At 39.8% G+C, this 72,089-nt stretch overlaps 3 protein-coding genes and 1 long non-coding RNA gene across 7 annotated transcripts in view; 1 reads left to right on the top strand and 3 right to left on the bottom strand.

The window, feature by feature from the left end:
• The window catches only part of snx10a (sorting nexin 10a), a 3,235-nt gene extending 1,160 nt beyond the window's left edge, over nt 1-2,075 (bottom strand). The window contains exons 1-4 of one of the 2 annotated variants that reach the window (XM_034160908.1): nt 1,702-2,075; nt 1,519-1,605; nt 1,327-1,427; nt 1,139-1,237 (exon numbers count right to left, since the gene is read on the bottom strand). In XM_034160908.1, coding sequence (XP_034016799.1) covers nt 1,139-1,237; nt 1,327-1,427; nt 1,519-1,605; nt 1,702-1,740 — 326 coding nt within the window. In that variant the 5' untranslated portion in view covers nt 1,741-2,075. The other variant, XM_034160907.1, reaches the window with a different exon arrangement.
• Nucleotides 2,076-19,191: 17,116 nt separating this feature from the next.
• cbx3a (chromobox homolog 3a (HP1 gamma homolog, Drosophila)) lies at nt 19,192-24,473 on the bottom strand. Of its 3 annotated transcripts, XM_034160716.1 has the most exons (6): nt 24,352-24,460; nt 24,208-24,241; nt 23,411-23,555; nt 22,943-23,099; nt 19,579-19,673; nt 19,192-19,374 (listed from the first exon to the last, which is right to left on the bottom strand). In XM_034160716.1, the coding sequence occupies exons 2-6, from the start codon at nt 24,239-24,241 to the stop codon at nt 19,248-19,250; spliced, it is 558 nt and encodes a 185-aa protein (XP_034016607.1). In that variant the 5' UTR covers nt 24,352-24,460; the 3' UTR covers nt 19,192-19,247. The 3 variants fall into 3 exon arrangements, with proteins under 3 accessions (XP_034016607.1, XP_034016608.1, XP_034016606.1); XM_034160717.1 differs by lacking the exon at nt 24,208-24,241 and having other exon boundaries at nt 24,352-24,473; XM_034160715.1 differs by lacking the exon at nt 24,352-24,460 and having other exon boundaries at nt 24,208-24,345.
• Nucleotides 24,474-34,060: 9,587 nt separating this feature from the next.
• nfe2l3 (nuclear factor, erythroid 2-like 3) lies at nt 34,061-41,478 on the bottom strand. Its single transcript, XM_034160714.1, is given in 6 exon segments — nt 34,061-35,628; nt 35,709-36,156; nt 36,232-36,345; nt 37,710-37,796; nt 40,685-40,805; nt 40,807-41,478. Coding segments are annotated over 6 exon segments (1,923 nt in total). The 5' UTR covers nt 41,196-41,478; the 3' UTR covers nt 34,061-34,864.
• Nucleotides 41,479-56,391: 14,913 nt separating this feature from the next.
• LOC117501252 lies at nt 56,392-67,990 on the top strand. Its single transcript, XR_004557981.1, has 3 exons — nt 56,392-56,465; nt 66,651-66,655; nt 67,981-67,990. It is a non-coding gene; the product is annotated as an uncharacterized LOC117501252 (long non-coding RNA).
• Nucleotides 67,991-72,089: the final 4,099 nt, after the last annotated feature.

The raw sequence follows: 72,089 nt of genomic DNA, 5'->3' as shown, positions 1-72,089 counted from the left end.
CTATGCCAACATTATTTGATCACAAATTCCAAAAAGGTATAGTTTGGACTCTGAATATTATGGGGTAAAACCAGCAAGCATGGTAACAAAGGTCAGTTTCAGTTTGTACAGGGGTCAAATGTTAAAGTCGTTCTAATTTTCGTAAAACGTAATGCAAATTATTCATTGAGTTAATAGGGTTTTAAAGAGGAATTGTTGGCACCATGCGTCATGTTTAGTTATGTTACGGGGTAACATAACTAAACATGACTAAGGATCACATTCAGAATTCAATGGATATCAACATTGTTTAACCTTTACTTTGGAGACTAAGCATTCAACAGTCAAAAATATTTATTAACTCTATTAGTTCAAACAATTTGCACCACTTTCTTCCAAAATTTGAGCAACTTTTGACCCGTCTTTGTACCCCTAAAATTGACCTTTGTTGCCATTCCTGCTGTTTTTACCTCATAACATTTAGTTATATAGTCCAAAATATACTTTTTGGAGTCTTTATGATCATAATGTGGTATAGTTTTCAGTATGAGTAGAGCATTTTAAGTTTTGACCCCTGTGTAATTCCTCATTGATCCCTCACTGGCTGCCTATTGACAATTCAAATGGCCTGTTGGTTTTCTCAAAAGAGTAATGTCCAAGGTGTTATTTTGTGCCAAATTTGGTGCTTACGTCACCATTTGAAGGATTGTTTCAGTCATCTGCTGCACTAGTATGAATAGCTAAGAGATGTCCAAAAATGGACTAACAGCAGCATGTCGTGGGCAAAACTGGCTTCCACATTTGAAAAATCAAATTATTAACTTAAAAAAACGCACACACATCTTTGCCTTCTGTTCAAACATTTGCTGTTGTACAACGGTAATGATACAGATGTGTGCAACTGCAAACGTATGGATGTTTGCCATATTTGTTGATACTTTCCCTACTCTTCACATATACAGTACATCTTTCAGATGCGTTGGCTTTGACGCACCTAGCAGACACATAGGCAGCCATTTTATCTATGCAAACATGCAGTTAAAGAGTATATTTCTGTCTAAAGACATTTTCAGCTTTAAGTAAGCTGTAAAAGCTGCTTGCTTTTGCTTGACACCAGAGATATTATTGGCGATAAGGCATTTTCTGTCAAGGACCTCACATTTCCAAGAAATGCTGCAGACCCTGCATCCGCCGATTGACCTGTTCTGCATTCTTCAGGCTGAAAAATGGGTTCCAGGGGGGCAACTTAGGCAAGTCTCTAGAAATAAGAGCACATTCACACGATTGTTAAAAAAAGTAAAATACTATGGAATATGCAAAGAGCATGTCAATTAAAGTACAACCTACATCATGAGAGCATTCTGTGCCAGACACTGACGCAGCCACACAAACTCGCTGTACTGCCGCCTCACAGATGAGCTCTTCTTTCGAAAACACATTGAATTGGTCTGCAATGAAAAATTCAAACAGATGCATCATGTAGAACTTCAATTGGGGGGGAGGGCAACAGATACCAAGATTGCCAAAACTGATACTCACTCGTAAACAGATCTCATAGTCCACACGCGTGTGCCAGAATCCACTTTTATGAAGCCTTGGATCCTGAACACAAATGCTAATAAACTCCTGAAAAGAATCAGAACAGCTCCATAACTTAAAGGGGACCATTTGTACCACAATGCCCACTTTAAGAACTATAGGAAGTGCGTGCTTTGCACTTACTGTGTTTGGGAAATCGAGAGAATGGTCCATCTTTGTCATAAAACATGCAGAACAAACAGGTCAGTTTCGCATTTCAAATGCATGAAATCAATGAAAATATAGTATGCACTTTGTCACCTCGTAGATTAAACAGTTTGTCCATATATACTGCACATCTAAACAGACCTGAGAGTTAAATTAGTCAGCAGGTTCAAGTACATCGTTTCACTGCACAGCGATATATATATTTTCTCCCCTCAAAAGTGTACAGGCAATACCCCATAATGACAATGTTAAAAAAATATTTTTACAAATTTATTAAAAATAAAAAATAAATCACATGTACGAAATTATTCATACCAGTGATCATCCTTGAGATGTTTCTACAGCTTAACTGGAGTCCACCTGTGGAAAATTCAGGTGATTGGACATGATTTGGAAAGACACCTGTCGACATAGGTCCCACAGTTGACAGTGCATGTCAGAGCACAAACGAAGCATGAAGTCAAAGGAATTGTCTGCAGACCTCTGAGATAGGAATGTCTCAAGGCACAAATCTGGGGAAGAGCACAGAAACATTTCTGCTCCTTTGCAGGTCCCAGTGAGCAGAGTGGCCTCCATCACCTGCAAATGGATCCACCGGGACTCTTCCTAGAGCTGGCCGCCATCTAAACTGAGCGATCAGGGGAGAAGGGCCTTAGTCAGGGATGTGACCAAGAACCTGATGGTCAACTGTCAGAGCTCCTGCATTCCTCTGTGAAGAGAGGAGATCTCTTGAGAGATCTGAAAGTGGCTGTGCACCAACACTCTCCGTCCAACCTGATGGAGCTTGAGAGGTGCTGCACAGAGGAATGGACAAAACTGGCCAAAGATAGGTGCACCAAGCTTGTGGCATCATATTCAAGAAGATGCAAAGCTGTAATTGCTGCTAAAAATGCATCAACAAAATATTGAGCAAAGACTGAATACTTGTGTGCGTGTGATTTAGTTTTTTACTTTTAATGAAGTTGCAAAAAAAATGGCAGCATGGGGTGTTGTGATTAGAATTTTGAGGGAAAAAAATTAATTTACTCCATTTTGGAATAACACTAACAAAATGTGGAGAAAGGGAAGCATTGTGAATACTTTCCAGAGACGCTGTAAATGCATCAAGCTGAAGCTTGAAAAGTGTTCTGTACAGTCTAATAAGGAATGGGTTGTACTATACAACTCAGTAAGCAGGTATAGGTCAGCAGACCTCCAAAATAAAATTAATCTGCAGCTAAAGATATCCCATAGACACCAAAGTTTCTAGGCTTCACAAAACCCTCTGCATGCACCCTGTACAATTTTGCAAGTGAACACCAGTCAATCCCCTCTAGAATGATCCTTACAGCTTTAAACAACTATTGATAGTCGAAAAACATGAATTTTCTGATTTACTCATTTTTTTTTACTTTTCTGGCAGTAAATTGAATCTGTGTTGTAGACAAGACATTTGAAGTCATCATCCTTGGGTTTTGAATATATTTTACACCATTTTATGGTCCTAAGATTCAATTAATCTATGGAAAATTAGTTACAGCTCAAGTAACAACTCAGATGTTACCATCTTGTACAGTGCCCACTGGAAGTAATGCCCCCCTTGGTATTTCACACATCTTAGTTTGTCATTTCAAATACAAAAAGTAAATCAGGCTTCTCAGTATAAATGTTTCTGTAATTATCTTCCTTAATGTCAAACTCAAAGCAAATCTCTACAACTTAACCAAATTAAAATATAAGAGCCAAGATGATGGGTTGCATAAGTAATGGACCCCTTTGGTATAATACCTGTAAATGATTTTACTGCAGTTTTCTTTAGACAAGTCAGGGGATGGATACATGAACATTTCCAAGTCACAGACTTTATTTACATCAACTATAAAGGAACACAAAGATTATAGCACTCTGTGGTAAATATGTGTGGAGTAGACAGTTCTCAAAAACTGAGTGACTGTACAAGAAGGAGAAGAGTGAGGAAAGCCACCAAGACAACCCAGAAGAAGTTATAGGATTCTCTGGCTGTGATTGGAGAAATTGTGCACAGTGCATATGTAGCAGGATGAAGGTGCTGGGTGCTTATTGAAAAGACCTTCCCGCTAGCTTGGCTAATGGGGAATTGCCCTTTGGCTGACCTGGCAGAGGAATGGTCTTTAGTGTGAGCCGTCCAGGGTTCGATCCCACCACCGTCTTGGCCACAAAGGTCCTACAGTCAGTGTGATAGTAGGACCTTTGTGGCCGGGAATTCCCCGTTAACCAAGCTAGTGGGAAGGTCTTTTCAATCAGCACCCAGGACCTTCATCCCGCTACATATCTCCACCATTTGACCGTCCTGAAGTCACAGGTGCATTTAAGCATATTCTGCGACTACCCACGTCGTGCCAACAACGGCAATCGTCGAGCGAAGGACCTCTGTGGCCAGGACGGCGGTGGGATCAAACCCTGGACGGCTTGCACTAAAGACCATTCCTCTACCAGGTCAGCCAAAGGGGAATTCCCCGTTAGCCAAGCTAGCGGGAACATCTTTTTAATTAGGACCCAGGACCTTCATCCCACTACACGTTTTGCATTTTGTATCACTAGTTATACAGCTTCATGATGAAGTGGAGCAGAGAAGAGTTTCCCTTCACCAAAACATCAGGCTTGCATCTCAGATGTACCTTCTGGCAAACTGTAGCTGAACTTTCAGGTCTTATTTTTAAGAAAATCCTCCTCTATACCACTTCATCATGAAACTGGATCAAACGACTTACAACCCTGCAGAAAGAATTGTATCAACTGAGCTCTGCAAAAAAAAGGAAGGTTCAGAGCGACAGATTGACACCATTATCACAAATGCCTAAGTCAGAAATACAGAGTAATTCTCAGTTATAAAGGTTAACTTTCTGAAACTCAACATGGTCACCCATCAGAGAGGATTGTGTAAATGTAGCAGAAGCAGACTCTTCTTCATTCCTTTGGTATGGCATTGGTTCTGATATTAAAATGTACCATTTTAGAGAGTATAAGTCGCATGACCTCAAGTTAAAAAAAAAAGCAAGTTGTACAACAGAAAATATAGAAGCTTGAAACCTTGCAATATTTACATTTCTAGACTTCATGTATTTCAGAGAAATTACATCTCAACCCCAAACCATGTAAGGGAAAGCATCCTCTCCATCTTAAAATCTGGTCTGCAAAACCCTCCCAGAAGCAGTAGCATGTTTCTGCAGTACAAAATCTGAATTATCCAGATCAGACATGGGGTCAAATACTTTATATTTTGAGTATTTCAGATACAAATACTTTCTATGAACTATAAACAACAAATCAACACAAAAACTGATAAACCGGTGACAATTTATTGTGGAAATACGAGGTCTGTTAGAAAAGTATCGGACCTTTTTATTTGTTGCAATAACCTTATGGATTTGAATCAGCCAAGCTTGAACCTTCGTGTGCATGTGTGAGTTTTTTCCACGCCTGTCGGTTGCGTCATTCACCTGTGAGCATGCTTTGAGTGAGCACTGGTCCTCCCCCTTTGTCGGATTTTCATTGTGAGGAAAATGTCTGAACGGCTGGCGCAGCAATGCATCAAATTTTTCCAGAAACTGTGCTAGACAGCCAGGTGGACACCATTCGGAAAATTCAGATGGCTTTCAGGGACGATTTTATGGGGATCACACAGATTAAGGAGTGTCACAGCCGGTTTAAAGACGGCCCACAGCAGTGGAGGGCACGCCGCGCTTCGAGCGGCCATTACCAGGCTGAAACAACCAGATCATTTCCAAACTGAACGCTGTGTTGATCCGGGACGTCATCTGACTACCAGAGAAATGGCAGAAAAGGTGGACATAGCACTTTTCGGGCACATTCCATTGTTAAAGGAGATTTTGTCATGAAAACAGGAGCGGAGGAATTCACCACGGAGCCGCTAATGGCGCAGAACGAAAGCACCTCCATGTTGGTCTCACAGGACATGTTGGGACATGCTCAGCTCTTCGACAATTTTCGGATACTCACTCAACTGAAAAGCCACCCAAAGCCGTCTGAATCTTCCGAATGGTGGAAGAGCTGGGCATGTCCCATGAGACTTCCAACACGGAGGTGCTTTTTGTTCTGCGCCATTAGCGGCTTCGTCCTGACATGCGAATTCCGCTGCATGTCTTTCATTACAAAATCTCCTGTAACAGTGTAATGTGCCGAAAAAGTGCTATGTCCACCTCTCGCCATTTCTCTGGTAGTCAGACGACGTCCCGGATCAACACAGCGTTCACTTTGGAAATGATCTGGTCATTTCAGCCTGTCGATCACCGCTTGAAGCGCGACGCGCCCTCAGCCGCTGTGGGCCATCTTTAATCTGGTTGTAATGGTCCTTAATCTGTGATGTCCATAAGATATCGGAATTTTCCGAATGGTTTCCACCTGGCTGTCTCTCGCAGTTTCTGAAAAAATTTTGATGCAGCAAAGCGGCAGTCGCTCAGCCGTTTTCCTGACAATGAAAATCCACCGAGGGGGCTGGACCACTCCTCCCACAAAGCATGCTCACAGACAAATGATGCAACCGACAGGCGTGAAAAACTCACGCATGCGCACGAAGGTTCAAGCTTGGCTGATGCAATCACACGTGATTCAAATCCATATGGTTTTTGCAAAAAATAAAAAGGTCCATTACTTTTCTAACAGGCCTCGTAGCATGACCAAATACTATTAAGTAAGGGATTGAATGTTTTATCGCAAATTCACTATTATAATATCACAAGCAATAATCAAACTATCACAATATATATTCTGTTTCCATCAATATTGCATCCTTTTGTATCCACCATATCACAAAACAATAATAAAATGTCATATCTTCTCGTCTCAGCGTGTTGTATTATTGTATCTCAATCACAACAACAGTTTATAGTTTTCTGGTGTGTCTCACAGTATCAGAGATTCCCAAGTTTGAAAAGTATTTGAAAAAGTATTTGGAAATACTTGGGATCGGCGATGTATTTGAAATGCAAATACTCTGAAAAATGTATTTAAGTATTTTCAAATACAAATACTTTTGTATTTGGCCCCATGTCTGATCCAGATTCTCACAATGGAACAGCAAATAATTCAGCTGAATACACCATCATTTGCTCGTCATTCACTTGTTATGAACAAACACATTTTTTAATACTTGTATTTTTATTTTTTTCATCTCTGGTCTGCTTATGCTTTTACATGTACACGTCTGAAATAAATCAGCTGAAAACACCAGCATCTGCCTCGGCAGGGAAATAAGAGATGAGCATGTGCTGCAGCACATAAAGATGCCACCGGAAGTGCTACGAGAAATACAAAAAACACCAGCATCTGTTGCGGCACACAGATGCCACAGGAAGTGCTGAGACAAGATGCTGCTGCTACAAAATGCACCTGCTGTCTCTCCAATGGAATGTCTCCATGCAGTCATAACTGTGGACCTGTGCAATCACTCATCACAACTAGTTTTACAAGCAGCATTTCAGTTTGTGTCTACTCACAGTGACGTGACCAAAGAGCCACAAAGCACCAGGCTTCAGCGAGTACCTGGACCATCTGCTCTTTAGTGTAATCAGAAAGTAAAACTCAGCTTCGAGCAATGCTGATAAGTTGGTTCCTTTTGTTTGTTTGAAAAGCATGATCTACTCAGACAGACACCACCCTCAAGTTACACACACGAGTCATGAGGAGATGACATATCCTCACAAATAATACAGCGTATCAGGGGATCACCCAAGTACACGAAATATGAATGGTCAACTGGTTCTTCAGAAATCATGCTAGTAAGTAAGTAAATCCCTTCAGCTGCTCCCTTTTTTGCCCTTGGGGTCGCCACAGCAAACCCAAGGTGGAGCTGCATGTTAAATTGGCACGAGTTTGACACCGGATGCCCTTCCTAATGCAACTCCACATTATATGGAGAAATGTGGCAAGGGTGGGATTTGAACTGGTGGTGTTGACCGAACAGTCCCCCCTAACAATCGGTCCGCCCTGCCTTCACTGCACATGCGTCATCAACCGCGGTTCACGGATTAACACCTCTTTTCTGCTTCAAACTGCACTCCAGTCATCATGTATCTCAGTGACATATCTGAAGCTTTTGTACAACAATCATCTCCACATAAATTCAGCATTATTTCATCATAAAAGACGGAGGAAGCGACCAGAGTGCTGCAGCTACACAAGCTGCTAACTGATGCCTTCACTGCACGCTGATCATTTCAAGACGTTAGAGTATTGCCTCATTTCTGCTTAAAACAGCCTCGTTTTCACTTAAAACTGACTTTAGAAAGATTTAAGAGGTTTTACCTTTATCATCTGATGATTAATAATCCCATTAATCCATTTGATTGCTTTGGGTGATATTCTATCTTAGACAAGCGGCTAAGCGCTGAAATGAAGTATGCACAGAGGAGACGGGGTGGACCAATTTTTAGGGGGGACCGTTCGGTCTGTGACACTGGGAATCTTCTGCACTGAAACCAAGTGCATTAACCACTTGGACACCACCCGCTCTCTTGAGCTATCATGCTAACAAGCAAAAACAGACAGATGGATGGACATGCTGATCGCTATAGCCCCCCATATTTCATACCGGGGGGACACAAAGGACATTTGGGCTGAACCGGGATCGATCACCGAAGCTTTTATTAACTCCTAAAGTTAAAAACTACTGCTGGAGAAAAACAAGCGCAAGTCAAAGAAGGTCAACATACACTACTTGAAGTTAAACCTAAACATAAACATAAAGTGTTTTATTGTATTGCAAACAACATCAAAGTAGTTATCTCAACTAAGTGACAAAGTTTTTTTAATTCGGCACACAAAATATTCAAATAGAAAAAAAATGAACAATTCCACAAAAAGACAAAACTAGTGAGTCCGAAAGGGTGTGGGCTGAAGCAAAGCTTATTAGCGCCCACCCCTGCTAGTACAAGTCCAACAATTCTAATCAGTCATATTTACATAAATATAAATTCACTACTACATGTCGACACAGACATACACATCAATATACTATTCACTTATAATTATATTTATATAGTACCAGATCATAAGAAAGTCAAATCAAGGCACTTTACGCCAGTAAGGATTAACCTTACCAACCCCCAGAGCAAGCACTAGGCAACTGTGGTGAGGAAAAACTCCCTATAAAGGAAGAAACCTCAAGCAGACCAGGCTCTTGGGGGTGACCCTCTGCTTGGGCTGTGCCACATATACCTATATACGTACGTATATACTTTACAAACATAAATATATACATACATATACACCTACCCATATCTATATATCTACATACGCATATACATACCCACACATTCAAATATACAAGTCCCACTTATAAATCAAATTATATTTGCTTCTTTATGATACTTAGACAATGTTCTTTTTGAGTAGTTTCTTAAATCTCACTAAGGTACTACTCATTCTAACCTCTGTTGAACATTTGTTCCATTTCCTCACCCCAACCACTAAGGTACTACTCATTCTAACCTCTGTTGAACATTTGTTCCATTTCCTCACCCCAACCACAGACACAAAAACCCTTTACATTTGTTCTTACTGGTGGTTTCATAAAAATTGCACAACCTCTTAAACTATATCTGGATTCCCTCAATCGGAACAGACTCTGGACATGTCTCGGTAAGGCTTGGTTTTTCGCTCGAAATAAAGTTTGAATTGTAATGTAATCGACCAAATCAATGAATTTTAATAAATTTAAAGACACAAATAGAGAATGAGTTGGTTCACGATAGTTTATTGCAGATGATTCGTATGGCTCGTTTTTGCAAAAGGAATATTGGATTGGTATTTGATTTGTAAGTGTTTCCCCATGACTCAACACAATATGTCATATATGGTACCATCAGAGAATGATATAAAGTAAGTAACCCTTCTTGCGGCAGTAGGTCTTTGGCTTTATACAAAATGGCTATAGTTTGACAATTTTGATTTCACATAATTTATATGTGGTTTCCAGCTAAGTTTATTATCAATTATAACACCTAAAAATTTATTCTCTGTTACTAACTCAATTTCCTTATTGTTTATAGTTAAATTTTTACATTTGGGTGCCTGTTTATTTCCAAATATAATACATTTAGTTTTCCCAAGGTTGAGTGACAACTTATTAGCGTCAAACCAAACCTTAAATTTTTCCAGTTCTTTCTCCACTATGTCCAGAAGCTGTTCAAGATTTTCACCGCTACAGAACAGTTGTATCATCCGCAAAAAGGACACATCTCAGTGAACTTGACACCCAACTTATATCATTTATATAGATTATAAACAACAAAGGACCCAGCACTGAGCCCTGCGGCACCCCACATGTGACATCCCTGAGTTCAGAATTTGTATTATTGAATTGAACATACTGAAATCTGCCTTGTAAATAACTAGCTATCCATTCATATGCCAAACCTCTGATTCCATATTTCTGCAGTTTACTTAATAGTATTCCATGGTTAATTGTGTCAAACGCTTTCTGTAAATAAAAAAAAAAAAAAAAAAAAAAAAAAAAAACACCTATTGTGTATTGTTTATTATCAATTGCAGTTGCAATACTTTCCACAAAGTCCATCGAAGCATGTGATGTAGTTCGAGACCTTCTGAATCCATATTGTTCTTCACAAATGATGTTATGCTTCAGTAAATAATCATTTAATCTTTTAGCAAATATTTTTACCAAAATTTTGGAAAATTGTGGCAGGAGTGATATAGGTCTATAATTAGAAAATGTGTGTTTGTCACCAGTTTTAAACAGAGGAATTACTTTGGCTATTTTCATTTGAGAAGGAAATTTACCAGTACTTAGTGACATATTGCAAATATAATTGAACGGTTTTACTATACAATCAATAACTTTTTTTAATAAAGCCATATCCAAATTATTAAAGTCAGTCGAACCATGAACCAGATCAAGTATTTCCCTTTCATGAGTATCACCAATGAACATTGAAACAGATTTGTTAAACGTTGATTTACCCAGAAGTTATTAGTTGATGAGTCAATCTTACTGGCAAGATTTTTACCCACATTAACGAAGTATTCATTAAAGTGTTCAGCAATAGACTCGTCGTTATCAATCGTGATGTAGTTGTTACTCTGAAAAAATGAAGGATAATCTCTAGTTACTCTGTTCTTTACTATTTCATTTAATATGTTCCATGTGTTTGATGTTATTTCTATTTTTGACAACTCATAATATGTTTTTTTACTGAGTCTCATGATATTGATTAACTTATTCTTATATGTTTTATACTTACTTTCAGCTTCCTTAGTTCGTAGTTTTATGAATTGTTTATATAGTACGTTTTTCTTTTTACATGCCCTCTGAAGTCCCTTAGTTATCCATGGTTTGTTGCTATATTGATTTCTATATATTTTGTCAACAAATGGACAGTGTTTATTATACAAACTGGAAAAAATGGAAATGAAAGCATCATATGACCTGTCAACATCAACAAAAACATCTGACCAATTCTGACTTGATAAATCCTCCCTTAAATTATCAATTGTTTCAGGTGTTACTTTTCTACTCATGAATTTGATATTGCTTCGATACATACAACAACCCTCCAATGCAAAGACTGAGAAAACTGGCAAGTGATCACTGATATCACTGACCAGTAGTCCACCACTAAGATTACCGGATATAACGTTAGTTAAAATAGTCAATGAGAGTTGTTGAGTCCATAGTTATTCTGCTAGGATGAATGATGGTTGGGAACAGCCCTAAACAGTACAAGGTGTTTATAAATGAGGTAATTTGTGGATGATTGTGAGGGTTTAAAAAAAATCTATATTGAAATCTCCACAGACATAAATAATAATGCTTATTTCTGTTGATTTTGTTGTACATTCCTAAGATAATGTCTTCAAAGGTGTCAATATTTGTCCCAGGAGCTCTGTAAATGCAACTAACAACTATGTTTTTGGAGTTTATAGATGTCATTTCTATGGTAACACATTCCATGATGTTGTCCACTGTAAATGACATGTTGTTAATGAGTTTACAGTTATAATCTGACCTTACAAACAATGCAACGCCTCTGCCCCTTATCGTCTGCCTATTAACCAGGAACAATTCATAACCATCAAGATATACCAGATCTTTATTATCCTCATTTAACCATGTTTCTGAAATTGCAATAACTGAAAAACGTTTTTTGGATGTTTTCAAACAATCATTAATAGTGGACACATTACGAGAACGACTTCTGCTGTTGAAATGTATAATTGAAAAATCTTCATTGATTTTATAATTTTTGAATTGTTCTTGTGTAAAATATTTGCACTGTCTCACAATATTCTCACTGAAAAAGGTATCAGGATCATTTTCAGATTCAAAGGGGTGGTTAGCAGAGTTATTATAATTAAATGTATCTAGACAGAGCTCCTGGGCAGAAATAAATGGATCATTATGTCTCTCTTGTCTCCGGGTGTAGATGATGTGGATGAGTGGGTTGCTCCAGTCTGCATCATGGTGCTGTGATGTGTTTGAGTCCTCATACCTATTGTTCATATTTGTCCAGCTCCTCGGTGTTCCTTATTGCCATGACTTTTGCTTGTTCTGGTGATCCGTTCAGTTTGATGAATATTTTACAGTTTGAAGTCCATGTGTGCTGGATTTTTCCCTGTTTCTTCAAGAAGCGTGCTTTCCTGGCGATGTCGGCATTCCGTTTGGTGAGATGTTCATTGATGAATACGTTTGTCCCTTTCAGTTTTCTTCCTTGTTTTAACAGTGCTGTTTTGTGTTTTCTGTTGATGAATCTCATGATGACGGTTCGTTTATCACCGTCATTTCTCCGGGGCAAAGGGTGGCACGCTTCAATGTTATTTAAATCCATTTCTATACCTTTAGATAGGAGGAAATCAGCAACCTGTTTTTCCACAGAGCTGACCTCCTGTTCACTGGGCTCCCCTCCGCTCTCATCTGTTACCGCCCGTGCGTAGGGCCGTGGTTTGATGTGAAGACCTGTGATGATGACGTCGTTGATTCTGGTGTACTGCTCCAATTCAGCCACTCTATTTTCCAGCTGCACCAGATGCCGGTCTTTCTCGGCGTTCTGGAGCCGTAATGCCTTCACCTCCTCCACCAGATCCATGATTGATTTCTGTTGCTGCTTCACAACAGAAATCTCCTCTGATAGAAAGTCCAGAGATTTTTTAATATCGTCACCTTCCTCCGCTGTCAGAACCTTCTTAGGCCCCATGGTCGGCTTATGGGCAGCTTGTCGATCGCCGATGTTAACAGCCTGCGTTGTTTGTCACCGGGATGGATCTGCACTGCGCTGGTGCCGCGCGGCCTCGGTGTTTCCGCGCTGATGGATCCGCGGTGGCTGCACGAGGCCTCGGGGAAGCGGCACTCGTGACGCGCGGCTTTAATGACGCAGCGCGCGGCCTCAGTGAATTCACCACGTTGGGCCTCGGACGTTGTTGCTGTCCAGTCGCGGGGCTAAGTTGCCGGTTGAGGTGGTATTCCCACTGTCCGGGTTGGCAAACACCGGCGTGGCAGATGGCAACTACAAACACCACCTCTGAAAACTCAGGTACAAACTTTTTGCAGCTCGCTCTGACTGACTGTGACTGACGCAGCTCCGATAGCTGATAGTTGAAACCTCACTGTAGACCTTATATAGAACACAAACATGAATACCAACGTCTTATCAACTAAGGGGAATGTTGAATGTTGTCAAACAAGGTGAATAAAATCTGTGCACCCATCACGAAATAAGTCATTTTTGTAAAATTATCATGAACTATAGATTAATTTAGTTTTCGTGATGCCATCACAAACTACCATAAGATTGGTTTGGAACAAAAACAGGGTAGTTAGATTATAGATCATTTATCTTCAATAATTGTACTACCTTACAATAAAAAGGCTGATTTAAGAATATATTAAAAAGTTTGACAAGTCAGAAGAATTTTATCTTCATCTTCCATAAGTAAATAATTCACCGACAAACAAAGAGAAACCCTCAGCTTCTTCTTACCTTTCTTTTTTGTTTTGCTTTCACTTTCAGGTATCTGGTGTTTGAGAAGCAGAGCAGCTCAGTTTGAAGGATCAGCCCAGCCCGGAATGAACTTCCAGGACTTGTTCCTCCTTTCCTACTTCGAGGATTTCTTTTTTTTTTTTTAAAGAAAATTGCACAATAACTTTTTATTATTATTCTTTACTTTAATAAGAGAGAAGGCTTAAAAATTACTTGGACACAAGACTACAACATGTCGCACGGCTCCTCTGTACGCGCGTCCGCTCCACGCACACCTGCGTCAAATTAACGAGCAGGATTAGTATAAACGGTTTCACCTGCACGAAGCCAAACGTCACAGAAAGTCCCCAACTTCTTATAGAATAAATAAATTAATTAATTAATTAAAATGAAATAAAATAAAATGAAATAATATAATATAAAATTCATTAATACACCGTTTTCTATATTTATGGGGAAAAAACAGAGAAAAACGATGGCTACTTCTGACGTCATCACAATGCACGCGAATTAAAAGCAGTCGTCGGGAACATTCCACGGTCGGGAACGCCTCTATTGCTTATATAAAATGAAATTTAAAAAAATAAAAATAAATCAATAATACACTGGAAAAAAAATGTTAGCATCGTCTAACATCATATGCCCCGTCATGGTTTATTAAAAAAAAAAATAAATAAATAAATTCGCGAGATGACATCATTTTTTAATTTTAGGGGGGGGGGAACTGTCAGTGTTATTCTATTGCCACATTCACACACAACAACCAGAATGCAAACCTCCACCCCCCACCAGCCCAATTTTACTTTAAAAACGAATTTGAATTATATAAATCTTTAAAACTTATGATAGCTAGGCCAAAAACTATACTCTTTTACGAATGACATTCCCAATGATTCATCAAGTTAAACACTATCCCCTTGCCATTTATAATTTATTGCCATTGTTCTATTCTACTTGTTCCTTCATGTAGTACTAATGTTAAGTACATTAGAATGTAGCCATATTTGTTAATTGATGCATATCTGTCTGGACATATATGTCAATAAAGTTGTCTAACAAAAAACTAAATATGATAAACGTATTGCTTACTCCAGTTATAAGGGTGAGGGGGGCTGGAGCCTATGGTGTGAAGCAGGGTACACTTTGGACTGGACACCAGTCAATTGCAGGGATAGTTTAGATAATACTGCATGATAACTGATGAGTCTGATTTTACCCTTACTATAAAACAGGCACCACCCCACTCTACCCAAATGCTATTTGTTTATACAGTTGTGTAAAGGTTTGGGCACCCCTGATGATTTCCATGATTTTCCTTTATATATATCATTGGTTGTTTGGATCAGCAATTTCAGTTAAATACATCATATAGCAGACAAACACTGATGTTTGACAAGTGAAATGAAGTTTGTAGGATTTACAGAAAGTGTGCAATAATTCCTTAAACAAAATTAGGCAGGTGTATAAATTTGGGCACCCCAACAGAAAAAAAATACATCAATATTTAGTAAATCCTCCTTTTGCAGAAATAACAGCGTCTAAACACTTCCTATAGCTTCCAATGATTCTGGTTGAAGGTATTTTGGACCATTCTTCTTTACAAAACAGTTCAGGTTTGTTGGTTTCTGAGCATGGACAGCCCGCTTAAAATCACACCACAGATTTTCAATAATATTCAGGTCTGGGGACTGAGATGGCCATTCCAGAACATTGTACTTGTTCCTCTGCATAAATGCCTAAGTAGATTTTGAGCAATGTTTAGGGTTGTTGTCTTGTTGAAAGATCCAGCCCTGGCACAACTTCAAGTTTGTCAATGATTGTTGAACTTTGTTTACAAGAATCTGCTGATATTGACTGTAATCCATGTGACCCTCAACTTTAACAAGATTCTCAGTACCTGCACTGGCCACACAGCATGATGGAACCCCCTCTTTAGTGACTGTTTGTGGCGTGTACGCAGAAAAGGCTTCCTCTGCATAGAGGATCATACACCATCTCTTTGAGCAAAGTGCGCTGTATAGCTGAACGATGCACAGAGACACTATCTGCAGCAAGATCATGTTGTAGGTCTTTGGAGCAGGTGTGTGAGTTGACTATGACTGTTCTCACCATCCTTTGCTTCAGCTTATCTGAGATTTTTCTTGGCCTGCCACTTCGGGCCTTAACTAGTACTGTGCCTGCGGTCTTCCATTTCCTCACTATGTTCCTCACAGTGGAAACTGACAACTGAAATCTCTGAGATAGCTTTTTGTGTCCTTCCCCTAAACCATGATGTTGAACAATCTTTGTTTTCAGGTCATTTGAGAGTTGGCTCCCATGTTGCCACTCATTAGCAGAGATGCAAAGAGGGGAAACATTTGCAAATGGCCACCTTAAATACCCTCATGATTGGATTCACCTGTGTAAGGAGGTCAAGGGTCAATGAGCTTACCAAACCAATTTTGTGTTCCAATAATTAGTGCTAAATGTATTCAAATCAATAAAATGACAAGGGCGCCCAAATGTTTGCAGCGGCCTAATTTTGTTTAAATAATTATTGCACACTTTCTGTAAATACTATAAACTTCATTTCACTTCTCAAATATCAGTATCACTGAATGTCCAACATCCTGAGTAGTTTTGAGCCAAATACAGACACTCCGACTCCTCACCCGGCTCAAATGCTGCACTCTGGGCATTTATTGATTCCTCACAGATCACAGCATTCCACAATGTCAAGATTAGTGAATTTTTCCTCACAACAAAGGCACCTAAGTTACTGGACTGACCGAACAGTCTGCCTAACAACTGAATAGAAGTCAGGGAAGAAGTCAGAGACTCTGCACAGCACTCACACTGGCTACATCGTCCAGCAACTTTAAAGGGATTGCACAAATTCTCCCACAGCACAGCAAATTCTACAGATTCAAAATGCTGAAATCGAAACGGGATGCAAAGAAGCACTGCTGATATTTTCATGCTTGCATTCAGCGCAACTGTTCTGGCCACTGAGCAGCCAGGACTGAATTCTGTTGAGAATGTTGCTTGCAAGTACCTTGTCCAGCACAGAGAGCAGTGTAATACCCCTGCGGTTGTTATAATCAAGGCGATCACGCTTTCTTTCCCAAAGGTTTGAGATGACACCCATCATCCAGATGAAAGAAAATATTACCTTCAGGGCCAAATCCCACAGATTCTTGGAGGTTTTCCTGTCCTCAGGTTGTTTCAGACACAGCATTTTTCTGACATTGTATTATGAATGGTCAACTGGTTCTTCAGAAATCATGCTAGTAAGTAAGTAATTGTATTGAGTTAAAACAGTTGAAAATGCAAACTCAACATTTAAACTGACCTCTTCATATTTTAACTGGCTGCCTATTTTCACATGAAATACTGAGAAAATACATGTGGTCAAGAACTGATGAGCAGCAGAGTGCAAAGCCCACCGCCATCAGGATACTACGTCAGCTGGAGCAATTACATAAATGTAGCAGCTGGAAAGCATATAAACTACTGTTTTAATAGGTGTTGTATTATAGTTGTGATACTGAGAACAGTTGAAATTTCTTCCACAGCAATAGATCAACTTGGATGAGCTCAATTTAATATCACTTGAAGTCAAAACAATGATCAAATACTTTGTCCATGTGGGACCTCCTATTCATGTCTGATGGGTCTATTACCTCCAATTCTAGCATTATAAGACTTTGAAATTGTTCTCATTTTTACAATAGGCTCAAATTTTGACCTTAATTTTTGATCCCCGTTATCTGGAACATCCTTGAGCAGATTTTTTTTTTCAGTCGTACACTGTTTATACTATTTGGGTTTAAGTATCATCAAACTATAACTTAAAAACCTGCAGCTTGACCTCATATGCATTTTTTTTTACATTTTAACTCCCATATTTAGTAATGTGTGCTGAATAAATTAACTCAAATAAAACAGTGTTGATGGATCTACTGTAGTTTGTTATAATTTCAAATTTCCGGATATTTAAACTTCTTAAATTCTGTATTTTGTGTGCTTTGAAATGTTCAGTTGCCCATTGAGTGTTCAACACTGATGAAACTCCAGAGCTACAAAGACTAGCAAATAATCCATACATTTCCATTATGTTGGATTCAAATAAAACTCACCCACTTTCAGTGATCATCTTCCCATCTTTGCTTGTGAACGGCTGAAACTTTTGGGGATGCTCCTTTAATACCCAATCATGACACACAGTGTCCTCAAATCCCAAACGCTTGAGTGTTGTTAGAAGGAAAGATGATGTAACAGTGGTAAATAACAGTTCCAGCTTTTTTGAAACATGTTGCAGGCGTTCAAAATGAGCAAACATTTGTACAAAAACAAAGTTTATCAGTTTGAACATTAAATATCTTGTCTTTGTGGTGTATTCAACTGAATATAGGTTTAAGAGGATTTGCAAATCATTGTATTGTTTTTATTTAGATTTCATACAACGTCCCAACTTCATTGGAATTGTAATCAAGATGACTTAAGCAATGTGATGACTTAAGCAAGGCTTGATACAAATTCACTCCAAAACAAATCATGGTATGTCTGAATATTTTCATTTTGCATTTCAACTTCTCCAATTTTAAGATCACTAACAATTTCCAAAACAGCAACTTGCTAGAATCATGCCAGATGGCCATACACTGCATTCATTTACCTATAGCCCTGCTACATTTGACACTGACTAAATCCAATAGTTTTTGGAGAATTCCAAACTAAATCAGTTTTAAATTAATTTGTAAATTTTCACAGTAGCAGAAATCGAACCGCAATCTACACAAGCCATTGCATCTTTGGAAAACTATGAGCACAGACACTGCCATAAGATAAACGCAGAGCATAAAACATTTATTGGAAATTCAAGTAGTATTTACATACAGCATAAAACAAAGAAACCATCGCACACAAGCATCTGATGTAATAATTTGTGTACACAACAGAAAACTTGTAGTTTTACAAAAGAAGCTTTGAAAGCTTGAACTTAAAGCATCTTTTGACAAGACCTCTGGAACTACCTCTGGTCAAGAATTTTAAGTATTAATTACTGTGTAAAGATACAAAAAAAAAAGTAATGCTCCCTTTGTATTACAATATTCTATCAATGCAAGTTGAATTTGACAGAGTGGGAACATTTGGCCTTTGCATGTACAAAAGTCATTTAAGATGCATTTTAAATTGATGTTATAAGCAAAACACAATCTGTTTAGATTTTGGATCATTTGCCTCTTAAGTGACTGGTTACACTGAAAGACTGGCTCAAGTAAGCCTGGCTTTCTTTGAAGCATACTCCAGATATGAAACATCAAACCAACAGCTTGTTTAGTTTACGAATCGGCACCAGCGCAAACAAAACCTTAATACAGACCACTATCATCTACACTCAGTCAAGTATTTATGTGTAGCCAGTGCTGTTCTTCACTACCATACACAGAAAACATTGTGAAAAATAACTACAACAGATAAAACTAGAAGGCAAGCCTGAGGAGAACATTCACCCTGAGAAAAAGGACAGCGGCAGTGCAAAGAACTGCAGCGGAACATCACCAAGTACTACTGAGCTTCATCCTCTGCACACGAATGCCACGTCAATCTCTCCTCGTAGAAGGAAATCACCACCTGAGGGCAGCGGGTGTTCGCCTCACGGGATGGAACTAAATCTGCTTCATCCGAGCCTTTCCTGCAGCACCCGGTGACAAAACATTACAGCTACTCTCTTCAAACAAGAGTCCAGACAATTTCACAGGAGTTTAAAAGTAGACAACTGGTGTAGTGATTATAACAGAGACAGCTACTCGTAAACAGATTATCCCATGTTACAATTAAAATGTGTAAAGCAGGATAAATTACAAGCAGTTTGCATCCAGACATTTTTGCAACTCACCATTTCATCAAGAACATCAACTCGCCGCTGCTGTCTGTTGCCCCGATGATTCTCTCAGGATCAAGGTTCCGAGCAAAGCCGCGGGGCTTCGCACTCTGAAATTACAGGCAGAACACATTAAAAAAAAAAAAACACACACACAAAATCACCATGTAACAGAATATCCACTTCTCCTCGGAGGGGCCAAATCTCACTCAAGAGAACTGATGCTGCAAACCTTTTGAAATGAAACCACTGTTGGACCCATTTTTTTTTTTTTGCACAATCAGAATTGGCTGGAAATTTGTTAAACTGAAGCAGAATAAAATAATTTTATTTATTCTAAGAGCTGCAACTTGAGCCAATTTTAATTTAAATATGATGCAAAACTCATATTTCATTAAAGTCCTAACATTCGTTATATTTAGTCAGAAATGTAAAATTTTAAAGACATTTATATCGGAGGGATACAGCATTTGCTGTGGTGTTCAAAAATCTACACACAGTAGCTTTAATCTGAACAGCAGAGATCAAAGTATCTGACTTAATACTGTGACAGAGTGGAAATGTAAATTCTGGTTTGCTGTTCTATGCTGTCCACTCTGTGGCCTTTATAGAGCCATGGTCAAACATATGCAGGGTGAATCCGCCTCCTGCTGCCGAGAGGAGGAACAGAGTGACTGACAGCATCAAGAATCAAATAAAAGATATTTTAAAAGTCAACTTTTAAGCGGCTTGCACATTCTTTAATGCACGTCACATTTTATATACTGCATCCAGCCGGTGGGAGAGTGAACCCTGCATGCACGCAGGTATTTATATAATGGCCGAGTGGATCCTTGTCATTTGATTGGTGCTTTGTATGTCACATGACAAATTATTCGTACCATCTGTGTTTAGCACGCAAATATGGTTCCATTTACCGTGCAAATTTGTTTCCATACCTTGCATTTGCATGTATGGAACCCCATTAGTGTGTGCGAGGGCGCGGTTCGCCTCATTGAATGCCAACATTCAATTTTTCACCTCATGAAATATTCATACCATTGAAATCAAAAACCTTCATTATTTGTATAATAAATGCTTGTGCGCACACACACTGCATCTGGAAAGTATCCACAGCCTTCTTCCAACATAGATGAAATTTTCTGCTGCTTTGAAGATTAAAATGTGCACAGTGGCCTCCATCATCTGTAAAAGGAAGCAGTTCTGATTCACCTGGGCTCTTCCTAGAGCTGGCCCCCGTCTAAACTGAGCCATCGGGGGAGAAGGGCCTTAGTCAGGGAGGTAACCAAGAACCCAACTCTGTTTTACCTTTATCAACTCTGTTGGAGCTCCAGCATTCCTCTGTGGAGAGAGGAGAACCTTGCAGCAGGACAACCACCTCTGCAGCAATGCACTAATCACATCTGTATGGTAGAGTGACCAGACAGAAGCCACTCCTTAGTAAAAGGCACATAGCAGCCCACCTGGAGTTTGACTAAAGGCACCTGAAGGACTCTCAGACCATGAGAAACAAAATTCTCTCGTCTGATGAGACAAAAAATTAACTCTTTGGTGTGAATGCCAGGTGTCATGTTTGGAGGAAACCAGGCACCATCCCTACAATGAAGCACGGTGGTGGTAGCATCATGCTGTGGGGATGTTTTTCCATCAGCAAGAACCGGGAGACTAGTCATGATTGAGGGAAAGATGAATGCAGCAATGTATAGAGACATCCTGGATGAAAACCTGGGCCCATATGCTTGGTGCATCTCAAAGAGCTCCTAACTTAGCCTAAAATATCCTGGCAAGGACTCCCAGCCTAAGAGAGACCCAAGAGGTGTCAGAGCATCTCCAGGCAAGGCACTGACAGAAACTCCCACCTTAGTGAGGAAGCGGGGTTGACCCCCATTGCTAGGTATGACGTGGTCCTGTAAGAGCTGTGATCGGTTGTCACAAAGGGAAGGGGAAATAAAATAAATAAATAAAAGCACTCTGAGCTCCTACATGCAGGGGTGGTGGCCAAGTGGTTAATGCGCTTGGTTTCAGTGCAGAAAAAGATATCTTCAGATATCTGTCACTGAGATAAATGACTGGAGTGCAGTTTGAAGCAGAAAAGGTGTTAATCCGTGAACTGCGGCTGATGACGCATGTGCAGTGAAGGCAGGGCGGACCGATTGTTAGGGGGGACCGTTCGGTCAACAACACCAGTTCAAATCCCACCCTTGCCACATTTCTCCATATAATGTGGAGTTGCGTCAGGAAGGGCATCCGGCGTAAAACCTGTGCCAACTCAACATGCAGATCCACCTTGGATTTGCTGTGGCGACCCCAAGTGCAAATAAGGGAGCAGCCGAAGGGACTTACTGACTCTGAGCTCCTACATATGAATGAACAGTAAAATCAACTGATCATATAACTGCATTAAGGAATGTGTAATCATGAAAATAAGTTAACGTCATGATGATTACACTCAACCAGTGGTGGGCAAAGCTAACCAAAAAGTTAGCTTCGATACCTGTTAATCTGCAAACTGAAAAGTTAGCATTTATAAAGCTAAACCGATAAACCCCTAAAAAAAAAATTTAGTGGAAGTTACAGCTAAAACCTAAACTACTAACTTTCAGTATTGACTTCAGTACACTAACAGTTACTGACACAACGAGTCAGTGCTTCTGTGTCAGATCAGCCTTCTCTCAGCAAGAGACCTGGGGGGGTTGGGCGCACGCGATAATTTCTCTTCACACCATACAGACTCGCCAGCATATCACACAGGTCATGCACAGGCAGACAGTTTTGGCAGACACACAATGCATTATGGGTAAATTAGTTTCCCGACGAATGGTTGGTTGGTCGGTATAACACACGTTACTGAAATGTGTGGTGGGTTTTACAAATAAATCTGTCAATTTTTTTTCATTTGTAAAAAAAAAAAGGCAATTTGAAACCTGAAAATTCAGTTTGGTAAGTGGATTCGGCACTTTTGGCGAATGTGTGGCGGTAAAGAGGCTCGCTACCCCGAGGTTTTAGTCCTGTGAGATCATACAGCGCCGGAAAAACTCAAGACTGCACTTCTAGTTCATCCTGCATGTTAAGCTTGTGCTGTATGAAGTTGAAACGCACCTTGAATTCAGCAAAGAACTATGGCTGGTGCAGTTTTACCACTTCTCAAAACACACTATGCACATGTAATTGCTTCTATCCAAGATGTGTTCCTACAAACACTCCACACAGTGTCAAGTTTTAGCTATGCAAAGATCATCAACTGAACCACAGGGAATGACGTCAGGTCTGGAGGGCTCAAAACAAAGAAAACAAAACTGTTTATTGCTGTGAAACCAGTGATCAGCCCATGCACATAAACCAACTATCAGAGAAACTGACAGTACACAATAATACTCACTTCCTCTTTCTTCTTGGCTTCGGGGCCTGCGTCGTCTGACGAGGCCTTCCTCTTGACGGGAGCAGGCTTCTCCGTTATGTTCTTCTGAGCTTCCAGAAACGCTGAAATCAGCTCTGGGCAATCCAAATTCTCCTCTGGCTCCCAGGTGTTATCAGCACTAAGAGAGGCATGGGTTAACATCTTCTAAACTTAAAAAAACAAAACAATACATTGATCAAGAGAAAGAGAGAGGTTTTTCTAGGAAAATTTAGCAAGGGGGTGACAGCAGATGCGAGGGAGCAGAGCAACCTTTTGAAAATTTCAGGTCAAAACGGGGCATTCCGAGTCTTTAGTCTATACGATCATAATGACCAGACAAAAACAAGGACACTGTGAATGATATGGAATTGCATTCAAACCAAAACAAAGCACGACCCCTTATCAAGGAAGCACTTTTGGCTCAGTGGGGGCACGTCTCGGGCAACTCACTCTGTAAATCCTTTCCATTTCAGGAAGAATTCTACTTTCCCTTTTACAATACGCTGATCGAGCACTTTCTCCACAACAAATTCTTCAGGTTCTTCCTGGTCATCCTTCTTTCCCTTTGAATTCGGCTTCTTGCCCATGTTGCGCTCTGGGGTGGAGGAGAGAGACACACAACAATAATTAAGTTGATCTGAAGTCACATTATCTGCTACTATTCTCAAGCCAAATTATATATTTATTGCTACAACTGAGTTAATCATCCTCATTTTCCCTTTTAAATTTGGTTTGTTACAATAGCATTTATTGTTTTGATTTATTGTCTAAAAAAGCTACATGGGATGAACTAAATCACTCCGCTACAGGAGGGAACTTCTTGGCGACTGACTTTCTTCTTAATTTCTTTGATACTAAAAGGTGAAACATCGCGAACTGCGTAAAAAAAAAACTTGACTAGGCACAGGATGTGACGGGTCACACAATTCGCCACAACAGCAGTGCCATTTGTGGCGCGAAGAAAAAAAATTTAAAAGTTCAAATTTTATTTTACAGTTCTTCATGTTAACCCGAGTAACATGAAGAAACTTTTTTTTAAAGTAGTTGGGGACACCAAATGAAATAATAGAATTTTTTTTTGTCAAGCGTGACGGGACACGACTAACTGCTGGAGTAGAGTTGAACACTTGCACCTTTTGTCTGGAAAACGGAGCGCACACATACACATACAATGTATCACACACTAGTTATCACAGTAATAATTACACCATAAGTATATTAACAAGTTTTAAAGCACAAATTGTTACCGTTATGACCAGTTCGGCTGAAAAGGCTCATCATCTTGTAAAGAGGGGGGAGGGGAACAAAAATGGCCGAGTCAAACGATTGAAATCTGCAAATAACGTAAACTGTTGTAACGGATTTAAATATGTTGTTCCCCTCATACGTACCTGTTCTTAAGCCCGATTTAAAACAAAAATGAAGTGCGGGCAGCTCCTAACAACTGAGCCGTCCGACAAAACACCACCAACAACCGCCGCTTGTCTACGGAAGCTGCAGAGGACAAACGCGCTTCGCTTTTCAAGTGCAGGATCCCTCTGCAGGCTGTCAGCTGTAAAGTGACACAAGGATTTTCAAATAAACAGTTTGTTATCCGATAAGCAGCATGGCTTCATTCCCAAACTCCAGTTGTTAACAGTGTTGGAGGAGTGGATGGATATCCCGGATAATGGTGGTGATATGTACTGTGACTTTTAAAAGGCATGTGATAAAGTTCCCCATGTTAGACTGTTCAACTGACGACTTTCTGATTAGTGCATTGGATCAAAGTTTTCCTATTAAACAGAAGACATCCTGTGGTTATACAGGAATTTTTTTCAAATTGGATTGATGCAGCGGATGCAAGGATTGGTGCTGGGACTCCTCCTTTTTGTGATATACATCAGGGCTGTGTATAGGAATGTGAAAGGGGGGGTCAAATCCTTGAGTTGGGGGTCCAGTGGGCCGCAGGGCCCCTGTTGGGGTTGAGGGGCAATGCCCTTGTGGGGGGCTCAGGGGGGCGAAGCACCCCGAAGCAGAAACTTTTTGAGGATTTTGAGGGGTAAAAAGCTACATAAATTTCATTTGAAACCCAAAATGTATCATTTTAGGAAATACATTTTTATATACAAATAGTCCTTGCTTGGGATTGGATCAGTTGCCATATGAACCACCCAGGAAGAACCAAGATAACATTAATGCAAACTTTATACTGTCGGTTGCGTCATTCGCAACCGACAGGCATGAAAAAACTCATGCATGCGCACGAAGGTTCAAGCTTGGCTGATTCAAGCGCACATGATTCAAATCCATATAGTTTTCACAAAAAATAAAAAGGTCAGATAGTTTTCTAACAGACCTCGTATTTAGTGGTATTAATATTCGCGTTTACATTATGAATATGTACGTATATGTACGTTTTGTATTAAAATAGCGGTATTTAATTTGGCAACCTTGTTTAACTCGCAAAATTCGCATAATAAATCCCACGCAAATATTTGCACCTTTATTGTGGGCAGTCTAAGGCACACCTGTGCACTAATCATGGTGTCTAATCAGCATCTTGATATGGCACACCTGTGAGGTGGGATGGATTATCTCAGCAAAGGAGAAGTGCTCACTATCACAGATTTAGACTGGTCTGTGAACAATATTTGAGGGAAATGGTGATATTGTGTATGTGGAAAAAGTTTTAGATCTTTGAGTTCATCTCATACAAAAAGGGAGCAAAACCAAAAGTGTTGCGTTTATATTTTTGTTGAGTGTACCTGAACACACTGTGAGTGCATCAACCCTCAACAGCTTCAGAAACTGCCTCGACAAACATTGGAGACATATACCACTGCACTGCCACTACAAGGAGCTGCTCAACCCCAGGGACACCAGGAAGAGATCTTGTCCAGATTCTGACTCAGACAGTTGAGTGGGAAGAAGCAGAGGAGCCGAGCTGACGGGCCTTGAAGGCGGGCTGACGAGTGCTCACGGCGGGGTTCCAGCAGCAGCAGCCGCGGAGCGGACGTGCCTCGAAGGCGGACTGAGCCCCCCGCGGTCAGTCGGTGTAGTTACTGCCCATAAGGTACAACCCCCCCCCCCCCCCCCCCCCCAACTGTACAGAATGCCAAAAAAAGCCTTAAGTAGTGAAGATCTGGATGAGCTCAAACTCTCCCTGAATTTCATGTTAGATGAACTCAGTGGACTGGTTAAAAAGCAAACCGAACTGCTTGGTTTATTGAAGGAGGTTCGTGATCTCAAAAAAATCTTGCAAGAGAAAGACAATAAAATCAGATCATTGGAAAATCGTGTCGATGACCTTGAGCAACAAATGAGGATGGAGGAAGTAATTATTTCAGGACTGAACATTAAGCATCGGACTCACTCCCTGGAGCAACAGGTTGTTCAGTTTTTTCTTCCAAGGATATCCACATTAATAGTGCTGATATTGCTGATTGCCATTCAGTTGCAAAAAGAGACAAAAAGGCGAAACCGGTGATCATCATCCGGTTTGTAAATAGAAAGTTTAAGAATGAATTGTTAAGGCAAACAAAAAAGTTGAAAGGAACCGAGGTGTATGTGAACGAACATTTGACAAAGAAAATTGCAGAGATTGCAAGACAAGCCAGAGTCCTTCGCAAGCAGAAAAAAATACAAGCGACATGGACCAGGAACTGTAAAGTGTGGATCAAACTAAATGGAACTCCGGAGGAAGCGAAGGTCATAATGATAAGAGAGCTTGTGGATTTGGATCAAATTAAATGATTGCTCCTTTCGGATGAAAATGTTCCTTATTGTTTCGATATTGTTTATTTGAAGGGATTTTGGTATGTTTTTGTTTCGTTTTCCTCTTTTGTTATGAGACAATTCTTGACTAAATCCATATCACATACTGGTTTACATGAAATAGTTATATCATATTTAGCTGCATTTTTGGTTTGTCGATTACAACCCTAAAAGTGTTTGATTACTCTGAACATAAATCTCATAGCATTGATTACAATATAGACTTCAGAATGCATGTAAAAAGAAAACTTTTTTGTATAAGCAGTTTTTAAAATCTAGAACAATTGAAGCTGAGATAAGATATAATTCATATAAAAACAAACTAACATACATTATGCAATCGTGTAAAAGACAGTATTATAGTGATTTATTGGAAAAAAAATAAAACAAATATAGAGAGTACTTGGAGGTTCTTAAATTAAATTATAAATAAGAAAAAAGATGTCAAAGAATATCCTGTCTATTTTTATACAAATACTGACACAGTTGTTAAAGAAAACAAAGCTATAGCATTTTGTTAACGTGGGTAAAAACTTAGCAAATTCAATTGTTCCTTCCAAAACATGCTCCTTGAATTACAGCAAAACAATAGAAACAGTTCGTGATTCAATGTTTATTAGAGGAATGGATGAAAAAGAAATTACTGATATAGTTCACAAACTTAAAGGGAAAAAAATCAACTGATAGTGACCGTTTTGATATGTTTTGGATTAGAAATATTATTGATTGCATTGTTAAGCCTTTAACATATATCTGTAATTTGTCATTAATGACTGGGAAATTTCCTTTCAAAATGAAAATAGCTAAAGTGATCCCATTGTTCAAATCTGGTGACAAGCATGTCTTTTGCAATTATAGGCCAATCTCCCTCTTATCACAATTTTCCAAAATTCTGGAAAAGGTATATGAAATTAGGTTAAATTATTTTTTAACTAAACATCATATCCTTAGCAAGCAGCAATACGGTTTTAGAAAGAATCGCACTACTTTGCTGGCTGTGATGGATTTCGCTGAACAAATTATCAATCAATCAATCAATTTTTTTATATAGCGCCAAATCACAACAAACAGTTGCCCCAAGGCGCTTTATATTGTAAGGCAAGGCCATACAATAATTATGTAAAACCCCAACGGTCAAAACGACCCCCTGTGAGCAAGCACTTGGCTACAGTGGGAAGGAAAAACTCCCTTTTAACAGGAAGAAACCTCCAACAGAACCAGGCTCAGGGAGGGGCAGTCTTCTGCTGGGACTGGTTGGGGCTGAGGGAGAGAACCAGAAAAAGACATGCTGTGGAGGGGAGCAGAGATCGATCACTAATGATTAAATGCAGAGTGGTGCATACAGAGCAAAAAGAGAAAGAAACAGTGCATCATGGGAACCCCCCAGCAGTCTACGTCTATAGCAGCATAACTAAGGGATGGTTCAGGGTCACCTGATCCAGCCCTAACTATAAGCTTTAGCAAAAAGGAAAGTTTTAAGCCTAATCTTAAAAGTAGAGAGGGTGTCTGTCTCCCTGATCTGAATTGGGAGCTGGTTCCACAGGAGAGGAGCCTGAAAGCTGAAGGCTCTGCCTCCCATTCTGCTCTTACAAACCCTAGGAACTACAAGTAAGCCTGCAGTCTGAGAGCGAAATTACCAACGTGATTGAAAATAAGCAATATACTGTAGGGTTTTTTTTTTTTTTTACAGAAAGCATTTGATACTATAGATCATACCTTGCTATTGGACAAATTACAGAAGTATGGTATCAGGGGATTGGCACATGACTGGATAGTGAGCTACTTAGACAGTAGGTATCAGTGTGTCCACTTTGGTGGGACAAATTCTGAGTTTTTGAAGATTACTTGTGGGTGCCCCAGGGTTCAGTTCTTGGGCCACTGTTGTTCCTTTTGTATATTAATGATATATGTTTGGTTTCTAAGTATGTAAGTTGTATTTTACTTGCGGATGATACAACTGTGTTTTGTAGTGGGGATCATTTGGGACAGCTCCTGGACAAGATGGAGAACGAATTACATAAATTTCAAAAATGGTTGGATTTAAATAAATTATCGCTCCATTTTGTTAAAACTAAGTGTATTATATTTGGGAATAAGTCCAGGAATTTAAGCAAAAAACTATTACTACATGATATTGAAATTGTAACAGATACAAAATTTCTTGGTGTTCATATTGATGATAGATTAAGCTGGAAAACACATTAACTATGTTAAACTAAAATGTCAAAAGCCATTGCAATTCTGCACAAAGCCCAGGACTTCCTCACCCAACATGCATTGACCACTTTATATCATGCATTACTTGTCCCATATATGACATATTGTGTCGAGGTTTGGGGAAATACATACAGAACTAATACTAAACCAGTTTTTCTGTTGCAAAAGAAAGCTATAAGAATTATCAGTAATAAACCATATCGAGAGCCAACAAATTCGTTAATTGCTTGTCTGCAAATTTTAAAATTCTGGGACTTGGTTGATTATAGTACAATACAGATTATGTATAAAGTTAAAAATAAGCTTTGCCTCTACATGTCCAGAATCTGTTTAAAATGAGAGACTCCAGCTACAGTTTGAGAGGAACATTATTATTTGAGAAATTGAAGATCCGTGCTACTGTTAAAAGTCATTGTGGTTACGTCAGGGGTGTTAAGATTTGGAATAACTGTCCTGATAATATTAAAATACTTGGTACACTGGTTGGTTTTAAAAGGCTTTACAAAAATAATATATTTACCCGTTATAGGTTGAAGGATTAGGTTTACCATTTTGTCACTGTTCACTCTTACTTGTTTGGTTGTGTTTTGAAATTTTGTGATTAAGTTAAATTGTTTATGCACTTTTTTCCCCTTTTCTTGTAGTTATGACCATATGTGTAGGTGTGTATGTGTATATATATATATATATATATATATATATATATGTATGTGTGTGTATGTGTATATGTATATATACATTCGTTATTTTTAATGGTATAAGGGGAGGGTGCTTATAAACTTTGCTTCTGCCTTCACCCTTTCGGCCACACGGGTTTTTCGTACATTGTTTCTTTTATGTTTTGTTATTGCCTTTGTTGTTGCTCAGCTGTGTGCCGGATAAATAAATAAATTCCAATAATGTGTGTGTATATATATATATATATATATATATATATATATATATATATATATATATATAAAATAGCAAAAGCTGTACTAAGTGGAAATAGTTATGATCATAAAAATAATACATTTTTGGTGTGAATCCATCTTTTTTAGCCCACTGATAAAATGGTTTTTCCATCTACATAAGACGCTCAAAGCGCTTTACTCATCAATGCTTCGCATTCACCCCAATGTGAGGCTGCTACCATGCAAGGCACCCACTACACTAGGGGATTAAGGACCTTGCCCAAGGGCCCTTAGTGATTTCCCAGTCAGGCTGGGATTTGAACCAAGGATCCTCTGGTCTCAAGCCCAACACTTTAACCACTAGACCATCACATCCCCTATACAGCTTGTTTCCATAGCAGAAGGTTCCCATTCAAGACCATCCACTCCCTGCCCATTCAATCAATCAATCAATCAACTTTTTTTTATATAGCACCAAATCACAACAAACAGTTGCCCCAAGGCGCTTTATATTGTAAGGCAAGGCCATACAATAATTATGAAAAACCCCAACGGTCAAAACGACCCCCTGTGAGCAAGCACTTGGCTACAGTGGGAAGGAAAAACTCCCTTTTAACAGGAAGAAACCTCCAGCAGAACCAAGCTCAGGGAGGGGTAGTCTTCTGCTGAGACTGGTTGGGGCTGAGGGAAAGAACCAGGAAAAAGACATGCTGTGGAAGGGGGCAGAGATCGATCACTAATGATTAAATGTGGAGTGATGCATACAGAGCAAAAAGAGAAAGAAACAGTGCATCATGGGAAACCCCCCACAGTCTACGTCTAAAGCAGCATAACCAAGGGATAGTCCAGGGTCACCTGATCCAGCCCTAACTATAAGCCTTAGCGAAAAGGAAAGTTTTAAGCCTAATCTTAAAAGTAGAGAGGGTATCTGTCTCCCTGATCTGAATTGGGAGCTGGTTCCACAGGAGAGGAGCCTGAAAGCTGAAGGCTCTGCCTCCCATTCTACTCTTACAAACCCTAGGAACTACAAGTAAGCCTGCAGTCTGAGAGCGAAGCGCTCTAATGGGGTAATATGGTACTACGAGGTCCCTAAGATAAGATGGGACCTGATTATTCAAAACCTTATAAGTAAGAAGAAGAATTTTAAATTCTATTCTAGAATTAACAGGAAGCCAATGAGAGAGGCCAACACGGGTGAGATATGCTCTCTCCTGCTAGTCCCCGTCAGTACTCTAGCTGCAGCATTTTGAATTAACTGAAGGCTTTTTAGGGAACTTTTAGGACAACCTGATAATAATGAATTACAATAGTCCAGCCTAGAGGAAATAAATGCATTAATTAGTTTTTCAGCATCACTCTGAGACAAGACCTTTCTGATATTAGAGATATTGCGTAAATGCAAAAAGGCAGTCCTACATATTTGTTTAATATGCGCTTTGAATGACATATCCTGATCAAAAATGACTCCAAGATTTCTCACAGTATTACTAGAGGTCAGGGAAATGCCATCCAGAGTAAAGATCTGGTTAGAGACCATGCTTCTAAGATTTGTGGGGCCAAGTACAATAACTTCAGTTTTATCTGAGTTTAAAAGCAGGAAATTAGAGGTCATCCATGTCTTTATGTCTGTAAGACAATCCTGCAGTTTAGCTAATTGGTGTGTGTCCTCTGGTTTCATGGATAGATAAAGCTGGGTATCATCTGCGTAACAATGAAAATTTAAGCAATACCGTCTAATAATACTGCCTAAGGGAAGCATGTATAAAGTGAATAAAATTGGTCCTAGCACAGAACCTTGTGGAACTCCATAATTAACTTTAGTCTGTGAAGAAGATTCCCCATTTACATGAACAAACTGTAATCTATTAGACAAATATGATTCAAACCACCGCAGCGCAGTGCCCTTAATACCTATGACATTCTGTGGTGTTGTGTCAGGAAGGGCATTGGATGTAAAACTTGTGCCAAATCACCATCCAGAACCATCTTGGATCTGCTGTGGTGACCCAGAGTGAAACAAGTGTCATCAGATGATATATCCCCCTGGTCCCCACAAATCAGTAACACAGAGTTATGCTAAATAAGAATGAAACTGGTCAAATAGTTCTTGAGATATGTCAACAAGCAAAAATGTACAGACATGCTGATCGCTATATCCCCCTGCATTTCTTCCAGGGGTGATAAAAAAAAAGGGAGAAGCCGAAGGAACCTACAGTAGTGTTCAGAATATTAGTAGTGCTATGTCACTAAAAAGATTAATCCAGGTTTTGAGTATATTTCTTATTGTTACATGGGAAACAAGGTACCAGTAGATTCAGTAGATTCTCACAAATCCAACAAGACCAAGCATTCATGATATGCACACTCTTAAGGCTATGAAATTGGGCTATTAGTAAAAAAAAAGTAGAAAAGGGGGTGTTCACAATAACAGTAGCATCTGCTGTTGATGCTACAAACTCAAAACTATTATGTTCCAACTGCTTTTTTTAGCAACCCTGTGAATCACTAAAATAGTATTTAGTTGTATAACCAGTTTTTCATGATTTCTTCACATCTGCGAGGCATTAATTTTGTTGGTTTGGATCCAAGATTTTGCCCGTTTACTAGTGTGCTTGGGGTCATTGTCTTGTTGAAACACCCATTTCAAGGGCATGACCTCTTCAAGTATTTTGACATATCCAAACTGATCCATGATACCTGGTATGCGATATATAGGCCCAACACCATAGTAGGAGAAACATGCCCATATCATGATGCTTGCACCACCATGCTTCACTGTCTTCACTGTGAACTGTGGCTTAAATTCAGAGTTTGTGGGTCATCTCACAAACTGTCCGTGGCCCTTGGACCCAAAAAGAACAATTTTACTCTCATCAGTCCACAAAATATTCCTCCATTTCTCTTTAGGCCAGTTGATGTGTTCTTTGGCAAATTGTAACCTCTTCTGCACGTCTTTTATTTAACAGAGGGACTTTGCAGGGGATTCTTGCAAATAAATTAGCTTCACACACGCGTTTTCTGTCACAGCACTTACAGGTAACTCCAGACTGGCTTTGGTCATCCTGGAGCTGATCAATGGGTGAGCCTTTGCCATTCTGGTTATTCTTCTATCCATTTTGATGGTTGTTTTCTGTTTTCTTCCACGTGTCTCTGGTTTGTTTGTCCATTTTAAAGCATTGGAGATCATTGTAGATGAACAGCCTATAATTTTTTGCACCTGTGTATAAGTTTTCCCCTCTCCAATCAACTTTTTAATCACACTACACTGTTCTTCTGAACAATGTCTTGAACGTCCCATTTTCCTCAGGCTTTCAAAGAGAAAAGCATGTTCAACAGGTGCTGGCTTCATCCTTAAATAGGGGACACCTGATTCACACCTGTTTGTTCCACAAAATTGATGAACTCACTGACTGAACACCCCCTTTTCTACTTTTTTTTTTTTTTTTTTACTAATAGCCCAATTTCATAGCCTTAAGAGTGTGCATATCATGAATGCTTGGTCTTGTTGGATTTGTGAGAATCTACTGGTGCCTTATTTCCCATGTAACAATAAGAAATATACTCAAAACCTGGATTAATCTTTTTAGTCACATAGCACTACTATTATTCTGAATACTACTGTATGTATCAGATATAAAAAAAAATGGGTGTGTCCGCACTTAAATAGTCCATCTCATGCTTCGCTATCATTACAGATTTAAAAAAATGTGGATTTGTTGCAGGTACAGCAATAATTTTTTTTTTTCTTGACAGCAAGTGCCATCTGCGTGTGTAACTGGGGCTTTCACAGGACTTGGTGGTGGAATGTTACATCATCCTCTCCAAGAAAACTACAGAACAGGTTTGCCTAGATTCAGTGCAGCCCTGCCACAGAACATCCAGTTTACTGTCTGCTGCTTACAGCCAACATGTGAATGCAGCTTTAGGACAGGACCCATGTTAACAATAGCAGTCCACAACTCCAATGAGCATGTCTTTCTTTTAGACATCTCGCTATAACCAAAATCAGAGATGAGGTAGAACATATTACCAAAAACTCAAGCAGTTGAAATTAAGGGTCAACAAAATTGTGCTTCAAATGACTTATTCCATATTCACTTAAAAACATAAATTGCAAACATCAAAGTATATCTGTGAATTACACACACACACACACACGTTACACGACTACTCAAATGCAAAATAAGGCATTTTCAAACCACTCATTGGTATAGCGTATGTCATCAAACATAAAAAAAATGAACATGTTAGGTTTTATTTCAAACAAACAGCAAACTATGTAAACATATTCTGGGGGAAAATGTTCTTTATAGTTCCATGAAGCATACAAGCATTTCAGCAACATCAAAAACTTTAATAAATAAAATCTTTCACCTCCAACTTACACACTCAATGGAAAAACCACACGGGAACAGCAGTTCAAATTTTACACGTGGACTCTGGCTGTCTTTATCTGTAAAAATGCAGAGACTTTACAGTGTTAATTCGAACAAAACTGGAGATGAAGTTTTATTAGCAGTTAGCTGTTCCCTTTTAAACCCCCCACTGCCTTGTGCGTATATATACAAGTCCAGTGTATAAGCTACAGTTTGGGGGAGGTGTGGTAACGCCACTGTAAGCTCTTGTGAGCGATTGCCTTCATCAGTTTGTTTGTATTTTAGCAAAACAACATAAATTTTAATCAAACTTGGCTGCTACATTGGACCTACGAGTGGGAAGCCGTGACTTGACTTTGGTTACGATCGATCAACGATGAGGGTCAAATTTCCAGCCCCATGCTAATATACCATAAAAAAGGCTAATTTTATGGAAAAGAGTTCAGCTTTTTTACTGTTTGTGAATTTGACTGCTTTAAAGCACATGTACCATTTTCTCGACATGCCCGGTACTTGGAAATGTGGGTGTCCCTGTGCTCTCTGAGCACTTTTTTACAGTTTTTCATCTAAAAAAATCCACACTTATACACACAAAAATAATAATCTAAAACCTGTCAGTCAAGTAGGACCTAAATGTTCAAGTCCAACCTGGCAACATACCGTCACTGCTTTTTGTCTTTCTTCGGTTCCTCTGTTTTGTTGCCACTGGATGTGGACACAGCAGGCCGCCTTAGAGGCTGAACCACAACCCTCCCGTTAGCCCTGCACTGCAGGGTGAACCTTTCTGGGTCCAGAGGCTGCCCTGAATCATCCCTCATCCGGGCCAAAATGTCTCTTGTGAGCCGCTGGATCTGCTGACCTATGGCACCCATTGTCTTGACTGTGAGGTGTTTCTCCTTAACCATCTCATTTCTTGCAGCTTGCAGCCTTACTACCTCCTCCTGGAGTCCTATGATGGCATCTAATTTGCGCTTGCGGCAATTCTGCGCTGCCAGTTTGTTCTTTCCCCGTCTACGGATGTCCCGTAGGAGTGTCACCTGCTCAGAGGAGAAAGCGTGACCTTCGAGGACCTCCAAGAACTCCTCAACAGGCATGTTGACGATCTGCAGAGCAGAGAATGGGATGGACATCGCACGGGCAAGCATCTCGTCTCGACTCAGGTCCCCCTCTTCCAGCTTTGGACCTTCTTCATCGCTGAGAGGTTCATCTTTGATTCTTTTGTGTGGAAACGTTACTGGTGGCCAATGGAGGAATGTAGAAGAGGAGTAACTATGGTCGTGCCACACACTGTGACTTGGATCCATAGGTGTCCTCCAAGCGTGGTCCACAATACCTTTGGAAGACAATGAGTCTACCTCACTGCTGTAGCCTGTCGCGCCACACTCGTCCTCACAGGAAGAACTGGAAAATGAGATCTCAGACGTGTCTGCAAAAAAAAAAAAAAAGATGTCAATCGTTACATTAGTACCAATAGTACCTGGGCTCCAACTATCAAGTTCAACCAACCTGGAGAGACGGGGCCTCCAGAGCTGCTCTCCAACGACAGACCAGAGTCTGACTCCACATCCGCCAGAGCTTGTGGGTCTGTGCTTCCCAGACAGCCCAGCAACTGGACATCCATAGTGTCCAAGTTGTCCAAACAAAGCTGATTGATCTGATCAAACACAGCCTCATCCAGACAACCGCTGAGTGTACATTGTGATGTCACATTCTCAGTTAAATTACACACGGATGGAAAAGGGACTGCAGCCGGGCCCAGAGCCATCTCTGGGTCTGAGTGGGAGGTGTCACTGGATTCCCGTCTGGAGACATCTACTTGTTGCTGACTGACTGGTCTGACCGCAACTCTCTCTGATGTCAACACTCTGTCGCTGGTTATCATAGCATCACGCAAACTGACATCCTGGCTGATGGCACCGGTGGCATCCATGTCAGTAACGAGGGAGTCCAAGTCCTGCGAATGAGATATGCCTTTTAATAAAATTTTTTTCTTCCCATCATCTTTGATGAAGTTGAGAAAACATCTTACCTCAAGGTCAGAGACAGACAGAGAGAGTAAATGGCTCAAGTGCTGGTAGATGTCAGTGGTCAGTGGATGAGGAAGTGTTGAATCAGTCAGTGCAGTGAGACCATCAACCAGAATCTTAAAAAAAAAAAAAAAAGGGCCGGGAAGTTGGGGAGAGAGAGATCAGGCAAGAAAATCATACAATGTCACCTAAAAAAAAAAAAAAGCAAACTAGACAAACTACCAAAAACGCAGCAAATATGATCGAAATATTGTCCAGATGTACCCCCAACCCCACCCAAGAAAAGTGTTTCCCTGTGAGACAGAATATTACTGTGCTCTAAAATATTCCATGGGTGAGTCCCTCCCAGCCAGTTTAGCTTCTGTATGCCATAAATAAAAACACCAAATGCCATCATCTTGTAATCCGTGACATTAAAAGAGCACACAACAAGGATAAAGTAATTTGACAATGATCAACTTTGATGCATGAGATCAATCAAAAATAATAAAAATAGTAATAATAATAATAAAAACTATTTTGCCTACGTAATATCCTTCAGGTGTGTTTGCCATCTACCACTGGATAAACAGTATGAAGAGATGTGGATGAACTTGTGCTGTAGGTAGCTCAGTGGATAAGGAGCTGGCCTGTCAATATGTCGAGCTGGGTTCAAATCCTGCTCACGTGAACTGTCTGCAGAATCTGCAGTCTCAGTCCACCCAGCTGTAAATGGGCACCGGCCTGAGCTGGAGAAATAACCTGTGTCCGACAGGTGTCCCATCCACGGGGCAGTTGCAGACTCTCATCTGCTTCATGCTACGGAATCCGGCAAAAAATTTGGCACCAGAGCCCATATATAGGTGGCTGAACGTCCATGTAGTTTGTCCACCTCCTCATCAACATCCAAGTTTTATGAACCATTTGTGTTAATTTTCCCCTTCTGGTGTTGTAACATTAAACAAGTAAATTACCTCTGATTGCTGCGGTTTTTAATTTCAAATTTAAAGGCTACAGTTAAGGAAGGAATGTATATGCACGAGCACATACGCTACTTGTCTGACTGTACCACCTAGTAAACAGGGGCATTAGCAAAAAGCAGCATTGTGAGTTACTTTTGGTGATTAAAAAAGAAAAAAGAACACTGCATGGTTAAAGCTAAGCCACATATGATTTTCAACATTTACCTTGCTGAAAGGAGGAAAACTGTTAGAAACTAGCAAACTGCCTTCACCCAATTCAAAAATTCTGTATCTTTCAAACACTGATACAAAACGTTGACAAAGATTTAAAGCCATCTAGGTAAGTAATATCAAGAAGTTTCCTCTATAGCAACTGGACTTCTTGTTGGTCTTAACAAATGTTTCACCACTTGTCAGAGTGACTTTTGACAAATCATCCTGAAGACCAACAAGATGTCCAGTCGCTGTAGAGTAAACCGCTGGAGACTAATACAAAGAGCAGTAACTTATACTGCTACTGTGACTAAAGAGGATTTTACCTCTTGTTCTAGTGTAGAACTGTGAGCCAGCTGATTGGGTGAAGCAGGTTCCTTCTCTTGAATATCATCATCATTATCATCGTCATCCTAATAAAACAGACAGACAGATGAAGAGATGAGGGAAAGAACTGGTTAATAACATGGCATCATCAACTGACATGTCACATCTAATTTTTATATTTTAAGAGAAAATATTAGGTCAAACGATCTGGATTTTGTTGGGTTTACATGTTTGAAAAAGAAACAGTAATGTGGTGTTATAAGTTGTAGTATTGGCTGTTGGGAAATTTCCCTGATAATCTTTAATAAAATCAAATCAATTTTATTTATATAGCGCCAAATCACAACAAACAGTTGCCCCAAGGCGCCTTATATTGTAAGGCAAAGCCATACAATAATTACGGAAAAACCCCAACAGTCAAAACGACCCCCTGTGAGCAAGCACTTGGCAACAGTGGGAAGGAAAAACTCCCTTTTAACAGGAAGAAACCTCCAGCAGAACCAGGCTCAGGGAGGGGCAGTCTTCTGCTGGGACTGGTTGGGGCTGAGGGAGAGAACCAGGAAAAAGACATGCTGTGGAGGGGAGCAGAGATCAAGCACTAATGATTAAATGCAGAGTGGTGCATACAGAGCAAAAACAGAACCCCCCAGCAGTCTAAGTCTATAGCAGCATAACTAAGGGATGGTTCAGGGTCACCTGATCCAGCCCTAACTATAAGCTTTAGCAAAAAGGAAAGTTTTAAGCCTAATCTTAAAAGTAGAGAGGGCGACTGTCTCCCGGATCTGAATTGGGAGCTGGTTCCACAGGAGAGGAGCCTGAAAGCTGAAGGCTCTGCCTCCCATTCTATTCTTACAAACCCTAGGAACTACAAGTAAGTCTGCAGTCTGAAACATTTAAGATCTCTAGAGACTGCTGTCTGATGAAGAAACAAGTTCTGTTTTGTATTTTTCCACTTTAAATCAATATTCTGTTGATAACAGTATAACCGAAACTAAAATTTAATTATATTTGGCAAACATTTGTTTTCTTTCGATGTTCGGTAATAAGTTGACACACTTATTTTAGCCATTTTCTCTTAAAATATAAAAACAGACATTTTACACTTTACTATGACCCTCCCAAACATGTACTGGTCATTCTGTACATAGGGAGTACCTTGGAAAACCTATAACTCCTGCAGTTTCAAAAATACTGCTGTATTTGAAGTAACATTCGGAATGAAAACGGGCGTGGTCAATTTCGGGCTGTTCGTCCTGGATAGAGATTTTGGCACATATCCCAAGTTCTTCATTGGGGTCATATTAGTCAAGAACAGTTGCATTATCCTCTCCTGAATGAGATTCGTATATGCCTCAACTAGGTCCTCCACTAAAACAGGACTGGGCAAAACTGACCAAAGATAGGTGTGCCAAGCTTGTGGCATCATATTCAAGAAGCCTTGAGGCTGTAATTGCTGCAAAAGGTACATCAACAAAGTATTGAGCAAAGGGTGTGAATATTTATGTACCCGTGATTTCTTAGTGTTTTATTTTAATACATTTGCAAAAAATGCCCCCCCCCCCAAAAAAAAAAAAATTCACGTGGTCATTATGGGGTGTTGTGAGTAGAATTCTGAGGGGGTGGGGAAAAAAACGAATTTACTCCATTTAGGAATAAAACTGTAACATAAAATATGGAAAAGTGAAGCATTGTGAATATTTTCCGGATGCACCATAATCCATCCTAATTATAGTGAAATCTTAGGCAATTATAAGAAGTAGTGACCATCTTGAGTCTTGCATTGAAGGACCACAGACATGGCCTTGGTCAAGTGCAGTAGAAGGAACATGACACATGTACTTTTTTATGTGAAGAAACACAGACACAGAGAGAACATATTACAAACTCCACAGAAATGTGGGCTTTGGTGAAAGTTAACCCACAACCTTCTTTCTGTGATAAAGCTCCCCGTTTCTGATCTCTCTAAGGCAGGTGTCATCAACCATGTATCTGGAGATGACCTGCTTCGCATGTTTTTCATGTGTACCTGAAAAAGTCTTATCTACAGACTCATCGTGATGACATCATGAAAATTAAATTAGTCTATGGTTCATGATACAGTCACAAAAAGTGACATTTTCCTGACAGCAGCACAAAATGCGGCGTGACACGAGGCGGGAAGGGGCTGTGGGGGTTATGGTTAAGGATACAGGAAGGAAGAGGGTTAGGTTACATGGTTAGGGTAGAAATAGAAAAAAAGTGCCACGAAAATGTGACCCATTTCCTGATGGGCGCACGAAAAAAAAAGCACGTACATAGAGCTGTCTATGTATAAAGAAAAGTAGTAGAGCAAAGTCCATGGATAACCAAACAGCGTGACACTGAAATGTGGGATGCCAGTCCCCCAATTCGGTAGCGAGTGAAGTCACCTCACTGCGAACTCACCCCAGATGAAGTCTCCCCATTCCAGGTGAAATCACCCCACTCCAGCTATCCATACTTAAATGCTGGTGTTCCGTGGTGGCTGCTGTATCACTGTATTACTTTACTAAGCCATATATATCGATTTATAACACAAAACTGTCAAAAGGAGTAACAGATATAAGTGTAAAGATAGAGCAGCCACAACGGCACACCAGTGTTTTTTTTTTTTCAAACCTCCTGCACACTACTACGATATTTTCGGCTCCTGCGCCTTTCAGTCCAGCCTCTTCTCCCATCAATCAAACTTGAATAAGAACAGTGTATTATGTCACTGGTGTGTCCAAGTAATTTATTACACAAACTTATTACTAGAGTGGGGTGACTTCACCTGGACTGGGTTAACCTGGGGCAATTTTCACAGTAGGGTGACTTCACTATGAACCCCCCAATTCTAATTATGGAACAAAAGCCTGAGAACTGCAATGTGTGGCAGATTATTGACAAACATAAAGTGTAAACAAATGTGCATTTTATGTATGACAGGCTGTCACACCTGTCATACAAAACTTGCCTTTTTTAGAAAAATGCAAGCTCCACAGTTGCAAGGCCCTTGTCCCGGCTGGGGGGCCGTTTGGCACTTTTCTGGGCCACATTCGGGCATCTGTTGATCGTTATCTTTCTGTTGATCTTCCTGCCTCAGAGCCAGTGTCGTTGCTGTTGCTGGCTGAAGGCTGCCTGCTCTCGTTGCCGTTGGCAGCAGACACATGGTGGACCAGCCATGCGTTCAGCTGCGTGGGAAACCGGGGAGAACCAAGAGTTCGCACCTCCTCTAATAACCGGCGACTGGCAAAGAAATAGTCCAACTCAGGACATTTGGGATGAACAGTGTAGCCATCAAGAGTGTCTCTCAAGCTATGAAAGGATGTCTGGATGTAGGCTGAGCTGGGACCCACATCAATGTCCAACACAGGCGGATAAAAGCCGTTTAAGTAGCTGTCAATATCCACGCGAACGCCAATCAAACTGAGTAAGATCGTCAACTGGATCAGGCTTTCTGTGAAGTACTTTTTCGCGATTTGCATTTTCTAAATTATTCCTGAACGGCAGATCCGGAATGAACAAAGAGCAAAAAGACGAACAAAAGGAGCAGCACGCCGCAGCTAAGCTAACAGTCAACTAAGAGCTTCCACGAAAGCTTACGCTAACTTTTTAGTACAAGCATAGCTAAAACATACTTATTCAATTCAGAACGGATGACAACCTGCTTTTATTTGTAGAGAAAAATACCTAAAACTTCCCGAAAGTTAAGATATTAAATTCGAAGCAATCGTTCTAATCTTCTTCGGCTTCTTTTTAATTCCTCTTCTTCCTCGCGTTTAATGGCGGTTGGCAACAAGCATATACGGAGCATTAGCGCCACCAGCTGGACTGGAGGGGGGAGGGGGAGAGGGAGAGAGAGAGAGAGAGAGAGAGAGAGAGAGAGAGAGAGAGAGAGAGAGAGAGAGAGAGAGAGAGAGAGAGAGAGAGAGAGAGAGAGAGAGAGAGAGAGAGAGAGAGAGAGAGAGAGAGAGGTGTAGGTAGCAGTAGAGTAGTAACCACAAGTAGCAGACTCTTCCTCCTCCTCTTAAAAAAGAAGTGGCCCAGACGTTGCTACAGCGCATTGCTGCCACCTGTGTTTGTTACGAGTAAAAACAGTCACTCCGCTCAACAGGATCAAACGTGAAAAGTTCAGTAAAGCATGTAAAAAAAAAAAAAAAAAAAAATCAAACAAAGCTGTATTGTCTCGAATAGTTTTCACAAAAGAATGCAATGATTTCAGTACAATAACTATTAGTCAGTTCCATGAGGAAATCCGATTTCAAGTATGGAATCCCAACTAATTTCTTCAATCACCAAATATGTGGACACGGTGGATATTTGGTAACCAGCTAGAATAATCATTTTACTTTTAAGTAAATTGAAATTAAGTTAATAAGTTAAATTAACATAAGAACTTTATTCATTCATGTGTTGCCAGTTGACACAATTCAAATAAGTTGGTTCAAGTATTTTCTTTTTTCGGTGTATAATTATGACTTACAATGTCATTTTATTAATTTGACATATTTATTTTTCATATATTTATGGCAATCTTTGGTAGTTGTTTTACACCATTCTATGAGTCTGTTGTTTGATTGATTTATTGATTGATCAATTGATCGCTCTTCCCATCGGAAATGAGCTTCCATACATTTTAGCGCATTTGTTTGTCCTGTAAAATTTAGAGGACAAATAAATTTGGACATTGACACCATTTCTGTCATTTTGTCCTTTTGCCTCTGTAAATTATCACAGTGGAAATGACAAGCTTTTTTTTCCACTCAACTTTAATTGAAGGGGTTAAAAATCAGGCAGTACAGCCATTTCTGTACACTGTTTTCAGAGGCCACAAGTAATCAGAGAAACAAATGTAATTTAGGGATTAAATCATCACTTTCACTTCCAGTTTAATGTGGACAAGTCAAGAGATGTGTACATGATCATTTCCCAGTTACTAGACTTCAATCATTTAAAAATATAAACGGCGTGTTACTGTGCATTATATCTGTCTATAGTGGATGGTTTTAACAACTGAGTGATCGTGGAAGAAGGAGAGCAGTGAGGGAAGCCACCAAGGCACAGATGGCAATCCAAAAGAGATTATAGCCTTCATGTGGCTGCTATTGGAGAAACTAGACATAATGCAGCTTTTGTCTGTTGCATCTATCACAAGATTTCAGTTTCATGGTGGAATGGAATGGAAGTGTAATTTCAGCTACAGTTTGCCAGAAGTCATATTAGACTAGACTCAAGCCTAGAGATCTGTTTTCTTTTCTGTAAAAAACTTCTGTTCCACTCCACCTTGAGGCTATGTCTGGAGGTGCAAGAAATACAAGATGCACTGTGCATAGTTTTTACAACCAAAACAAACGGCAAACATTTTCAGAGGTGTCTTGGTTGCTTCCCTCACTAGTATCTTTATTGTATGGTCATTTCAGTTTTAAAGAACTGCCAACTCCAGATTTCCTATAGAGTACCATATTGCCACCTGTATTTCTTAATGAATGGTATAAATGAAGTCCAAAATATATTGACCACCTTGGAAATATCCGTTTCAATCCCAAAACTGACGATAAACATAATGATTTAATTTTGACACTGTATTCAGAATTATGTTACTTTGTTCAACTTTGTATAGAATCTGACATATTTTAATTCAAAGGGTTACAGAAATAATCACTCAAACCCATTGTGGTGATATATGGAGGCAAAATTAGAAAACAAAAAAAAAAAACACACAAAAAAAAACAAACAAAACACAATTTTGACACTGTCCGAATATTTTTGGTCCTGACAGAAAAACACTACAAACAAGGTCAGATACACAATATGCATACATGGGGAAAAAAGAAAAAAGAGAGAGAAATCACAGTGATTTTAGGGAGCTTGTGCCCTGTCCATATTTTCGTGCATATAAGATGACGTCATCACACCACACGTGATTTCGCCTCTGCCACGCTACAACAGACAGATTCTGTAATTAATAACAATAACGTCAATAATTAGGATAATAATGGGAGATTAACAGCGTGCTTATTGATATGGCCTGCTATTAATAACTTAAATAAAACTCGTGTGTCAATATATTTAATCGAGAAAATGCGCAAGATGGTTCTGTCACACTAATCAGACAGGTTAAAGCAAATTAATATATGACATGGAGATAGTGTTTGTATTTTTAAACATTTTTTTTTTTTTTGCAGGAGAAAACAGCCTAATTTATATATATATATATATATATATATATATATATATATATATATATATATATATATATATATATATATATATATATATATATAAACTGTGACACTTGTACCTCGGTATAACCAATAACTTTAAATTTCTACATCATTTATTAAAAGCAACAATATTAATTCTCCAGTTCTGACAGAAATCGAGGAATCTTGCTCCATTGCACCTCCTGCTGGTGAAAATACGTCACTGTAGTTTTGGCTCTTTCCAGGTTTTTTTTTTATCTCCCCCACAAAATAATTCAAAAACAACAGGAATCATAATTTATATGCTGCTGATTTTACTTCAAAGCTTTGCAAATTGCTACTTTGAAAATAACACGAAAGTTTTATTGCACGTCTGATGATGTGAGACTGCAATTATTCAACAACGACCATCACGTATCCCATATTAAAATAATATAAATAAAATAATAGTCTTAAATATATTTTGTAGCATGTAAGCATGCAGTCCGGTAGGCTACTACTCCAGTTAAATAAATTTTAGTGGACGAAAAAAAACAAAAAAACAACGTAAATATCACTCAGATAAAAGCGATATATCGATAGAGCACCCTGTTTTAGTCCCGCAGAAAAACAAATAGATTCCTGGAATGCAACCTGTCAAGTAATAGTGAAAAATATAGCATAAAAATAAAAATTAAAAAGTGGCGTTTGTGGTCCGCCCGTACATCGAGTTGCTGTCTCCACAAAGTATCCTAAAAAGCTGGTTTTGTTGCTTTAAAAAAGCTTCGACGAGTATTTTGTTCCATCTGATCTGAAACCAGCCTTCAGTCATGTGATTAATCCATAAGTATGTTCATAACGACGTGAAACACGTTTTAATCAACTTTGTGAAGATCTGACAGATTTATTAGCGTAGCGCTCTTAAATCAGCCTGTGAGGACGAAGCTGATTGGTGGAATCATGCATGACGCACCAGACACTAGTGCGCATGCGTTTATGAGTGCTTATCGCAAAGACTCACGGGAATCAAAAGGAAAAGGATTGAAGATTGCTTTTACAGGATTAACGATTAAACAACATACTATCATATTTGTAAAAAGTCGGTTTAGTCGACGTGCATGTGGAAAATGTTTTTTGTGTGTGCGTGAGACTAGATTAGATTATTAAATTACTTAGAGATCTTAAATTTGAAATAAAAACAAAACCAAAAAAATTGATTTTTAATATTTCTTAAAGTGATGTTTAAAAAGATCTTGTCAAAATTAGTCATTTTAGTAGCCTGATTATTTTTTCTTAAAAATAATAAATCTAATAAATATCCTCAAACATGATTACTTATTTTAGCAAGTGCACTATACTTCATTTTTATTGACATAATTTAAAATAAATAAATTTGATAATAATGAGTTTTATGCGTTTTTAATTTAAAATATCGGAATTACGTGTCATAATATATTGTTAAACATATAATTTCTGTAAAGACATGATTTAGGTCAATCTTGAATAAAAAAAAAAACGAATCAATTTGCTAAATGATATCAATTAAATTAACACACAATGATCATACATCATTTGTACAATGCAAAGCAAGTTTATATTTCTCAGCCACATTTTAACAGCATATTTTCTTAAAATTTGGAAGACTTTATATTATATATTGTTATATCTGTGTAATCTTGTGATAAATTAATAGGCTTAATAAAAATAGAAAAAAAAAACATTAAAACAACAATTGCACATAAAATAAAAAATAAATTAGTCGATTATAATTTGATTTTACAAACTCCAACTTATTTTTAGTGGAGAATTATTTGTTAAACTAATTCCTAAATTAAGTGGAAAAATAAAGTAGAATCGCGGCATAAGAACCAACATTATGGTGTGTAAGTGTGTTTTTAGCCTGATGCGTGTGAACGTGAGTGCATGTGTGTGTGCGATGAGGAGGCTCGCTTTGCAGAGCTCCGTCCTCCAGAGAGCAAAACACTCGACTGACTCTTCTCTGCCTGCTCGCCGCTTCACTGCGTGATTGACATCCGCATTCAGCCAATCAAACAGGCCAGTTAAACAGGAAAAAAAAAATCCAAGGGGCGTGTCAGAGTGTACAAGCATCGGGCCAATCAGAGAGCTGGAATCACCATTATGTTTTTGACAGCCCTGTCTGGCCATGAGTCTGGCAGACTCGGCTGCGCCCCGCAGCGGAACCATATGGAAGTAATTTGATGTTAGCCCGTTTTCTTCAAATTGGGCTGTAAGAATGAAAAATGCGTCGCGCTTTTCACGGCTTTATTCGGTTTTTGTGTTTGAACGCGCAGAGCTCGTGGACATAATGTGTGCCTTCGGTGTGCGTGAAACTGACGGCTTTGTGTTGGACCACATCTCCTCCGCCGGCTTTAATATGTCCAATAAATGACTTTAATATGTAGGACTGCTGTTTTATTACCACGCTGAGCCATATAACACGCTGCAATGTCCTACTTTTATCCCATTTTTCTTTCTGGCATTTGATGAAATAATAATTTAAAAAAAATAGTTACACCAATGGCCACGTGGGGGTGCTGATGTGCTAGTTATGTGATCTACTAGAAGGCCTGCAACAGAGATACTTGGGTCATTTTTCAAAACTTTATTTACTAAGTGAAATATTTCACCCTGACAAACCCAAGTACTAATTAAATGCCTGTACACCTAATTATGAGCTATGATGTCTCCTGTTAACACAACAAAAAAAACGCTTCACCACTCAAATTCTTTACCTCATCATATTTTTAGGATCTCTCAGGCTGAGGGGCCAACAAGAAGGCCATGTGTTGACAGTTGTTATTATTAGTATTTTTTTATTATTATTATTATTGGCACGTGAAGCAGTCATGGATTTAATGTCAGAGCCTGAGATGGCTGCCTTGATAAAGTCGGTCTGGCTCGCCTCGATTGGCAGACTTCTTCTTTGGAAAAGAAAACAGAAAAGTTCTTACATAAACAGGGGGAAATGGCCTTAAACTAGCAGAATAACCACCCTGTGTAACTGACTCGATTGACTCACACACATGCACACCCTCATATATGTGCATATTGCGTGCAGATGACTAGTCTTCAGGCCTACTGTCCCTGTACGTCTTTTTGTGGGTTTGAAGGAAACCTCCCAGTGTCGGCTTGGTTCCTGCAGCTATTGTGTCTGCTTTGCTAATGGACTTTTCTCGTCCTGTCTTCCCCTCCTTTTTTCTCCCCATATCACATTCAAGTTTTCCCTCAGGGGCTGATTAAAAGCCTTTCTAGCTTGGGTGAGGGGAAGAAGAGAGAGGTGCCGAGGAGAAGGGGGGCGGTCATGGAGAAGAGTGGTCCTCATTACCCCATATGTCTGGACACAGGAGGGTGGGAGTGGAGGTCCTCTTGGTTTTAGTCAATAGCGACACCGTTCTTCTGCTCTCTGTCTCTCCTTCGCTGTCTCCTCGTCTCGACTCCCCCCCATTAGAGATAATGTGTCTGGTATTGACAAGGTGAGGTCTGGGTACTACGACAGAAATACAGTTCTGTGCTGCAAGGCCGAGTTCCATGTCAGAACTTTGTGGTCAACAAAACAGCCTGAGTCATTGACTTGCTCTGTTGTCCATTTGCTGACGATTTACCGCTGACACAGTAAAAATCAATAGCAAAAGGAATATGGTTTGCTCTTATAACCTGAAATAATTTGCCAATACCTTCAGTACATTTCATTATAAACATGGTGGCATAAATTCTAAAGGGGTCTTATTCTGCAACATGGGCTTTTGTCCACAGGTCTGCTGTTAAATAATGTTGGAATTTAATCTTAAGCATTCTCACCAATGTACAAAGAAGCAACATATGTGCTAATGCATATAAAAACATGTTTTTTTTCTGAGGGGTACTTGCGGGGGGGGGGGGGGGGGGGGTCACCCTGTTAGTAATAACTGTGAGTTACAAAAGTGCAACACAAGCACATTCAATTATTTTATTAAACATCTCATAAGTTTATTACAACTAATCAGTAAGTGTATTTCTACTAAAAAGGATTTTAAACAAAGTATTATATTATACATCATCTCTGCAAGTTTACAAAATGTCAAGAGTTCTTTAACATATTCCCTGCTCTGGAAACAGCAAAAGTATAGATGAGTGGGTGAATGATTTAGTCCATTCCAGCTAACTTGTGTCATCAATAACTCAACGACAATAAAAGTTACCATCCTGTAACTCACCACATTAAAACAACATATAATGGGGTCAAACATCTTGCAACTGGTGAACTTTGATGCATGCAATCAATCAATGAAGCAAATGTTTTGCCTGTGTAACATCCCGTAGACACCTGTTGGATGGTTAGTGAATGCTGGCTGGTTTATGAAGAATTATGAAGAGTAGTTTGTCTACCACCTGCTGAAGCACTGAACATGCTGTGTGCTTTTGATGCACTGAGCCAGCTAATGAGTTAAGCTAGCAGCTATGGAGAGAAACATGATACCAAAATGTTTCCAAACCTTGGAAAGCCTATGTTTTGGACATTGTTCCACATTCTACATGAAAAGGAAGCCATCACATCCTGTGCTGACACCTGGTGAACACTGACACCTGCTGGACGGTTCAGGAATCTGCCTCCATATCAAATTAGACATTTTATATTTAAAGGCTGCAGTCAGCACAGGATCTATCCTCAATTAATATTTGTTGCCAAATGTTAGGTAAAGCATATGTTAGCCTTGGCTGGCTAACATTAGTCAGTTAAACTGTAACTTAAGGCAAATGTTAGAAACTAGTTAACATTAGCATTCATCCATAGACTCTTGATGCAGTCTAATTCAGTGAGAAGGCTATATAAATGTTTTGAAACCCCCCCCCCCCCCCAAACTGTTGTATTTACCTCTTTTTGGAGGGAGTCAAGAATCAATGGAATTAATATTCATAAAGAATTAATTTCATTTTTCATTTTTAATAAATTAAAAATTAAATATACAAATATACTCCAAGGTACCAGCTGTTTAACGTCGGAGTGACCAAATTGAAGAATATTAAATATATTAGGCAATGTGATGCCTTAAAGCTACAGTGTGTAGGATTTAGAGACATCTAGTGGTGAGATTGCAGATTGCATTATGCCTTTGTCACAAATTTATTTCACGTCACATTTTTTGCTATTTTTGGCAATGAGGATTCACAATCCCTTGCCTTCTCATGTGATAGACAATATGTATGACTCTCCACTTCACATTCTCAGTTTATAAAAGCACATTGATTTGATTTTGCAGGTAATTAATTATGCAATAATGTACAACTCCTCACTTGGTGGGAGGAGGAGTAACAGGAAGACAGAGGTCGGGAATGAGAATGAAAGGAACAGTAGTAGCCAGTAAACCAGTATTGATCAGTATGTCTGGTATTTATGTTGTGTATTTGTATTCATATTTATATTTGCAAACTGTTTTTCTTTTGTTCACTTTTGATATTCTATGTGCTTCTTACCCTGTGTGCTGCTATACAAAGATGCTGGAACCTCAATTTCCCTGAAGGAGTCTTCCCAAGGGATCAATAAAGTTCTATCTAATCTAATCTAAATGTTATGGTTGCTATATTCAATTTATGCTAATTAAGGCCCCTAAATCCTACAGACTGTAGCTTTAAGGTTTATTGGTGATTATATACTCAACAAAAATATAAACGCAACACTTTTGGTTTTGCTCCCATTTTGTATGAGATGAACTCAAAGATCTAAAACTTTTTCCACATACACAGTATCACCATTTCCCTCAAATATTGTTCACAAACCAGTCGAAATCTGTGATAGTGAGCACTTCTCCTTTGCTGAGATAATCCATCCCACCTCACAGGTGTGCCATACCAAGATGCTGATTAGACACCATGATTAGTGCACAGGTGTGCCTTAGACTGTCCACAATAAAAGGCCACTCTGAAAGGTGCAGTTTTGTTTTATTCGGGCGGGATACCAGTCAGTATCTGGTGGGACCACCATTTGCCTCATGCAGTGCAACACATCTCCTTCACATCATCCGTGAAGAGAACACCTCTCCAACGTGCCAAACGCCAGCGAATGTGAGCATTTGCCCACTCAAGTCGGTTACGACGACGAACTGGAGTCAGGTCGAGACCCCGATGAGGACGACGAGCATGCAGATGAGCTTCCCTGAGACGGTTTCTGACAGTTTGTGCAGAAATTCTTTGGTTATGCAAACCGATTGTTTCAGCAGCTGTCCAAGTGGCTGGTCTCAGACGATCTTGGAAGTGAACATGCTGGATGTGGAGGTCCTGGGCTGGTGTGGTTACACGTGGTCTGTGGTTGTGAGGCTGGTTGGATGTACTGCCAAATTCTCTGAAACGCCTTTGGAGACGGCTTATGGTAGAGAAATGAACATTCAATACACGAGCAACAGCTCTGGTTGACATTCCTGCTGTCAGCATGCCAATTGCACGCTCCCTCAAATCTTGCGACATCTGTGGCATTGTGCTGTGTGATAAAACTGCACCTTTCAGAGTGGCCTTTTATTGTGGGCAGTCTAAGGCACACCTGTGCACTAATCATGGTGTCTAATCAGCATCTTGATATGGCACACCTGTGAGGTGGGATGGATTATCTCAACAAAGGAGAAGTGCTCACTATCACAGATTCAGACTGGTTTGTGAACAATATTTGAGGGAAATGGTGATATTGTGTATGTGGAAAAAGTTTTAGATCTTTGAGTTCACCTCATACAAAATGGGAGCAAAACCAAAAGTGTTGCGTTTATATTTTTGTTGAGTGTATATATATATATATACAAATGGCAGCATGTGAAATGTTTTTAACCAATTGTAAATGAGTTGTAGATGAATGTGTTGGGGTGGAGGGTGGGGAGGGATCTCTGCCTTGCCTGGCTGCCCGTGGGTCGTGTGGGTGTCGCACTGCAGGGCTTAAGATACAGAGCCGGAAACTTCTGAGAGATGCCTGGTGTGGCTGTGGGGAGAATGACCTCTGACCTCTCTGACTTGGTAACCCCTGGGGTCACAGATGGAGGGGCTGGCACTACGGGGGATAGGCTGTAATTGAAGTGGGGAGGGAGGCCTGCAGGGACTGCTGGAAGCAGAGAAGGTGGGAGGGACGGGGGACTAAAGGGGAGCGCTGGGGCCCCGTGAAGCAGGAGTGGGAGAGCTGATGATCTGCTCTGTGTCCAGGTTTTTTTTTTTTTTTTTGCCACTGCTGTGAATCCAAAGGGAGACAGAGTGGCTGCAGGATGGCAGATCAGAGCCTGAAATGTCCAAACCACAGACAAACCCTGTAAGTTAAACTAAACAGGGCCGAAGAACAAAACCTTTAATGATTCAAAAATAATATTCTGGAACAGCTTGAATTTCCTTGCAGGCACATGCAATTAAAACTCTTAAAAGTGGTAAATGGCAAAGTCGCAATGGTACATTTATGTCATTTTCCATATATTTCAAGTATTATTTTATTTTTGTACTTAATTTTCATTTATTTATTTTTATCTGCAGTTGTGTCTGGAAGGGAATCTGCAGAACATCAAGATCAGGATCCTGTACTGGTGTCACCGCCCGAATGGTCCCCCCTAAAAATCAGTCCGCCTGCCTTCACTGCGTATGCGTCATTTGGGACCACAGCAGCTCGTCTGAGTCTGAGTCTCTTCACCCAAAGTGATCAAATGGATTAATGTGATTATTAACCATCAGATGATGAAGGTAAAACCTCTTAAATCATTCTAAAGTCAGTTTTAAGAAGAAACGAGGCGATACTCTGTGACGCTTTGAAATGACCAACGCGCAGTGAACGCATCAGCTAGCAGCTCGTGTAGCCGCGGCGCTCTGGTCGCTTACTCCATCGTTTATGATGAAATAATGCTGAATTTATGTGGAAATGATTGTTGTACAAAAGCTTCAGATATCTGCCGCTGAGATGGATGATGACTGGAGTTCAGTTTGAAGCAGTAACAAGGCGATAATCCATGAACCGCGGCTAATGACGCATGCACAGTGAAGGCAGGGTGGACCGATTTTTAGGGGGGACCGTTTGGTTTGATGATAATCTGCTGTGATCAGCACAAATAAACACGAGCAGCTGGAAGAAAAAACTAAATTATATTAATAATAATAATAATAATAATAATAATAATCAACTACACAAACCCTGAACAACTAAATTAGATTTCCACTGATCAAGCTGGCTGTTCTTCCAAACACAATCTACCCACTTGAACTGTGAGCTGCACAAGTCATCACAGTTTCCATTACATTATTATTATTATTATTATTATTATTATTATTATTATTATTATTATTTATTTTTTAAACCTGCACAGACACACATCTGAATCTCTTTCCATTGCTGAGATACGGCATAAAATACATAAATAAATAAAAATCTTTGTTAGTTTTTGGCAGAAAGTCACAGTTGCTCTTTCTTTAGCAGGGAGGTCAAAGGGCGAGGGGGGGAAGGGGGGAGAGCAATGGCTGACAGATGTTTACAGAGAGCTGACTGCACAACTGCAACCTTAAGGAGGCGCCCATTTAAGAAAAGAAAAATGCACACACCCTTAGTCTTTAACATGCTTTTACTTTTTTCATATTCATGACATCAAAGTAAAATGGGAAATATCAAGCTTACAGATAATAATAATAATAATAATAATAATAATAATAATAATAATAATAATAATAATAATAAATGCTGTAAAATCTCAGTGGAAATCTTAAACATGACCTCTGATGGAAAGTTGCACATGTGGAGGAGATACAGGCCTGAGTGGCTGTGATTGGAGAGAATGTGCATATAATTGCTTTTGCTTGTTGCTTCACCAGTCACAGCTTTATGTTTGAGCGAAAACAGGGGACGCCGTTGGTAAAAAGAAGATAGTTCGTATGAAACTGTATTTACATTTTGCCAAAAGATGCAACAGGCAAAAATGATTTTATGTACAGTGTCTCCAGTCACAGACATTCAAAGCTGTAGCTCCTTCAGAGTTTCATTGTGAGGCTTAAAGGCTTCCCTCATTTTTCTTCTTCGGGCACCGTGCCCATAGAGCACAAACCTCTGCCAACACTAGTTTCCAATTCCACAAATTTTTACCTTGGAAAAAATTTTCAAGGTCAAAGTCCTGTTAGAAGTGAATTTTCATAAGCTAAAATATAATACAAAATATAGATCAAAAGGACTTTTCAATGTTAAAATCAAATATCTGCTAAATACTGATCAGATGAGGATCAAAATTAGTCTATTAATTAAGAGTGCCAGTCTGCAGCTCACTTTCAAATATGAGATTGATTGGGACATGTTTGATTGAGATATAATGTAAAAGATACATTAAATGGGGTTTTCAATATTAAATTTAAATGGCCACAAAATCTGTAATCCAGATCAGATCCAGATCAAACTTTGTCAGGTGATAGTGAGTGCCAGTCTGCACCTCACTTTCAAATATGAGAGTATTTGGGACACGTTTGATTAAGATATAATGTAAAAGATACATTAAATGGGGTTTTCAATGTTAAATTTAAATGGCCACAAAATCTGTAATCTGGATCAGATCCTGATCAAACTTTGTCAGGTCATAGTGAGTGCCAGTCTGCACCTCACTTTCAAATATGAGAGTATTTGGGACACATTTGATTAAGATATAATATAAAAGATACATTAAATGGGGTTTTCAATGTTAAATTTAAATGGCCACAAAATCTGTAATCTGGATCAGATCCTGATCAAACTTTGTCAGGTCATAGTGAGTGCCAGTCTGCACCTCACTTTAAAATATGAGCTTGATTGGGGCACGTTTGATTAAGATATAATGTAAAAGATACATTAAATTGGGTTTTCAATGTTAAATTTAAATGGCCACAAAATCCAGTTGACTCAAGTGAGAGGTTTTTTGGCAATTTAACAGATCTGCACGCAACACACCAAATCATGTGAGCAAAGAGTGGCCACCAAAGCTCCCTGAGGTGAAGCTTTGAAGAAGTTAGGTGACGTTTCGTATTTGTCAATTTTATTTTTTGTAATTATTGTTTTGCAATTTAGTTTTGTTGAGGGTATGCACGCCGTGAACCCACCTACTGTATGTAAGGTGTATCTGTGTATTGTACTATATAAATAGCCGAAAACCAACACACCCTGTATTTGAAGAATGTTGAAACGTTGCAAAGCTGCGTCAATGGCCCAGAGGGAGCATACAGTGTTTCGCCCTCCCCCTCCAAAAATCCTCACTTGATTCCACACTACAAACAACCAAACACAAGGCTGGCCTGTCCTCTCTCCTATCCAGATGGCCAGGGTCTATCACACCTGGCGCCCAGGTTCCAGAGGGTTTTGCGTGGGCCTCCTGTACATCTATGCCATCGAGACCAGGACCAGTGAGCTGACTGCACCTCATTCACGGCAGCAGGATTCCTCAGCGCTCCGTGTTCTCCGCGGCTCTCGAGTTACCGACAGCTCAGCACTGATCGTGTCGAAGCTGTTATTTTAGAGAACTGGATGAGGAGAAGGGAAAAAGTGTACAATGTTTGTGAGGGAGAACGTGTGGGGAAAAAAGATTCAGAGTTTCCTGTTCACATCATAGCACTCCTGAGGATTCTCGTCCTGTCACGGCATTCAACATAAACATGTCCTCCCAAAGCTATAAACACACACTCAAAGAAAACAGCTTGAAGACGTACTGATGATGATCAGCTTTGTTAATCCGAGAGTATCATTCTGGGCTTTGGGTTGCTGGTCACCATTAAACTTTGAAGGGTCTGGAATTTTACAGGTCACATTCAGGCCATCTTTTAGCTCTTTTTCCCCATATTTTTTCCTCATCTAATGGCGTTTGTTTTCATGGCAATCCATTCTAAAGCAGCAGTGGGCGTTTCTTAGCAGAAATGAGATATAGCATTTGCAATGGTAGTCCGAAGGGGACGTTCTTACTCCGCATTTTGTATTTTGCATTATGTAGCACAGCCACAAAACCAAATAAAAGGAACAACCAGTGGTTGTTCCTGTACAGGTGTATCTCAAAAAATTAGAATGTCATGAAAAAGTAAAAAAAAAAATAGTCAGTTATTTCAGAAAGTGAGATTTTTATATATTCTGGACTCATTATTTACAAACTAAAATGTTTCAAGCTCAAAGTAACACTATTTTTACAGACAAAATATCAGGAATCTCTGAGTCTGGTTCAGTACACACAAGCACAATCATGGGGAAAACTACTGACTTGACAGAAGACATTCGTTGAAGAGTAAGTGAAGGAAGGTCACTGCTGAAAGAGCTAGCTGTTTGCAGAGTGCCGTATCAATGTATATTCATGGTAAGATGACTGGAAGGAAAGAGTGTGGTAGGAAAGATGCACAAGCAACAGGGATGACCACAGCCTTGAGAAGATCATCAAGCAAAGCTGATTCAAGAAGTTGGGGAGCTTCACAAGGAGTGGGCTGAGGCTGGAATCAGTGCATTGAGAGCAACTACACACAAATGTGTCCAAGTAATGACCTACAAGTGTTGCTTTATTATTGTCAATCCACTCCTGAACTAGAGACAATTTCAGAAGGAACTTACCTGGGCTAAGGTAAAAAAAAAAACAAAACAAAAAAAAGAACTGGACTGTTGCTCAGTGGTCCAAAGTACTCTTTTCAGAAGAAAGTACATTTTGGCATTTCATTTGGAAATCAAGGTCCCAGAGTCTGGAAGAAGAATGGAGATCCAAGTTGCTTGAGGTCCTATGTGAAGTTTCCATAGTCAGTGATGATTTGGGGTGCCATGTCACCTGCTGGCGTTGGTCCACTGTGTTTTATCAAGTCCAAAGTCAACACAGCTGTCTACCAAGAGATTTTAGAGCCTTTCATACTTCCATCTGCTGACAAGATTTATGGAGATGTTGATTTCCTACTAAAGGAGGACTTGGCACCTGCACACTGTGCCAAAACTACTTATAACTTACCGTGGTATTACTGCACTTGATTGGCCCCTTAGACATTACACCATAGATTATCTATGGGTTATTGTCAAAAGAAAGATGAGAGACAAAGACACAACAACACAGATGAGTTGAAGGTTGCTATCAAAGCAACCTGGTCTTCCACAGCACATCAGCAGTGCAACAATGCATTGATGCAGGAACTCATTCAAAAGAAACCCCAAACAAGTATTGAGTGCATAAATTAACATACTTTTCAGAAATTTAACATTTTTGTATTATTTTTGTATAAACTGATCTCATGAAATATTCTAATATATTGATATATATATATATATTTTTTTTTTGCTGTAGGCCATAATTATCAAAATTAATAATTTATACATTTATATTAATAAATTAATTAAGAATTAAAATGCTTGAAATATTTTAATTTATAGGTGATAAGTCTAATATATATATATATATATATATATATATATATATATATATATATATATATATATATATATATATATATATATATATATATAAAATTCACCTTTTGATATACCAATTGACAAAAATATAAAACTTTTTCACAATATCTTAATTTTTTGAGATGCGTCCCTATACTGTCTACTGGTTGCTAGTGCAGGCTAATGAGTTTGAAAACCCTAATTTTTGTGAAATAGTTGATCCTACATATTGCTTTTAGACAAGGGAAGGCAAGAACGTGCAAAATCTCCGTTGGCAAAGAAGTGCAAAAATGAAGGACCGGCGGACAGCATAATGCAATCTGCAACCTTACCTCTAGATGACACTAAGTCCACCACACTGTAGCTTTAAAAACTAAAGGAAGGTTGGGAATAGAGCAATTTAGTTGCTGATAAATCCACATAACCTTAATTTAACCCAGACTTGGCTCAGAGACTGAGGACGGTATTTTGCGAACGTTCATTTTTAATGATGACCCTCAATTTGCCTTGTTTGTTTTTGATACAACACATGATGTCATTTTGGCTCACAGCGCATGTTTTGAGATCTCCTGTTTGTTAGACCACGGAGACGGCGTGGTTTGCATGTTTCCATTCCTCAGCATGGAAAAATAACGACACAAACAAGCAAACAAGGCCTCGTTGGAAAATATAGCTCCATTTAATGTGCTGCTATTTTATTTTCCTGCAATCAAAATTGATTTAATTTCTCCTCCTAGGGGTGGGACAACAAGACCCCACAGTTGGCATTATAAAGTGAAATGAAGTGGAAAGAAGCTTTCCACTTCTATAGAAAGTGGAGAAAGCTTATTATGAAAATGAAACTGAATCAGTTTCTACACCTGGAGATGATTTAAATATAGGAAAATAAAGAATCGTGTTTTACAAGTCCAATCAAAATAACTTGTACAGTTTGTGGTGAGACATTATTCTTCTTGCAAGCTTATTTGAAAGGGAAATACATGTAATAAATAGAGACACAGGCTTCACAAGTATTCAGCTTGACTTGTTATATGATAGGCTGCAAAAGCACACCACTCCTCTTTTATTTAAAGCATCTGATCCCCATAGCTAATACCTCTGACGGAGCACACCCTGTGTTCCTTCAGCCTCCAAGAGTGACACCATTGTTGGCAAGTGAGGAGGCTGTGCGATGGTGACAGGGTTCTGGTTTCAGAGAAGTGTGACTGGTGGACTTCAACACCAATGAAGACTTCATCCAATCTGTTGTGTTTATGATGGTGGAGCAGAGAGAGTGACCCCTGCCCTTCTTGGACTTCTGGACCCCCACATCCACCAGAATATCCCCGGTGCAATGCCACCAATGCCGCATTCTCCTTGCACAACTGTGGTTGCATTAAAAAAAAAAAAAATCTAGCTGTGGGTCCCAAACCAAATCTCATGCAGCCAAAGAAATATCATTGTACGGGATTCAATGCACAATAACACACTTTAAATTGATCTTGAGTGTGAACGTGTTGGTCCACTGTGTTTTATCAAGTCCAAAGACAACACAGCTGTCTACCAACAGATTTTAGAGCTTTTCATGCTTCCATCTGCTGACAAGATTTATAGAGATGCTGATTTCTTTTTAAAGAGATTTTTTTAGAGATTTTGCATTTATGCAATATCTCTAAAATCAGAAAGGTCTTGTCTCAGAGTGATGCTGAAAAACTAATTCATGCATTTATTTCCTCTAGGCTGGACTATTGTAATTCATTATTATCAGGTTGTCCTAAAAGTTCCCTAAAAAGCCTTCAGTTGGTTCAGAATGCTGCAGCTAGAGTACTGACGGGGACTAGCAGGAGAGAGCATATCTCACCCGTGTTGGCCTCTCTTCATTGGCTTCCTGTTAATTCTAGAATAGAATTTAAAATTCTTCTTCTTACTTATAAGGTTTTGAATAATCAGGTCCCATCTTATCTTAGGGACCTCGTAGTACCATATTACCCCATTAGAGCGCTTCGCTCTCAGACTGCGGGCTTACTTGTAGTTCCTAGGGTTTGTAAGAGTAGAATGGGAGGCAGAGCCTTCAGCTTTCAGGCTCCTCTCCTGTGGAACCAGCTCCCAATTCAGATCAGGGAGACAGATACCCTCTCTACTTTTAAGATTAGGCTTAAAACTTTCCTTTTCGCTAAGGCTTATAGTTAGGGCTGGATCGGGTGACCCTGGACCATCCCTTGGTTATGCTGCTTTAGACGTAGATTGTGGGGGGGTTCCCATGATGCACTGTTTCTTTCTCTTTTTGCTCCGTATGCATCACTCTGCATTTAATCATTAGTGATTGATCTCTGCCCCCCTTCACGGCATGTCTTTTTCCTGGTTTTTTCCCTCAGCCCCAACCAGTCTCAGCAGAAGACTGCCCCTCCCTGAGCCTGGTTCTGCTGGAGGTTTCTTCCTGTTAAAAGGGAGTTTTTCCTTCCCACTGTTGCCAAGTGCTTGCTCATAGGGGGTCGTTTTGACCGTTGGGGTTTTTCATAATTATTGTATGGCCTTGCCTTACAATATGGAGCGCCTTGGGGCAACTGTTTGTTGTGATTTGGCGCTATATAAGAAAAAAGTTGATTGATTGATAAAGCAGGACTTGGCACCTGCACACTGTGCCAAAACTACAAGTAACTTGGTTGCTTACCGTGGTATTACTGCACTTGACTGGCCACTTAGACACGACACCATAGATTCAGTATGGGTTATTGTCAAGAGAGAGATGAGAGACAAAGACACAACAATGCAGACGAACCTTACTTGTGTGAATCACCTTGAGGCAGCTTTGTTGTGATTTGGAGCTATGTAAATTAAATAAACTGAATTTGAAATTTGATAATAAATGATTTACTGAGTGGTATAACCTTCACAACATCTTGTGAGGTCTATTAGTTGTGAATAAATCCTGGAAAAGGTGCTTTTTTGGACTATATTCTTGATGACCTTGACATTTGACTAATTTACTCCAAAGGTTAATCATCTTCAGACACACAACCAAAGAATATTTCTACCAAATCTGGTGAAATTCTGTTAATATGTTCCTGAGTTATTTTCTACACAGATAGACACAAACAAGCTATTGCAATAATCCAACTGCACCACTGTTATAGGGTTAAAATAAATTAATAAGTAAATAAATTCCAGAACAACACTCCGTGGAACAAAAGACAGAAGAACATCTGTCGTAGAACAATGTGAAGAAAAGACCACATATAGAAGGGAAGGAATGATTAGCTTTATTATCTTCACCAAAAACCTTATGGTTTCATTTCCATTTAATGGTTTGTCATAACAAAGGCTAGAAGGTCAGTTTTCATAAAACTTTGTGGATTGTGTGGCATGGAAAAGCCCATTAATTTATACCCCCATCACACATAGCCAGAATCACGTAGAATGGTGTCAGAATGACGAATCGGCGCACATCCGAAAAGTGTCGGGTTTCAGTTCCAAAATGTTCTGATAGCCATCCGAGAGAGTCCACACAGTTGGTCAAAATCTGTTGGCGGCCCCGAGTATGATGCACATGTTCAAAAACCCCCGGGCGCTGTCGACATGGTAAATCTATCCAACGGCGGTCCATGTGCCATCTGAGGACCATCTGACCGCAATTTACATATTCTGATGGCGGAAAAACAGAATCCGAAATTATATGACTGCATATAAGGGAATCACAAGATGGATCTGGCACTGGATCTGACCTGCATGTGCCATGTATAATAATGCCCCCCCAGAGCACAAAGGAACTGTTGAAATGTATGTGGCACACTTCGTCTTGATAATAATTATGAATTATTATCATGTACAGTGAATGTGAACAGCGGCTATCAAACCAAAGCACCATGAGCTACTGTGCGCACGCCACCGCAGATCTAAACAGGCTATTATATCCACAATAGACCTTACAATACAGATATTTGTCCATTCCTTCCCATGGGCAATGTAAATAATGTGAACTATTGTCTCCATCATATCTCTATATAACACAGGCAGCTGCACCTCTCTGTGGTGCGCAGCAACGCACAATTGCACGCATCAGGCTCGGAGCTGAATGGATCCAACCACTGTAATATATGATCACCTTCTACCTCTGTAGGAGATATAACATGGAACTGTTGTGCCAGGCCATGACAACATTAATAAACATGAATCTCACCTCCAACAGCGGTCCAGGATTGCAGTGTGGATGTGGAGCCGAGACTGCATCCTGTGGTTAAAATCCTCTCACCCAAAATACAAAAATAATTCCCATGTGATAATTCAACCATTGTGGTGTCCAGAGTTGCGTTATGCTGCTGAAATGAGCCACAACACACACAAAAAAAAGAAATTAAATTTCCCTGGAAAGGCTCCGTCTGACGCATGGAACAGCATGGCCCATTGCCAGTAAACTTTCAACAAAGTCTGTCCAGTGGCACACACGTACGTGCACCCCATGTTATGCATATACACCCACACACAGCTGAGTGATAATTTCAGCCCCACGTGTGTGCATGGGGAGCACATACGCATGAGGAACACAGCGCTGCCTCCCACCCCGGTCCTGTGTTTGCCATCCAGACATTTGCATGTTGAGCAGTCTTCAGCACCTTTTATGGCCATCTGACAGCACTCTGTGTCATCTACTTGTTGTCTACATGCACTTTGGATGCCATCGTGCAGGTGCGGATGTGGTACTCTGGATGCATTCTGACACTGCTGACCACGCCTGCGTCGGATTATGGCAATATTTGCTGTGTCAGGGTGGTTCCTGTACATTCTTGTTATGTGTGATGGGGGCTTTAGATTTCATCCAGATCAAGATGCTGATCCAGATTTTTTTTTTTTTTTTTTTTTTACTTCTTGATTCCCACAGTACATGGATTTTTATGAAAAAATCTAATATATTCAGAGTTATAATATCTATAATTGTGCCGGATTTCATGTGGATCTGTATAAAAGTTCAGATCACACAGAAGAAAATATATTTTCTGAGAAAGAGAGAGAGTCCTATAGAAGACCTCAGACCCATGGACCAGTGCTTTTCTCTGGAGACTGTAGTGTAAAGCCAATGAGAACTGATGACCCCTCTGGATGGGATGCTGGTCTATCACAGGCTTACTCCCCAATTCAGTACCCATGGGTGGGCTGGGACCAAGCTTGGGTAGGATTACTTTGAAATGTAATCCAAAAGTAATCAGATTACAAGTATGTACATACATACATGTAATCCACATGTATTCTTTCAAAGTAATCCTACCCAACCTTGACTGGGACATTGCAAATCAAGTGTTTTGTCCAACAACACAGTCAGGTAGCCTCAAGTGGACATACCTGGAATCAAACCCCTGTCTTCATGTTGCTAGTTCAAACCCTATTGTTGTGTGGGCCGCTGAAGAGGAGGTACTGCTGGCCCACCACCACCAGAGGGCGCCCTGCCTGGAGTGCGGGCTCCAGGCACCAGAGGGCGCCGCCGGCTCACGGGAGCAGCTACGGTGACAGCTGCCACCCATCACCTGAGACAGCTGACGGCAATCATCAGTGGGGTATATCAGCAGGACGGCACCTTCACCTCATTGCCGAGATATCGTTTCTACCGGAGAGGTAACGTATCGAAGCTAACGGAGTGTATCTTTTTGGATTGTGCTAGTTTGTGGATTACTGTTCCAACGAGAGGTGGAGGTAACTTCCCTGCTGTTCGGAGTCCTGGGTGCAAACGCGCCCCCATCTAACTGTCCTTTGTTCCTCGCCAGCAGTACCAGGTCCGACACGCGGAGGCAGTGGCCACCTGGGAGTTCGGGACTTGGTGGCTCCAGTATTCCCGGGGTCCTGTGGCGGAGGAAGCCGTGTGGTTCCGTTCTTACCTTGGAGAGGCGTCTCCTATCTTCGAGCCTGCCCACACGACACTTTTGTGAATTGACTGTTGTTCATTTCCGTGATTGGTTGTATTCGTTGTGCACATTCACAACAGTAAAGCGTTGTTATTTTGACTTACTCCATTGTCCGTTCATTTGCGCCCCCTGTTGTGGGTCCGTGTTCCTACACTTTCACAACACCTATTGCCACAAAACTACCTGCTCTTCCCCATTGTAGGGTAACAAATTGGGCAAGAAATGCCTAATATTTCTACCACAAGGCAAAAGGGTGCATGAATTTCCTCCGGACAATCTGGTTTCCCTCCACTATCAAAAACATGCTTATTTAGGGTCTGTTCTTTTCTCTGCCCCTGACCAAGGCAGGTCTGTACATCTGGAGTTGTTCCCCAGGTGCCGGACAGTGGCAGCACACTGCTCCTAAAGGTTGAATTGTGTCTAACTATAATTAGGATGAGTTAAGCAATTCTCCCTTATTCACTTGGGGTTTGCTTCAGCAGATCTTAGGCTGATCTGCATGTTGATTTGGCACAGGTTCTACAGCAAATGCCCTTCCTGATGCAGGAAAGGCATTTGTCACAATAGGATGAACTAAATGCAGAGGACAAATTTCATTGTATGAATTCAACTATGACTATTCTCCCCTTTCTCTGTGACCTCAGGGGAGGTCTGTTCTTTCTGATTGCAGGTTGGTCAGGTTTGGGAGCGTACACGGGTGGCACACGTCACCACATCCAACACATGACAGAACCATTGTCAATGGCAACTACCCAGGAAGACCTCGGGTTCATCCCTACCTCCCAAGCCCTCAGTTCACACGTGGACATCCTCTTGGACTTCTCCAGTTACTGGGGTCCTCAGCATCGATGCATTTACACGCTGGATTGTGCTCAAGGAAGCGCAACACATGGCCGATGAAATTCCCTCACAATGCACCTGAGGTCATTTTGATATCTGAACATCTGGAACAAGATTCATACCAAGGTTCATGTTTTCATAGGTTTGGTCCTATTGTTTAGGTTTCACAATGGAATTTTGTTTGCATTAAATAAATTTCCATAACGTACTTACATCCTGTCGTGATTGTTTATGTAGACTGTCTCGGTTTGCATTATTTGACATTGGCTTGTTTGGTTTTCTTTTCTTCTTCAACTGTTTAATGGGTGATGAAAAACTGCCTAAACTTTCTGTAAATGATTCAAAAAGTCCGACCTATCCAAAAAGTATTTTCACACTGAATATGAACCTGACCACTTGTTTAGTTTAATATAAACCAAGAATGACATAAACTGAGAAGACCTGTTTTGGTCGGACCATATTGTGTTCCTTTCCTCCAGACTGTGGTCTGAGCCCGCCTTCACATCTACTAACACACTCAAAAAAAAAAAAAAAAAGGCTTATTGGATGAACTCAATTCAGTTATGTGCAGGATTTCCATCTAATAAATATATGTAGCTCCAACTCAAATAAAACACATCCATGCACGATAACGTAATGTAATTTATTTGGGACTACATATACGAGTATTTATTAGATGGAATCCAATCCAATGAGTCAGTTTTTGAGTGTATCACTCAAACAAATAACTCACTGGATGAACTAAATTCAATTATGGGCAGGATTTCCATCTAATAAATATATGTAGCCCAAATTAAATTAAATTATCTTGCACACTCAAAAAAAAAAAAAAAAAAAAAAAAGGCTCTTTGGATAAACTCAATTGAGTTTTGTGCAGGATTTCCATCTAACAAATATATGTAGCCCCATCTCATATAAAACACATCTATGCAAGATAATATAATTTAATTTAGCTGGGACAACATATATTTATTAGGTGGAATCCAATCCAATGAGTCAATTTTTTGAGTGTATCACTCAAATGACTCATTGGATAAGATCAATTCAGTTATGGGCATGATTTCCATCTAATAAATATATGTAGCTCCAACTCAAATAAAACACATCCATGCAAGATAATGTAATTTAATTTATTTGGGACTAGACTACATATGTTTATTAGATGAAATCCAATCCAATGAGTTATTTTTTTTGAGTGTATCACTCAAACAAATGACTCACTGAATGAACTAAATTCAATTATGTGCAGGATTTCCATCTAATAAATATATGTAGCCAAAACTAAATTCAATTATCTTGCACAGTCAAAAAAAATGGCTCTTTGGATGAACTTAATTTAATTATGTGCAAGATTTCTATTTAATAAATGTATGTAGCCCCAACTCAAATAAAACACATCCATACAAGATAATGTAATTTAATTTAGTTGGGACAACATGTATTTATTAGATGGACTCCAATCCAGTGAGTCAGTTTTTTGTGTGTATCACACAAACAAATGACTCATTGGATGAACTCAATTCAATTATGGGCAGGATTTCCATCTAATAAATATATGTAGTCCCAAGTAAATTAAATTAATTTATCTTGCATGGATGCACTTTATTTCAGTTGGGGCTACGTATATTTATTATACTCAACAAAAATATAAACGCAACACTTTTGGTTTTGCTCCTATTTTGTTTGAGATGAACTCAAAGATCTAAAACTTTTTCCACATACACAATATCACCATTTCCCTCAAATATTGTTCACAAACCAGTCTAAATCTGTGATAGTGAGCACTTCTCCTTTGCTGAGATAATCCATCCCACCTCACAGGTGTGCCATATCAAGATGCTGATTAGACACCATGATTAGTGCACAGGTGTGCCTTAGACTGTCCACAATAAAAGGCCACTCTGAAAGGTGCAGTTTTGTTTTATTGGGGGGGGGGGGGGAGGATACCAGTCAGTATCTGGTGTGACCACCATTTGCCTCATGCAGTGCAACATATCTCCTTCGCATAGAGTTGATCAGGTTGTCAACTGTGGCCTGTGGAATGTTGGTCCACTCCTCTTCAATGGCTGTGTGAAGTTGCTGGATATTGGCAGGAACTGGTACACGCTGTCGTATACGCCGGTCCAGAACATCCCAAACATGCTCAATGGGTGACATGTCCGGTGAGTATGCCGGCCATGCAAGAACTGGGACATTTTCAGCTTCCAAGAATTGTGTATAGATCCTTGCAACATGGGGCCGTGCATTATCCTGCTGCAACATGAGGTGATGTTCTTGGATGTATGGCACAACAATGGGCCTCAGGATCTCGTCACGGTATCTCTGTGCATTCAAAATGCCATCAATAAAATGCACCTGTGTTCTTCGTCCATAACAGACACCTGCCCATACCATAACCCCACCGCCACCATGGGCCACTCGATCCACAACACTGACATCAGAAAACCGCTCACCCACACGTCGCCACACATGCTGTCTGCCATCTGCCCTGGACAGTGTGAACCGGGATTCATCCGTGAAGAGAACACCTCTCCAACGTGCAAAACGCCAGTGAATGTGAGCATTTGCCCACTCAAGTCGGTTACGACGACGAACTGGAGTCAGGTCGAGACCCCGATGAGGACGACGAGCATGCAGATGAGCTTCCCTGAGATGGTTTCTGACAGTTTGTGCAGAAATTCTTTGGTTATGCAAACCAATTGTTTCAGCAGCTGTCCGAGTGGCTGGTCTCAGACGATCTTGGAGGTGAACATGCTGGATGTGGAGGTCCTGTGCTGGTGTGGTTACACGTGGTCTGCAGTTGTGAGGCTGGTTGGATGTACTGCCAAATTCTCTGAAACGCCTTTGGAGACAGCTTATGGTAGAGAAATGAACATTCAATACATGAGCAACAGCTCTGGTTGACATTCCTGCTGTCAGCATGCCAATTGCACGCTCCCTCAAATCTTGCGACATCTGTGGCATTGTGCTGTGTGATAAAACTGCACCTTTCAGAGTGGCCTTTTATTGTGGGCAGTCTAAGGCACACCTGTGCACAAATCATGGTGTCTAATCAGCATCTTGATATGGCACACCTGTGAGGTGGGATGGATTATCTCAGCAAAGGAGAAGTGCTCACTATCACAGATTTAGACTGGTTTGTGAACAATATTTGAGGGAAATGGTGATATTGTGTATGTGGAAAAAGTTTTAGATCTTTGAGTTCATCTCATACAAAATGGGAGTGTTGCGTTTATATTTTTGTTGAGTGTAAATGGAAATTCTGTGCATAATTGAATTGAGTTCATCCAATGCATCAGTTTTTTGAGTGCATGGTTCTCACCAAATTGAAATGCCTGAAGGTCTGGACTATGCAAGGTAGGTGTGAGAGTACCCTGAGTCTCCCTCAGAAATTGTTCCTGGTCTCTCTGGAAAGTCATTCCAGAGAGACCAAACACCAAGACATCCAGAGGCTCCCTTAAGTCACTGTTGGCATCTAACACCAAGTTAGAATAATGTTATTTGTAATGGTTTCACTTGTGAGAGTTTTAGTGTCCCGTGATTATTTAACTGCAGCTATATGCAGTCTTTCCTCACTGTACTGGGATAAAATTCATGGGAAAATTCTGGTGCATGAATTCATACCTGTAAGAAACACACATGAACACAGGTGACACCAATTTTCCCACGGTGCGTTTACCCTACATACAGTAGATGTTATACGGACGGTATTTCAGCCTGTCTTTGTTTGTTAATGGTAATGGAGGAGCTCCAACAGGGAAATGGAGAGGGAATAAATGGAGGATTTTCAGCTTGTTAAACGGGGCATTAGAGGGCTTGTGACTCCAAGTTGTAGGCTATAAAACCCAACGGTTCGGCTGTACTCATGTTTTAGTGCATTGGCTCACGGACTGACAGCTTTGCTGTTTGGGTGTCGTTTCGGGCCATGCCTTGGGGCATGCTTTATGCTGCTCATTTGGCACAGGGGCACTTTCAGGACCCACCAGGGGCAGATTTAGGGAGCGATGGAGCCCCACATGGAGACTCGCTCTCCGGCACCAATCTGAATGATATAAAACAGTGAGCTGAGGAGGAATGTAAAGCATACATCATGCTCTTGCAGTACATTTCTGGAGACTTTGTGTCTCAGTTTCCCTGGTGTTTTATATGTTTTTGTTTCTGTATTAGAAGTTCACTGTTTTTGAGCCACATGTAAAGCTAATTGGCTTCAAGTTAGATATGATTTGCTATCACGGTCTCTGAAAATCGGGCAGACATATGTTAGACATCGAGTTTTGTGCGGATACAGAGGTTTGCACGTGAACGTTCATGCAGGCACACTCATATTTATTATTTTTCTCCAACTAGGCCTGGAGGCAATTTTAGCAACTGCTTAAGTGTTCTAAGATGCTGTAATGATGCCTGCGCGGCCAACATATGTTGTCCGTGTAGTACAGAGACATCTGGAATAACAACATCACTTTAAACCACAGAATCAGGAAGGCAAAACAAATGAAAGCAATCAAAGGGAAGAAGAAGAAAGGAACGGATGTAGTCGAGCTCGAGGGTTGCTGCTTTTCTGCTTGCTTCTGGGATGAAACATTCCCACTCAGCAGTTCTTACAAGAAACCACTGCTTCCATCCACGCCGTGGATCATTTTTATTACTGCAAGGGTCAGTACCATAACCGTGTAAATTTACCGCTGTCATCTTAATCACCTGGCACTGATACGTCAATATATATTTCTTAATAATTCCAGCATGTCTCCAGGGTGTTCTTTTGCGAGCAACAACCTTATACAGTATGTTCTGAAAGAGCTGTAACTCTGAGCAGCCGCATCCAGGCAACCATTCGAAACCCTCTGAGCATCCTGCCGAAGGCATTCAAAGAATCCGGAGCGTGAACAGCCTCCTGGTTGCTTTCACCGACAGACAAACCTGTCAGCAAGGCAACACATCACAGACAGAAGCAGCGACATTCAGCAGAGCTGCTATTTCACTTGGAAGAATGTAGGCGTGCTCGTGTTTGATTGTTGCAAAGTGCAGATCACCGTGACTTCATGGAGACAATAAACAGTTTATTGTCATCATTGATATGATGGTCAGTAAAATACGACTGCCAGGACTCTAGTGGGTTCTGTACTTCTGTGGCTATCTATATATGTCCTGGAAATACTTTCATATCATCCATCACAAGTCAACAAAAAGAGCATCACAACATTCATTTTATCATCCAGGATACATGGAATAACTTGATTTTGTGGATTAGTTCACACAATTTCCACGAGGGTGCATGTCAAGTATGTAAAATCTAGTAATGTAATGTAATATGTAATATGAAAATTAGAATACATTATGTAATATTATATAAATACAACATAGTCAAAGAAACCTTTTATGAGTGGAAGATCTCTTTAAGCCCCCTTTTCACTGCTATGCGCCCCTGAAACCTTGTCCTTACCTTGGAACGAGTGTCTGTGGAAAATACCTGTTTTTAAGCCACCTTGGGCCTCTTTTATAAAACTCTGTGAATTCATGAATAAACCGCATGTACGCACAAAAGTGAAAATATGCACACACATTCTTTTCACCGGAATTATAAATAATCTTATAGATTTAGACTGTTGTGTGTACACGTGGTTGTGTTTGAGATAATGAACCTTAATCATCATTAAATTGTATACATGTGCATGACCCTGCTTTCCACTCCCATCTTTAGTCATAAATGGATGTAGACACACCACAATAATCATTTGCATGTAAAAATGTTGTGTGCACCACAGGTTTAAGATATGGCAATAAAAAAAGAGCAGAAGAAGTTCAATTTCACCAGTTGTGAAATTCAGAAACCCCTCAGAGCCGCTGCGACTACTGATGCCACCACGGATCCCATATGGCTGCGCAGGTAGATATGGCACAAATTTTACGCTTCATAGCTTTCATGACAGCTTCAGGTGCCTCATTTATAAAAATGTGTATGCACAAAACCTGTGTCTACACTGCTGCCGGTGTATATTTCAGACCATGTGTGGACACATTTTTAAGAGCAGCCTAACCCTGATATGATGACAAAGAAAGGAAAAATTAGAAAAGTAATTTAACATAAACAAAGCAGCAAATATTACACAGACATATAAATATGTAGAATATTAACAAAAAAATAGTATAATAGAAATAGAAATAATAGAAATGTTATTAATATTTCTACTATTTCTATATAAATAAATAAATATAAATGTGTGTGTGTGTGTGTGTATATATATATATATATATATATATATATATATATATATATATATATATATAATTTTTTGTCATAGAAATAATAGAAAAATAGACTATTACTATTATCATTATGATTGTTGTTGATTGCAAGTGTCACAATCACAGTTGTATATTGTGCACAAGCTGATTTTCTCCCAATTCTGTGGCTTTACTTTTGTTTTATGATTCCAGAATCAAAACCACTAAATGAAACATATTTCTTAAATGTTTTCACTTCTGTCCAGACCGTCTAACTTCAAATTTGGCATAATTGCGCCTCTTCTGCAATTTTTCCCATTTCCACATTGTTCTCCGCTGTGTGACAGGCAGGTTGTTCATACTGTACAACATAATTTTGAGAGTGTGTTTATGTCCAGTCTTGGCAGATGTTATAGGTTTGCTGGGATCTGCCAAGATATCGAGATCCAGAGCTGCACTATTCAGCTTCAAAACCGCTCTTCACAAAACCTATCGGTGATGTCACAGAGAGTTTATCCAGCATATATACAGTCTGTGTTTTTGACATTTCATATTAAGGGGATGCAGATGTTGTACAATATGACCCCTTTAATTACATAGACTTTAATGTTAGTCAGTTATTGCGTAACATGAGCACTCTTCAGCCTGTGAATGAACCTTTTGGCCTTGATGAAGAAAATTAGATTAGATAAGAAATAAATATGAAATGAGTGTGGCAGGCGTGAGTAAAGACCTGAGTAAACACAAGGAGAAAGAGGGAGAAATCCTCTGTAAGATGACACAGTCATTCGTCATAACAGCTGTCACAGCAATATGGTTCAACAGCGTTCCTGCGTCCGCTGTGTCTGTTTGTGTGCAAACTGTAAATGTGGGCGGGTGGGCAACACCATCCCAGTATGTGTGCAATATATAAATCTGATCTCATGGCATATTGAGAATTATGGCACAGTAATAAAAAGTACTTCAAAATGTATCATACAAGTTAAAAATGGGCACTCTGTATTAAAAGAGGCAATAATATGACATTAATCAGAGTATAACTGACAAAATGAGGTTGAAAAATGATTTCACACACAGTGGAAGTTTGCTCTTGTTGGAAAATGTGGTACTTGGGAGTTAGGAATGAAACAAGGCGCATAACACAAAAATTTAATTACCCATTGTGAAGCTAAAAATATGGGCCACGACACAAAATAAGTTAATTCCATTTTTAATTATACAGGATCTATTTCTTTTGCATGTTGTGCCATAAGTAACATGACATTTGTAGCAGGTACTTAAAAATCTGCTTTAAAATGCATATTTGCACATTTACAACAAATTTGGAAAAAAAGAAAAAAACAAAACAAAACATGGAGCCGCATCTGTTAACTTGCTTGACAGTTTTGTTCCCCCTCTTATATAAATGCTTCTGGTGTAGACTACATATACAGTGAGAATCAGCTTCATTTTCTTCCCAAATGAATGAACCAGTCAATTCAGACCATGCACCAACCTCCAGTGCTAAAAAATTAAGCCAACATGGAAGTGCCAAATCTTGCAATTCCTTGAATGGCCGCTTAACACTGCCTCCATAAGTGTGTCACTCCCCATAGAAGCCCATGTTAAATTGCCCAACTTTTCAAGCAGCAGAAGTGCTGCAGCCAGGTACAAATGTAGCTAGCTTCCCCATTCATGACAGCTGTAAAGGTGGTGAATTTTTTAAATATATATAACTCTTCAGTTTAAGCATTTTTAAGATATAAATGAATTAGAGTAATTAGGGCTGTGGTAGCTTTGAATGGCAGCCAGTGTACCAGCATGTCGAGGGTCCTGCTAACAGTGGCTGCTACCTGCTGCTACTCAGCTCTGTTTGTACTTTCTAAACATTTTATTACAAATGTCTGAGATAATATGGTTTGCTATGTGGTTAACTGAATCTTAAGTAAAATTTTAGGATTATTGAATTTGTGTGTTGCACCATTAGCAGAAAATTAGCATGTATCCTTAGCTAGGTAATGTTAGCGCCAATGTTACGCAGTAGTTACTAACACAATATGGGCGTACCCAAGCTACCTGTTATGAAAACCCACTCCACACAAAATGCATTCATCAAACACCCGTTCCAAGATTAGCCTGTGAGCTTTAGCTTGTTTGGTAAGTGTGAGATGGCAGCGTGATTGGGCTTCATTATTCATGCCAGTCTTCCTCTTTACCCATTTGTGGGTCGGATTTGGGTAGAGTGAGGCATTGCCAACATGGCAACATCCATTTTAGCTTCAAACCCGCTCTTCAGAAAACCTGTGGGTGTCACGGAGGGTTAGTCCACTATATCTATGTACAGTCTATGATTCAGACTGAGGAATGAGTGAGAAGGAAGGCAAAACTCTCTTCACCATTCTTCAGAAGACGGGCCTTTGCGTCCTTTGTCTTAGTGACAGCGCTACATTAGCTCAAAGCAGATGGGTGCTGTCTCGCTGCCTGTGCAGCTTGTATTGGTCTGTGTGCATAATGGCGGCTCCGTACACACAAATCAGCTTTTCCTCTTTGGCTGTCTAACTGTGCAGCTGTTGCGTGTGCATATTAATTCATGTGTGCACGTTACGGTTCTGGTGTGCAGATGTCCTCAGCTTGTCTTGCTGCCAATAACAAGGGTTTTCGAGGAGCAAAGTGGCAGCGAGGACAGACGAAAGATTGGCAAGGTCACGATGTGGAAATTCACAGGGAGGCAATTTGTGTGTGTGTGTGTTTTTGCATGCGTGTGTCGGTGTTCTTAAAGCTTCGACTTTATCGTAAGCCGGTTTCCAAAATTTAACATGTAAAGTTTTGCGTGTTGTCTCACATGTCACAAACACACCATTTCGTGCGTGCACGCTCCAAATGTGATCTTGGATGATGTCATGTGCAGCTGCTGCGCGTCTGACAGAC

Source organism: Thalassophryne amazonica, chromosome 20, assembly GCF_902500255.1.
Source record: "Thalassophryne amazonica chromosome 20, fThaAma1.1, whole genome shotgun sequence".
NCBI lineage: Eukaryota > Metazoa > Chordata > Actinopteri > Batrachoidiformes > Batrachoididae > Thalassophryne > Thalassophryne amazonica.
Note: the sequence above shows the minus strand (reverse complement) of the source record. Positions and strands in the feature narration are given on the sequence as shown.

What these genes read in the sequence shown, in the direction of transcription:
- cbx3a (XM_034160716.1), bottom strand. Translation starts at nt 24,241, where the DNA reads ATGATGAGCCTTTTCAGCCGAACTGGTCATAACG. An exon ending in CAGCCGAACTGGTCATAACG is followed by an intron (nt 23,556 to 24,207) that starts GTAACAATTTGT and finishes CCTCCACCCCAG; the next exon opens with AGCGCAACATGGGCAAGAAG. An exon ending in AAATGGAAAGGATTTACAGA is followed by an intron (nt 23,100 to 23,410) that starts GTGAGTTGCCCG and finishes TGCCTCTCTTAG; the next exon opens with TGCTGATAACACCTGGGAGC.